The 70,975-nt window shown below is 52.0% G+C and overlaps 1 protein-coding gene across 1 annotated transcript; it reads right to left on the bottom strand.

Annotated features, from left to right (window-relative positions):
* Nucleotides 1–3,686: 3,686 nt before the first annotated feature.
* On the bottom strand, nt 3,687–59,009 carry Tmem132e (transmembrane protein 132E). Its single transcript, XM_032914230.1, has 10 exons — nt 58,943–59,009; nt 58,257–58,607; nt 14,738–15,728; nt 12,844–12,990; nt 12,404–12,596; nt 11,522–11,665; nt 9,329–9,534; nt 7,269–7,557; nt 6,418–6,609; nt 3,687–5,742 (listed from the first exon to the last, which is right to left on the bottom strand). The coding sequence occupies exons 1-10, from the start codon at nt 59,007–59,009 to the stop codon at nt 4,690–4,692; spliced, it is 3,633 nt and encodes a 1,210-aa protein (XP_032770121.1). The 3' UTR covers nt 3,687–4,689.
* Between the last annotated feature and the right edge of the window lie 11,966 nt (nt 59,010–70,975).

The raw sequence follows: 70,975 nt of genomic DNA on the forward strand, positions 1-70,975 counted from the left end.
ATAGGACATGGTAGCACTCTCTACACCATTGTGGCCGGGATGGGAGTCCTCTGGGATGCCTTCAACTTCGACCTCCAAGTTCTGCCTTGTCCTAGTGCCCCAGGGAAAAGGCAAGTAGAGGCTCACTCTCAGTTTCTTGCACTGGCATCTGCACTGTATCATCAGCTCCCCACAAGGGGCACCCGCTGAGGAAATCCCCTGGGGTACTCTGCTCTGATGGTTGTGTGGTTGCTGGTAAGACAGTCAGCTGAAAAGATTCCAAGGGGAGAGGGATACGTGTCCCTCAGAAGATGGTTCCAAATACTTACCTCTTCTGCCTATGCTTCAGGTGTGGTCCTGCAGCCTTACCCCACAGAGTCCTTATCCGTCTTTCCCTCACACCTCCCCAACCTCTCCATCACAATCCTCTCCAGCTTTATATAACCACAGTACCTGCTGATGTCACCAGTTGCCTCGGGCGGGGGTGGTGAGGAGGAAGAAGGAGTTTCAAAGCACTCACTAGATGACATCTAAGCTGGAGACCTTGAGTAAATGCCTTGCCGCTCCTGAGTCTGATGCCCTGTGATGAAGGAGTAGGGACTTCTACTCCCCACTATTCTTGGTAGAGATATGAGTGTTGGACCTCTGGGGCCACTTAACAAAGGCCAGTAGATATTGTCTGGTAGATATCTTTCACAAATGGGAAAAACGAGGGACCAGAGGTGGTGACACATTAGCTGGAGTTCACAGAGCAAGCACAGCTGAGCTATAGGGGCCCCTAATATACCTACCTGCCTTGGGAAGTTCGTTCCCTTCAAGAGTTTCCATGTTTTCACTTGTTGTGGTTGGAAGTTTCTACATTTGGCTTGTAGACCTTGCCTGAATGATCATTGTCTAAAGGGGAACACATGCCTAGTGTTTAGTGTACACCCAATTGGAGACAGGTAGGCTTCATTGCTGGGGTGGGGGCTGGAATAGGGGGACTCTGGAGCCTGTTGTTGGGAAGAAACCAACTGATTGTGTTTTCGGCCCTGCCTCTCTGCTCTGGCTGCCTGAGAAATCACATTTTGCCAGTGAACTGGTTCCTGGGCCCAGTTCCTCAACATCCTTTAAGTATCCCTCTGTCAATAGCTATTCTGTACAAGGTGTCTCCATTCATTTTAGGGGTTGAAGACAACTTTTTATAAAAAGAGGAGTTCAGCGCCTGGGTTGTTTCAGAGCAGCTGTTAAACTTAAGGTCCTCACCTCATTCCTGTCAAATCTGCTCCAGCTTGAATCCCTCCAGGGTCATGCAAATTGGTTTCTAGTGATTGCTTCTGAGCTCCCAAACGTGGGCAGTGTGAGAGATGAGGGGAAAGGGTCACAAATTACAGGACAGGATGGCAGGCACAGCTGTGGGCTCGGTTCCAAAGAATACTGTGTGGCTATGGCCCTCTTTGCCTCCACTACGGGCCCTAGTGTCTTGGCTGGCAATACCGTGAACAAAGACCATTCTAACAGTGTCGGACTTGATCCTGCAGCAGCCTCAGCCCCGAGGAATTGGGGGAATGAAGGCTCTACAACAAAGTGGCTGCTCATTCTTCTCCCCAGTGTCTCTACACGGGAGGAAGCAGTTGGTAAGTTCTGATTCTGCACACTGCTGTACGCACCAACTCTATCCTTCTTGCCTGACCCTGGGCTATATTCAATCTGCTGCAGCTTCTGCCTCACAGCCTGGTCACTCTGTTATCCTTCCTTCACCCAGGAAGAGCTTACCGCCAATGACTTAAGGCCAACAGGAGCAGCGACATGGCTACAGCGCCGAGCAGTAGCCTGGGTCTCCATATCGACTGGGAACGTCTTTGACTATCCTCTGCCTTCACGACCTTCTTGATTGACCCAAGGCAAAACTCGATGGCCATTCCAGGTAGCAGTGGGGTGCAAACCTGTGGCACCATTGAGGACTGGTCCACATGGTAGCCCAGCCTCCTGGCAGAGTCCAGCACACAGTAGGTAGTTAGTGTGTTAAATAACATTCAACACTAGTGACTTTTCACCCACCACTCTGGAATATTCTGAGGATGCATTTGTGTCTCCCTCACCTCTCTCTCCCTGAGAGCTCCAAGGCGATACCTGAGGCATCTGTGACTTCCTACACTAATAAATATGGTTCAGGACATCCCAAACTGTTACAGGAATGCTGGCTGTAACACTAGTTAGTCTCTAGGAGGCTTGCAAGTTCAAAGCCTGCTCAAGGCCACAGGGTGAGTTTGAGGTCATTTTGGGCCACTTATTACTTCGTGAGGACCCTGCCTCAAGCAAACAAATCAAAAGAAGCATGGGTTAGTGGCTCAGCAGCAGAGGGCTTGCCTACTACGTGCGAAGTCCTCAGTTCAGTCCCCAGTACTGGAAACATGAGCCAAGCCCAGGATGATGAGCTGTCGCTGGGTGTGCATTTGAACTTTAGTCAGCAAACATTTGCTGATCTCCCAGTTCCAAGTACCATATCAGGTGCAAAGGGTTAAGAAAAATGATGGAGACTCCCATAGTTCTCTAAGGAAGTGGTTCTCTCAATCTATGGGTGGTGAGCCCTCTGGGGGGGGGGTCCCATATCAGAGATCCTGAATATCAGATTATTTGCAAGTTTACAGTTATGAAACAGCACGAAAATAGTTTTATGGTTGGAGGTCACCACAACATGAGGAGACCATATTAAAAGGGTGGCAGCATTAGGAAGGTTGAGAACCTCTGCTCTAAGGATCCTGCATGAGCTGGATACAGCAAGGTGCTTATGCTCTGGCTTCTGAAGAGGAAATCTGACCTGAGCCCAAGTCCCACCCAGTGCTCGGCTTTTGGGGTGGGCCTCTCTAGCCACTGAACTGTTAACAAACACGGGTGAGCTACTGGAATTTCAGTTTCCAGCCTCCCATTCCGATTCATACCTTTCTCAGAAGTTGGACTCTGGTCCCACTTACTGAGACTCTCTTGAGCTTGTGATCTCAGCTAGGTGCAGACTACCATGTGCACTGGATTAGAGACCTGCCCAGACCTGCAGTGATTATGGGACAGAGACATGCAAGTCAACTGGCTTTCAGTGGTGAACCAAAAAAAAAAAAAAAAAAAAAAGTTCTGGCAGTTACTGCAATCCCAGTTGCTTCCACAGGGCCTTCCCTTCTCAAGATGGCTACTCTAGCACTGTGTATGGGCTGGCCAGCTACCCTGGCAGGATCTTCCAAGTTTTAGGGTCCCTGCCTGGCTTGTTGCCTATGTTATTGGTCCCTCAGGGGCCTGGGGAGCTCTTGTGCATGTTCCCAAGCCCAGAGGAGCTCTGTGCATTCAAAGTCAGATCCTCATCTAACAGGGCTTTCCCGTCTGGCCTACGGGTAAGAAAAGATATGATCCTGCCATAGAGGATGCAAGAAAAGACTTCCACTATGCAGGCAAAGGAAACCGAGATGTTCTGGTAGGCATGCAAAGTCAACATACCTCTCTCTTTCCTGTCCCCTTCCCCCATAAAACCTCTTTCCTGAGCCAGTCTCAAGGCCAGCTCCATCCTGCATTAAGCACTGAAGTCTCTCAGAGAAAACCCATGTTTGAAAGCCACCTTTACAGGGAAGTAGATCTGTTGTTTCCCTTTAGTACCCACGTGTCTTAAGGGACACACCATGTAGGGAAAAGGATACCCGTCCTGTGGTGAGCACACAAGGAGGAGACAGAACCAGCCTGTGTACCGTCTGTTTGCAGGGAGCTGCTGTCCCCAACCCAGGCCAATGCCTTCCATTTATTTATGAAAAACTGACACAGTGGTGGGTAGAACCCAAGAGGTGTGGCTGGGGAAATGGGCAAGGCGCTTGAGCAATAGCTTCCTTCTGCCTTCACCCACCCCATGGGCCCTTGCAATACTCCCGGTCGGGCCCCTCCGCCTCAGGGATGCTGGCTGTGGTTGCCTGCCCTTTGGTGTGGAGGGAAGCAGGAGTGAGCAGAGCCCAGGCTAAGGCGCGGTAGTGTTGATCTTGCTGTGGGGACAGGCTGTCCCTGCGCTTACTGTGTGGGTGGGGTTTGGCCAGAGAAAAATGAAAGCCCCTCCTTCTTGAGCCCTCCCCAAGTCTAAGAAGCAGTGGAAGCCACAGGAAAGTGCCCACTTCAGACTGGACCCTCTGCAGTCAGCTCCATGCTTGGGAGATGCCCAGAAACCAGCAGACATCACAACTGTCCCCCAACACTCAAATGTTCTGTCTGCAGCAAGATCCTTGGCAAGGCAGGCAGCCACCACTTCCCACCCTGCAGGACAGAAATCCCTGAATATTGATTTAAGAAAAGTCTTTGTGCAGCCTGTGACACAAGACCCCACTCGGGTCCCCTGCACAGGGGGCACCAATTGGGGACATGGGAGGCATAGCAGGGCACAGTGTGGGCCCACCTGGCCCCAAGTTTGGCCATGGTGCCACAATCTTGGGGCAGTGGGGATGTCTAAGATGGAATGAGGTTGGAAAGGGTGAACGGGGCTGAACGGTCTCCCTGCTTCACGCTGAGTTTAGAAGGAGCCTTCCACCTGTAAGGGGCAGAAGGTCAAAGTGGATCTGGCCACAACCGGCCAGATCAAAGCTGCAGTGGCAGGGACTATAACATCCATTCAGCTGCCCCAAGTCCCTGTGAGCCGGGTGGGTCCAGGCTGAGTCCCAGCAGAGGCTACCACGTATGTGTGGGTTATCCCACCACCCCAAGTCACCATTATGCAATGTCTTTGATTCTGCGCATGTAATTGTGCAGGTCCGGGGGCGGAGTGGGCCTTGTGGTTCCGGCCACATCTGGACAACCCCAACCCAAGTCCTCTTCATCCTCCTCATCCTCTTCACCAGCAGGCACTGAGTCATAGGCCAGCTCTTCCGAGGGCAGAGTGGTAAAGGTCGTGAACTTGACCCTCTTGCGTTTAGAGGTGGGCGAGCTAGCAGGGTCCTCCGTCTGGTCCCTGGCTGAGCCCCCAGACGAGCCGTCCCCACGGCCGTGCACCTGGCTCTGGACGCTGGTCTGGGAACTGCCGCTGCTGTGGTGATCACCATGGCAGCAGGCAGGCACGGTTTCCAGCGCGCTCCCTGCAGGTGGCGACAGTTCACCTTGCACCCGCAGTGGCTGCCCATTGCCCAGGAACACCCAGTGGTGAGAATGGTCCATACTGGTCTGGCCCTCGGGAGGGATGCGCTTGTGCCGGTATCGCAGCACGAACACAATGCAGTTGATGAGGAAGACAAGGATGGCGAGGCAGAAGACCCCCAGCAAGGCATACATACCAATCTCTAGGTCCGTCAGCCCCCGGGGCATTTGCAAGAAGCCGGTGGGCATCGGCAAGAAGTCTTCTGTGGGTGGCATGGGGCCGGCAGTACCCAATCCAGGGACCTCACCAACCGGAATGGCAGTGCCTGGTGGACCAGCTCCCCGGGCTTCATCCTCGCCCCCACCAGGCCCGGGTTGGCTGGGCCCTGGGTAGTCATATGTGGGGTCCTCCTCGTCCCGCCCAAAGTGTACGCGCAGGCCCACAGGAGTAGTAGCCAGCACACTCTTGCGCTTGGTTTTCTGGCAACTCTCGGAGATGGTGAGCTCCGCACGGAGCAGATCTCCTGCCCCCTCTGCCTCAGCCACTAGCAGTGGGAAAGCCTTGTCCTGGGTCACGGTGGCCACCCGCTCATCCAGGCTGTTCACCAGAAGTCCGTAGTCGCGGGGACTGTATAGAGAGAGTGGGGCTGTGGTTCCATCACTGTAGGAGAGCCACAGACTCAGCAGGGCTTCCTGAAAGAAGAGAGTGGAAGGGAAGAGGAGCAGGAATCAAAGCCAGTCTTACCCTTCTCGGATAAATACCAGTTCTGCCTGGCTCAGTACCAAGACCTTCTGTCCCCTCATAGGTTCTTTGCACTGGAAATGCTAGGTCCTAGCTGAGACCCAGGACCATCTCTGAAGTATAATGTGAGGCCCCTTGCTTGCACTGTGGGGAGGGGAACAGAGACTAGGGCTTTGGAGTCTTAACTACCACACTGAAGATCCCCCTCTCCTCGTGACCTGAACATAAGCTCCCCCTTGGGGTTTATCTCATCAGCTACAAAGGTAACCTCACATCTGTCTTACCCTTGGCAAATAAAGCCCAGAAAAAAGAGAGAGACCTGGATCAAAGAGAAGGGGACAAGAGACTACAATGGCCTGACACCATCTTTCCACCTCTCTCCTACAACTTATACCTATACCACCTAAGTGGAGATCCAGGGATGAGTTTGGAAGGTGTGGAGGTGAGAGCCCTCTGAGAAACCAGGAGAGGACCCTTATAGGGAGGCTGGGACCCTGTTCACCCCTGTAAAGCTCCTTGTGTATCTAAAGGACTAGTCTTTAGGTTGATGTTTAAGGGTGGGGCAGAGCCTCCAGGTCTGATATCTGACATGCTGGTTGGGGGAGGAGTTTCAGGGAGTCAGTTACCTGCTTGACAGAGCTGAGGGTGGGCTGTGCAGCTGTGGTGGCCAGGATGGTGTGGCTGCTCCCAGGGCTGGGTCGAAGGGACAAGGTGAGACTGGCTACCACCTGGGCCTGCAGCTGTGTGATACTGACCTTCTCCTCCGTCACTGTCAGCAATGTCTCCCCCAACACAGCCTCAGTCAGGGGGGATACCACCTAAGACAGAACAGGTGGTAGGAGGCAGCTGAGACAGCTGCCTGGTTCAGGGTCCCACCCAAGGGGGATCTCTCAACACTGATGGGCAGGAGTGCATAGGACTCCTGGCTCTCCCACACAGGTCTGTAAGAAGGAGCAATGGAGAGTCAAGGGCTCTGGGGGGCGGGGCAGGCAGAAGTGCAGCCACAGATAAGAGAGGTGAACGGTGAATAGGAACTGGTGTGAGCTGCAGGATCAATTGTTTTATAAACAAAATACACCTGTAGGCTGTGGTCATTTATAAGCTTACAGATGACTGATTTCTACTTGGCCATCCCACTGTCATAGGGGAAGGCAAGAACTAAATTCTTAGACTACCCATAGATTTCTCCTTGTTACTCAGTAGCACCACTTGTCTCTCCACAGCTGTAGTCCCAGATCCTGTTCTAACTCACCACCCCCACCCCCAGCCCCACCCCAAGGATGGCTATGAAGGCTGATGAAGCTTGGATGAGAGTTCTACCAAGACGTAAAAAGAGCTTGTCCTCGGAAGGTGCAACCTCAGGCAGAGGGGAAGAAGTGTTTCTTAGGGGCCCCGGGGTGGCTTTCAGAAGTGAAGGTCCTGGGCTCACCCGGTTCCCAGGTCTACCATTTTGTACCTGGATAGAGCCCTTTCCTACCTTAAAGGGTGTGGTGCCTGGCTCCAGTCCTGCTAGCGTGTTGCTGTCCACCAGGTGGGCCACTCGGGGGTCACCCACCCGCATGAAGTCACTAACCAGGTCAGTGACCTCCACCAGCCAGTCGGGGCCCAACATGGTGACCACCTGCTCAGTGCCCTCAGAGGATGTCGTATGAAACTGGGTGAAGACCTGCAGGGTGGCATGCTGGTATTGCAGAGTGCAGCCTCTGTTGGCACTCTGTCTTCGCTCCTCTTCCTCTTCCTCCTCATCTTCGCTCTCTCGAGCTGACCTAGGGAACGCCGAAGTCAGGGCTAGGGGGTTAATAGTACCCAGCTTTCCCTGGCTCACACACATCTCCTCCCTTGAACTTGCCCTGACCTCTTGGCCAGCCTTCGCACAAGCCCTCCTTGGCTTGTGCCCTCTATGACTAGGTATAGAGCCAGCCATCCCAGCATCTCTCACATGGAGAGATTTCACCTTTGCAACCCATGCCTACCCACAGCTGGCAACCAATCCTAAGAGTGAGTGTGGCCACTTCTTCAGCATTGAGCATGCCCATGGCACTGTGCTGAACCTCACAATAGGGAAAGAAGGGATCCTGGTAGCAAGCTCAGCTGACGTGCCCTATGGTCAGGAGTAATGAATGTGACGAAGTCTGATGTGTAACTGAGATTTCCAAGCAAGGGTAGAGGTGAGGCCAGTTTCTTCTTGGTGCTTTTTATCTTATTTATTTATTTTAGAAGGCAAAGGCAAGGTCTCACAGCTCAGGCTCGCTCTCTCTGCCTTAACCTACTCAACTCTGTCCTCAGACTGCCAGCACGCACATCACATCTGGTTTTGTGTGGTGCGGGGGAGGGGATGTTGAAGCCAGGGCTTCATGCGTGCGAGGCAAGTGTTCTACTGCATGAATTATACCCCTAGTCCCCTCTCGTTGCTCAGAGCAAGACAAAGAAAAAAAGGGGGGAAAAGAAATAGGGCATTAAGCAAAGGGCAACCTGGACTTGATCTAGAAAAACCTCAGCCTACACTGCTTGGAAAAGATGCTAAAATCAGGGAGACTCCCTGCCAGGAAGGTATGCACTAGTGCTTTGTCAGAATTAACCAACCATCCATTCATACAGAGGTCTTTTTTACCTGTCTTAACTAATTTAATCCTCACCGCAGTCCTGTAAAGCCTTATACTGCCCATTTCACCATGAGGTTGTACTACTAGTGAACGAAACTAGTGAAACTCAGGATTTAAACCAGGCTACTTGGCCAAAAGGCTTACTACACCCTCAGGACTCAAAGCTGCATGGCCCTAGCTCTGTAGCAGTCAGCAATGCCGCATCTCAAGTCTGGGCCCCTGCGCTTAAACAGAGATGGCACTCGGACCAAAGCCCTGGTATGGAAAACCACATCCAAGCTGGAGGGGCTCTGCTACTGTTCCTGCTTTTTGAGTCACTGCAGCCCTGAACGCAGCCTAGTTCTCCCCCTTCCCTCCCTGCTCCTCTCCATAGCCCTGGCTACCCATATGGGGCAGCTCTGAATGGCTGAGTGGAAAGTGGTAAGTATACATAGGCGTGGCCCAGGCAGGCACTGAGATGTGGCAGTCTCCATCTTGGCCCGGGAGCTGGTCTGTACCTGTGTGTTATGGTGAGCCTGTGTCCAGCCAGGGAGATGTTGTGTATGTCTGATGTTATTTGTGTGGGTTTGTCTGCATGGGGGTCACGGGTGTAGCAAGTGCCACTGTGTTCGAGGGTGTGTCCAGTCCCCTGGAGCCTTTGGGTCCCCAACTGGCCTCTATCCGCTTGTTCTTGAAGACTTAGCTCAAGAAGCAGCATTTTTAGGAAGTCTGGTTTGATTTCTGGAGAAAAAGGGACTCCCTCCCTCACACCCCTTCATTTCTAGTCTACAGAGATTCCTATCATACTCTGGAATGTGTGTATGAGAGCCTGGCTGGCCATATTATTCTCACATCTCAAATGCTATCACTGCCCACAGACCGTGTGCACCCAGGGCCTTACACACATGCAGATAAGATTGCTGTCCCATGTTTACACTATGTGCTGGGGCTGTACCTTCTGTCGGGAAGGATAGGCACCCTCCATCCCTTCACTTGGCTGAGGCGAGCATCTGAGAGCTCGATGTGAAGAGGTAGCTTGGGGACCCAGACTGTCATTTCCAGGGGGGCACTGAGGACATCATAGCGGAAGGTGACTCTGGCGTTCATGGACCCTCGAGACTCCTTCCCGCTTACAAACACATAGTCACAGCTGCTGGACACCTGGGGAAAGGCAGGAACATGTAGCATGGGTCTGACTAAAGGGGCCAATGAGGTTGCTGGTGAGGATATGGCAAGGACTGCTAGGGGAGAGGCTTCCCAGAGCTGTTCTCTACTGCAGCATGCTTAGGGCTGTGGAGCCAGAAGTATGAGATGGATTCCTCCACCTTACAGGGGATGTTTGACTCTTCAGAGCTGGAGTGAGGGACAGGTCCCTGCCTCCTCCATGCCATGGTAGCATGATTGGCTAGGTGAGTGGGCAGCTGGCTAATTTCAAATAAAGGGCTGTTCCTGGAAGGTTTGGTGAAGAGGGAATGAGGAGAAAAATCTAGGATCAGGGAAGTATGAGCACAGGTGGGTGGATGGTGGCCATTGAGATATATATATATCTTCTGCAAATGTGTGCCCGCCTGGCTAGCAACCCCATGTCTAGAGGCTCCTTCATGGAACCTAGATGCCTATTGGAGATGTGTTGCTGGGAGTAGTGTTCACTCTTTCCTGGGTGGTATTGTCAAGGTGTCAGGGTAGGTACAGGTGTCTGAGAGTACTTCAAGAATCTATGTACACATCCAACACACCTTAGAGTGGATACACATATACCAGGACACTCCCATCAAAACACACCTTGGGGCACCTTTGTGAGTCTTGGGAAAGTTACCATGGCTACACCCCAAAGCCTCTGCAGTGGTAGAAGTGTTGGGTTATACCTTGCGGTGGTTGAAATGAGAATGACTCCCATAGGTTTATACATTTGAAAACTTGATCCCCCATTGGTGGCACCGTTTGGGAAGGATTAGGAGGTGTAGCCTTGTTGGAGGAGGTGTGTCACTGGGGGCAGGTTTTGAGGTTTGAAAAGACTACATCATTCCCAGCCTGCTCTCTCTGCCTCATGCTTTGGACCCTATCTAAGCTTTCAGCTATTACCACAGCCCCATATCTGCCTACCAGTTGCCATGCTTCTCACCATATAGTCATAGAATAACCTTCTGCAATTGTTAGCCCCACCCAAATTAAATGTTTCCTCTTTTAAGTTGTCCTGGTAATGGTGTTTTGTCATGGCAATAGAAAAATCAAGACTGCTCCCAATAAACTCTTCTGTAAGTTGCCTTGGTCATGATATGTTAGCATGGCATAGAAGAGTAATTAAGACATGTCTCAGCCACATTTATGAACCCTGGACCATCCCAAACCCTTGGCAGTTACTTCTTGAATTATCTTAGCAGTGAGGTGGAGAGAAACAAGAAAGTCCCTTTAGTACCCTTGAAGGCAGGGGATTCCAATCACAGGCTAGGAAGTTCCACTAATGGCTTCCATAAAGAAGCCTTATTTCATGGAGATTCGTAGCAGTTCATTTAGAAGTCTCTGAGTACTGCTGGTGTCCTAGCCATCACAGGATAAGGAAATGTGGTGGCTGAGCACAGACTCTTGGGAGGAGCTGAATCTGGTCATCAAGTCATGTGTCCTGGGCTAAAGAGGAGATGGACAGAGCTAGTCTCTGAATAGCAGCTTTGGGTAAGAGGGAGTCACAGATGGGAAGGGTCATAGGGAGGTTGTAGGTGCTGGGGTATGGTAGATCCACTCTTGCTAAGGCTGCCCTCTTTAGCTCCAGATTCTGTGAGCTTCCTGCCAAGGACTCAGGGAATATTTACCCACACCTTGCCTTATTCGAATCTCTCATATACAGGGCTTGATAATGACTTGCTGGGTTGAGGATACATGCCAACACTGCCTGTCTCCTTCTGGCCTGTCTTATTCTGCCAATATGTTCACCAGGTTTGGACGGAATAGTCCTTTGGTCTAGGGGAGGGAACATGAGTCTGAATGAGAATATCCACGTCTGTGGGACTGAGTTGTTTGTGACACTGGGGTGCTATTTAGAATGGCAGAGAGGAGGGGCAACTGCTAGTCCACAGCAGGACAGAGGCATGCCTAGTTCCAGGATGACCTAGAAGAGTTTGGGGGTTCTGCTCTCCCTGCCCGGAAAACTCACCTTGATGATGTCCTCGCTGTGAGACTGGCACTCCACGAGGTCAGAAACATCCAGGACAACACCAGTCACCTCGATAGCAATGACTTTAACGGGAATGGCTACAGTCCGCCCCGTCAGGATGGCAGTGTTGATGATCTCTGTGTCCTGCAGGGAGGGCAGATGTTCTGCTAGCTGCGTGTTTCTCTCCAGGGACACGTCACCCACTGCCCTGGTTCCTGGCTGCCACCACTGCTCAGATAGCCGTCTTCCTTTGGGGAAATGGCACACGTGTGCAGGGGCCTGCCTCTGCCCACCCTCAGGCTCCTCCTCAGATGATCAGCCCAGATGGATTGCTACCAGAAGCTTCACTCTGCATGCAGGGACCATCCCTTCCCCTGAGCCAAAGCTCTCAGAGTGACATGAGCACATCCTCCTGGCTGGTTACAAGCACTCTGGGTGGGTCACAGACATGCTCCCAGCCTTCCATTCCACCGTGCTGCCTACATCCACTGCCTCTTTGAACAAACCTCCCATATTCCTCCCCACGTGGTTTTTCCCTATGGGAGCTGGGTCCTTCTGAAGCACATCTCTCTCTTTACCTCAGATGGGACGAGTGTTTCCTCTGAGGGCTTCCAAAAACTTAAGGGATACCCATCATCCCGACATGCCCTCCCAAGCAGACCCTTTCCAGAGAATTCTTCTCTGATGATGTCACCTGGGGCAGCTCTGCATTCACCTCCCGTGAGTGTGCACATGCCCAGACTTACAGGCATTTCCTCAGGAGCGTTCCCTCCTCCCCGTTTCCCACCCTGCCCCTTCCATATGTACATATGCTCAGCCCTGCCCATGTGTGAATTCATAAACTGTGTTGGGGGAGGTGCTTCTTTTTCAAGGCTTGCTTACCATGGCTAGAGGCAGGATGGCTTGGACATCCCTTTGGATGACCGTCAGCTCAGTGACAGCCCGCTCCAGGTCGGGCAGGGCACTGTGGCCTCGGTAATCAATGTGCCACATGATCCTCCTCTTCACTGACTGGCTGGTGAAGTTCTCCATCTCAAAGTCCAGCTGCAGGATCTCCAGGGGTCCCTGGCTCTCCCTGCAAGGCCGGGCAGGAATGGAGGCTGGAGAGCCGGGCTCTGCAGCCCTCATAGGAATGTGCCTCTTCTGAGTAGCTGCTCTCCTCAGCCTCTGGAGTCTCCCCAACCAACCCGAGTAACCCAACCCCAGAATCCCTCTTCCGATTTTCAGAAACTGACTCCCACCAGCGCCGTGAAAGTCCATCTTTCTCCATGGAGGCTAGCTACCCAACCCCCAGGGACCTATTCTGCAGAAATGGAACTCACCAGGGGGGTAAAGGTGTGCCCTGGGCCCAGGCCACATCCACAGTGGCTGTTGAATGCTTTGCCCCAGTCAGCAGCTCTGAAGTCACATGCCACTGGCCATTTCGGGACTTGGTGCCTAAGAGAGTCACACCCTTCTTGGCTTTCACCCTGGAACACAAATGAGAAAACAAGCCAGAGGTCAGAAAACGATCCGAAACTTGCTCGCTTGGTCACCGGCCCTAGGCTGGAGCTAAGTGAGCGAGGGGATCTGAACTTGGGGTTTACACTTAGCACTGGGGTGATCGGTTCTCTAAAGCTGAAACTGGAATTGTCATCCCTTCCGTCTTGTCCCTGGCCAAGCCTCTACTCAGTCTCTTCATACATTAGTAACCTCAGGATTTTCTCAGGAAGCCCATTAGGACTTAGAACACACCCATGCCTTTTATAGAGACAGGATCTTATGTAGCCCAGGCTGACTTTCAACTTGCTATGTAGCCATGGTGACCCTGAACCTCTAATCCTCCTTCCTTATTTTGGAGCCCTAGGATTACAAGTGTGCAACATGGTACCCAGTTTCTGGGTACTGGGGGTGAAACCCAGGTTTCATTCATGCAAGGTGAGTACCGGGCTACATCTCTAGCCCTAGAACCTCATCTTTTGGCTGACATGAGACACAGTAGCACCCAGTTCCTCTGGGGCAAGAAAGAAAGAAAAAAAAAAAAACCATCCATCTTCACTGTGACAGCTTTTCAGACAGACATGGGGTGGAGGTGTCCTTTAAGTCTACAGCTCCAGAGCCTCCAATTTCTTTTTTACCATGATTTCAGAAGACCTCAAAGCCTCATTGCCCCCCTCTAAATGCACCCCGTGGTAAATACGCATCAGCTGTGCCCTAATTACCGCTGCCTAAAAGCAGGTTGATGGTCTGCTCCTTAAATCTGCATGCTCTGCTCCTGTTAATGCAGCCCAGGATGGCTGGTAAAACTCATTCACATTTAAGTCTCCATCAGAGTCAGGTACAATACACTATAGAGATCTGTGAGCTTTGTGGGAGTGTGCCCAAGGAGGGAGTCCAGAAGGAAGTTGGGAAGTTCATGGTGATAATTCCGTTTCTAGACATATTGCTTATGCAGGGGAGCTGTCTGGTAGGGCCTGTCTGGTAGGGTCTTCAGAATCCCCGATCTGACTCAAACCATATATTCCTACTTAAAAAATTATGATGTCCAGTGGAAAAGGCATCTCTGAATGCATGATGTTCTCTATAATAGACAGGGCCAGGTGTCCCAGCTCCAGGAAGGTGTCCCAGAAGGACATCTCCTGTTCATCCCTAGGGCACCAACTCTTGGCTGTTCTCAGTTCTGCATGTGCTGGACTCATCTGTGATCTGGGCCAGTTACACCAGCTTGTGCCTGAGCACCCTTCCAGTCCAGATCCTGTCCTCCCCACAACCATGCTTGTAAAAGGGTTTATGTTTATTCATGTCACAAATCTTTCTCTGTGAGGCACAGAGCAAGAGGCAGAGGCTCCAGTCCGTAACTGGGGATATGACCGATTCAGTGGATAGAGGTCCTTTTCATCAAGTCTATCTTGAATTGGTTCCCTAGAATCCACATGATGGATGACAGAAACAAACAAATAAAAACAACAACAACAAAAAAACATCCTGAGAGTTGCCCTCTAACCTCCACAAGAGGGCCATACCAGACAGGCCTCACTCAGACAAACATGTTTTGTCTGAGAAATTGTTGTTGCATTGGACAGCAAGGACCAACAGGCTTTCAGAGATATTGTGAGCTGTTTTGGTGAGATGACCCTGGAGATGAGATGAGGATGAGGATGCTGAGATCTTGCAAGGTCAGAGATGCGCTTGAACTGAGTAGGGGAGCCCCTCCCCTCTCGTTCCCAGGACCCTTACCTAAGTGTGAAGTGTTCCAAGCTGCGGCTGGCAGCTGAAGAGGAGTTGGGTGCCAGGTAGAGGAGGATGCTGAGTACCTCTCCAGGCCTGAGTGGCCGGTCCGGCAGACGGATCATCAGGTTGCTGTCTAGCCTGTGCTCCTGCATGGCCCTGCGCGGCGGCGGCCGGAACAGACTGATGCTGCCGATGCGCAGCAGCGGGTGCTGCGTGGGGCTTTCGGCGCGCGCGGCTGATCCGGGCCCGGGGCCGCGCCGCGCGCTCCCGCAGCCGCCCGCTGCATCGGGGGCATGCAGCGTGTAGTAGAGCTCAACCTGCTGGCTCTCCGCGGCCGCCTCCGGCTCCAGTCCGTCGGGGGACTTGCGGCGGGTGCTGGGCGGCGCGGCCGGGGCCGGGGGTCCGAACCAGGCCAGGGGCAGCTCCGCGCGCACCAAGCAGGTGGCCAAAGCCCCGCCCAGACGACATGAGCTCCGCACTTCGCGTGCGTCGCGGAAGGCGTGCAGGCGGACACAGGGCAGCCGCTCAGTGACCCCAAAGTCATCCCAGTCGCGGCCAGCCACATAGAAGAGCACCTGTGCTACGGGCTGCGAGGCGGGCACGCGGGCGCGCACGATGAAGGCGCGCACCTTCCAGTTGACGGTCAAGCGCTCGGGGATGTCTAGGGTGCTGGACGGCTGCAGAAGCTCCCGCGCTACCACCTGGCTGGTGCTGAAGGGCCCCAGGGACACGTTGAGGACCGGCAACTCCTTGGTTTGGAACACCACGAAGGGCTCTGAGCGCTGCAGGGAGCCGTTGATCGCCGAGGGTGTCGGCGGCCGCGCTTCCTTTAGGAAGAAGGCCAGTCGAGTGTGCGACAGGCGGTAGCTGACTGGTAGTACAGGGCTAGCCTGAGGTCCAGGAGGACTGGGGCTGGCCGGATGAGAGCGGCTGGCGGCTGTGGACAGAGAGCACAGAGATCCAGACAGGTCAGAAGAGGCTTCTGGGAACCTATCTCCTGCCGAGAGCCTTCAGTGAGGTTTTATCCCCTGGTGTCCTTAAAACCTGCAAAATTATGGGTCCCCAAGATAGCTCAGGGGATAAAAAAAACTTATTGCTAAGCCCGACAACCTGAGTTGGACCCCCTGGACGATCGTAGTAGAAAAGAGAGAATTGACTCCTGCAAGTTATCTTCTGTCAATACTAACGCAACCCGCGCCCCCCCCAAAACATACAAAACAAACAAACCGACCTTGCAAAATGAGTAAATGGTTGCTGCCTCAAAGTGTGGGTTTGAGGACCTGCCAAAGGGTAGCTGCTCGGGCTCACCTGCTGAGGCTCTGCTCTGGCACAGGGGAGCGCTGACTTAGGTGATCTTTGCCACTGTATGCTGGGATAGCATTCAGCACTTGTCAAGCTTTAAAGTGTCTGATTTTCAGATCTGTCTTATGAATAGCATTGTGATCTCCAAACACTCAGTCACTTGATTTTACAGATGAAGACTGAATATGAAGGCACATGTCACCCCCAAAGTACATGGGCAAAGCCAGGAGCAAAATTCAGACCCGGTGTGGGATTTTCCATCCTGATCCCTTCGTAGCACACTGTCTAACTGGGAACTTTTGTCCTTAGTCTCCTAAATCCCAAATGGAGTCAGTCCCTCTCCCATCTACCCAGGAAGCTACCTGGTTCTAAAAGTTCTGTCTTGGTCACTGCTGGGTCCTGTCCCTGTCTCCCTTACCCAGTGCTGGTCTCATTTTGTGCTGGCAATGAACCAAAGCAGCTCAACTGGGTTCCTGTTCCTCCCCTCACCCAGTCTCTCTCTCTCTCCCCTTCTCCTGGGCACAGATGGGACAAACCATGGTGTCCTTCCCTGCTCAATTCCCAGGACAAAGGAGGACGGCAAATAAAGGGCTACGGGTTGGAAGTCCTTCTGTATATCTTTCTGCAAGCTTTCTGAGTTTTGTTCCTCCCACTTGAACCAAGAGGTTAGAATACTGCTGTGTGCCATTTGTCACTTGCATTTGAGAACAACAACAACAAATGTGGGATTTGTGCAACACAATGCAAAATCATTTAGGTATTAAGGGTTTCTCTTGCTTGCTCTCATAATAAAACTCCAACTTACCTGGTGCCTGACTGTGACATTCAGTGTCTTTGACATGTGACAGCAGGGGTACCCTGGCCCTAGTGTTCCTTCCTAGCCTCAACTTGTAATGGGACACCTCCCTGCCATCCTCCCCCCTACAGCCTCCCTTTGTTCATATCTCTTCTTCCATTTGACTCTCTCCTACACAAAGCAGGATCCAGGCTCCATGCCACCTTCTCCAGGAAGCCCTCCATGACACACCCTCCACCCTGTGAAATTTCTTTCTCATAAGGCGGCTCTCATCTCTTGCCTCGTGTGGTGGTTACTTATGGGGCCTAGCCTAAGTAGACAGCTACTTAGGAGCCTTCAACCAGTTACAAGTTCTCTGCCATGAATGACTACAGGATCCCCCATGTCCGTCAGTAGAGACCCCAGTCAGTGCTTGGCATGCCATGCAATTCTCCCATATTCATTATTTCATCAATGTCCTTTAGACCTTGCCAGATCTACAAACATCCACACATCCTTACGGAAGCTGTGAAGGCCAAGTGCCATGGCTCTGGTGTCTCTAACCTACCTAAAACCTGCAGTTTAATTTCCTACTTCAAAGGCTAAGGTAATGGACTGAGGAGATGGCTCAGTGGCTGAAGTGCTTGTCGTGCAAGTACGAGGATCAGAGTTTGAATCCCCAGAGCCTACATAAATGCTGTGCTCAGGGAACCTGCCTGTAATTCCAGCCTTGGCAGGTGAGGACAGCATCCTCAGGGCAAGCTGGTTAGTAGACTAACCTTATGGGTGAGTTGTGAGTTTGGTTGAGAGATCTTACCTCAGTGAATAAGGTGGAAGAATGACCATGGTTGATTTCCAATATCAACCTCTGGCCTCTACACATACATACACACATATAAGCACGAACCACTCTTCTGTATGTGCCCATACACATGCAAACATATACACACATGGATGTCACAGATACACAAATAGACCAAAAAAAAAAATGGAAAGAAAAATGTTAAGGTAGCTGAATCTGATGTATTGGCTCTAATCCCAGCACATCGGAGCTGAGGCAGGAGGATGATAAGTTTGAGGCAGCTCAGGCTATATAAGAACATTGCCACAAACCAAATAAACAAGAACACAGAAACGAAAGCAGCAAGGCTCTGTGCTGGTTCCCAGAATCTGCTGTGGTATGAGGGGCACTTGATCTCACAGGGCTTCTCACCACCAGCCCATAGGACCTGCTGGGATGCCACTGGTCCCTGGAAGTCAATGATTTCTTCAGTTCTCAGGGTTGCACAGAGCCTAGCAGCTCATCGCTGCTGGACACACTGCTCCCTGTAAGAAGTCTTGGTACTCACTGGCGTAGATGATCTGAGTTGGTGTCTGGAAGGTGTTTGTGGAGATGTGGGGAGCCCTTCTGCCTGGCCCTAGGTCCCCTCACACAGAGCTGCTGAGGGCTGGCTTCTAGGCAGTGTGGGAGCTCAGGGTGACAGCCTGAGTCAGGGCCCAGCAGCTGAGAACAGCAGGAAGCCAGCGAACAGACACTGGCCTAGACACCAGTGGTTCTCAACCTCCCTAATGCTGTGACCCTCCAACACCATGTTGTGGTAGTAAACCATAAAATTATTTTTGTTTGTTACTGTTATGAATCATAATGTTAAGCATATTTTCTGATGGTCTTAGATGACTCCTGTGAAAGGGTCATTTGATCCCCAAAGGGGTTGTGACCCCGAGGTTGAGAACTGCTGCTCTAGGCCAAGACTTCCAAGCATATAAATGGCTTCCCATTTTGAGCCTCTATCTCCACTTCTGAAATTGCAGAGGTTGAAGGGCCTCTGGTCACGCTGAGTGTGGCGAGCATGGAGTATGGCCCTCCCAGGCTTTGCCCTTTCTCTGTCCCATTTTCTCTGCCTTGCTAAAACCCACTAGATTACATTCCTCCAGCTAGCCATGGAGGTCTATTCCCTTATTTGGCCCCTTCTTCCTCCTGAGGCTGACTATCGAGGTCCAGCAATCAAAATCTCCCTTTGGCTCACCGAGCTAACATGCTTAATTAAAATTAAACACCTCATCCTGACACGAGGTTTCCCTTTGTACCTTTATAAACTGCCATTTTCTATGTGCCACGTCTGTCTCCTATCCAGAAGCAGTCCTTTGTCCCTCTGGGACAAATACCCCTGTCCCTTTCTCTTGTTCCCTTCTCCCATTCTCTATCTCTTATCTTTGTCTCTTACTCCCTGCCCTCTGCTGGGACAAGTGTTTCCATCATGCTGAGAACTGGGCTTTGGGGTTCCTGAGCTGATTCTTTTCCTTTCAGAGGCCACAGCAGCTGCAGCCTTAACAGGAAGGCAACCTGAGAGTGGGGAGAACAGCTTCAGGAGTGTGGGGGCACAGCTCTCTGTGAAAGGCCTTAAATACTGCGGTTATGGTGGGTATGTGCCACGCTTGTCCCTCTAAGCTCAGAATCAACAATCAGTGGGCGGTGCTTCTGAAGGTAGACAGGGAGAGCCAGGCAAAGTGGAAGGACACAAGGCTGCTAAGTGGCACTTAGTCCCATTTGCCCCCTTTACTCTCTTCGTGGCTGACCATCTGGAGTCTTTGGAGGCAGCCTGGGAGCGGAGGCCACCAGATGGACACTGGACTCCCAGGGGTGTGAAGGAATTGATTGGGATGAGTCGCAAGGCACCTCTACCTTGGGGTCAGGGTCAGGAGCTAGCCTGGTCAAGCCCAACCATCGGATCTTCCAAAAAAACGCCTTCTCTGCCCCAGGAATCTGAGGTACTCTTTCTGCCTCAGGTGTGCCTGAGCTGTTCCCTGGCCTGGAGGCCCTCCTGGGATGGAAGCCACTTCCTGGCTTCTTTCCTGTTGGATTGTCCCAAGATCAAAAAGCCATCCCTTCTCTGGGGAAGGCAAACAATAAAAGTCTGAGACCCCATATGAACAACCTGCCAACCAATCAGAGTTCCAGGGTAAGACCCAAAGACTATACATGGACTGACCCTCCCAACTGATAGCAAAATAGCCTAGTAAGGGCACCATTCCATGGACCCCAACTTGAACGATTGTTGGGGGAGGATGGGGAGGGGAACACCTATAGAGAAGGGGAGGGTGAGGGGCAAGGGGGATGTTAGCCTGGAAACTGTGAAAAGGAATAACAATTGAAATGTAAATAAGGAATACCCAAGTTAATAAAGATGAAAAAAAAAGTGATCATCCAAAGAAACTTATAATCCCAAACTTGCCACTTTGTATACTGGTAGTATATTTGTGTTCATGAAACTGGTATTTTTAAAATTTAATAAAACATTAAGTGTTTGAACAAAAAAAAAAAAGTAGCTTCACGATTCACTGAGATGGACCAGATTCCCTAGGCCTCTCCCAGCCTGAATAAACAATAAAGGTAAGCTACCCTTTCAGAGGAAAAAAAGGGTTGAGCTGCCAGGACTCAGACAAACTGAGCTCTGCAGAGAAAAAGCTAGGAGCAGACGCTGAGCTGCCAGCAAGGTGTGTAGACCAGAGTCACTTGGAAAGGACACTCTCCAGCCCATTGAGCTGCCTGCAGGCTGTGCAGTGTGCTCCAGCCTCCCAGCCCCGTGCACCATCACCTATGCTGGGGTGGACTTCGGTGAGGCAGCTTTGAGTCATTTCTGTACCTCACTCTCTCCTTCCTCCCTCTCTTTTCAAAATAGAGTCTCAAACTTGCTATGTAGCAGGGGATGACCATGAACTTTGATTTCCCTGCCTCTATTTCTGGAGTGCTGGGGTTACTTGTGTGTAGCATATACTGGTTTTTGTTGTTGCTGTTGTTGTTGTTGTTTGGGATTTGTTTGTTTGGGTTTTTGTTTGTTTGTCCCCCCCCCTTTTTTTTAGAGGTGCCAGGCAGGGCACTGAATCAAGAGCTTTCCACATGCTAAGCAAATGCTCTACGAATGGGGCTGCATCTCAAACCCAAGCAGAGAGAGCCAGAGAGCCTTTCTTGATTGAGTTCCCTCCTAGGCTAGGTGTGTAGTACAGAATTCTGCTGCTCCTGCCCACTAGAACTTAGATCGACCAGGACAATCACATCAACAAGTGTCCTGCATTACTCAAGTACATAGGATGTGTCCAGCACACAGTAGGCCCTCAACCAATGTTCACTGAAAGGGTGAAGTGCTCTGAATAGTAATGAGCTTCTTGCTGGTGAGGCATCCGAGAGGAGCCTGGATGGCTCTGAGGGAGGGCTTCAGGCTCTGGGCCTTAGTGGCGTTTATCCTTTCAGTGACCTTGTGGATAGGGACACTGTTCTGAAAGGGGACTGACAGCATTCAAGCTGATTGGAGCACTGCTGTTTTCCTGTTTGTGGCACGGTGGCCCACAGAAGCGCTTGTCACCCCAGAGAGACACCCAGTCACTGCATCCTGCTGGGGCCATAAGGTCTCCTGTGTGGTGGAGCAGGGTTCGTCTCTGGCCCGGATCCTGTCTTCACCCAGAAGGAAGTTGTCTGGCCTCTAGAGGCTCTGGTTTCCCTTGGGAAGTAGGAGAGACTCTGGAAGATTTTTGCTTGCTTTTGTTGTTTGTTTGTTTCACTTTTTCCTTTTGGTGGCTGGAGAGTGGAGAGTACAGGAAGTGGGGTCACTAGGTCACTGGGGGGTCTGGGTTTCAGGGATAGTAGGTAGTGTCTCAGTATATGTGCCAGCATACACGGTGGCCTGAGACTTAACACAGCTCTAAATATCAGACTCCATGGAGCAAGGAACAGGCTTGGGAAGTAGAAATACTGGACTCTGTCTCTCTATCTCTGTCTGTCTCTCTTTGTCTCTGCTTGTATCCCCCCCCCGTGTGTGTGTGTGTGTGTGTGTGTGTGTGTGTGTGTGTGTGTGTGTGTGTGTGTTTAACACAGGGTCTCACTATGTAACCAGACTGGCTTTGAACTTGGGATCCTCCTGCCTCAGATTCCTGAGTTCTGAGATTATATACATTTACACCCCTGTATCTGCTTTGGAAGGGTCCTGGAAGACAGCAGATGCTGGGTCATCAGATGTAGGGGAATCCACACAGAGACGCAGGTCAGTAGTGGGAGAGTGACAGGTACTTTAGGGGTAAGACAGGGAGTGGTAAGGGCAGCTGGGAGCACACATAGCAACTGCCCATGACCTTCAGAGTAGCCTGAAAGCGCACACATGCCCCTGCCTTATGCACACATGCACATACAGAAGCCCACCCATGCCTGTTCGGCCCCTCAGCATCCCCAGCAGGTTGCGCACTGCAGTTCTCTGACACTAGACTCTAAGGTCACCTGCCTCTACTGTTTCAGCTACAGTGTGCCCCACTCTGCCTTCATGTGGCTTGCTCCCTTCTGCTTTAGGCCACTGGCCACATTTGGATGCAGGGACTCTTTCCCTTGTTGGTATCTTTTTTTTTTTTTTCCTTCTTTTTTATTCGGAGCTGGGGACCGAACCCAGGGCCTTAGCAAGCGCTCTACCACTGAGCTAAATCCCCAACCCCTGTTGGTATCTTCTACACAGGGAGATTCTCTCTATCATTTTTGTCTTCCGATGGGGTTCATGAGCTGGACTATGTTCCCCTAGTTGATATCACCAAGATCTGAATGAAGCTGTTTGCAGAGATCTCTCAAAGAGGCCCTAAAGTATTATAAAGCTGTGGGGCCAGTGTGGCAGATGTTGTCATAGGAGACTTTATAAGGAGACAGCATACACACACGCATACACACACACAGAGGCAAGATGACATAAGACAGGAGAGGCCAGCAGAAGAGCCCCTTACTGCACTAGACTCCGTCCACAGAATCTCCTTTGTCTGCCCTTAGAACTGTGAAATGACACATCTCAAGTGCCCAGGCCACTCTCCTGCTACACCTTGTCATGGTGTCCCTGGCAAACGAATACTTGAAAACTGGCTGCTTCTGCCCCTCACAGCCTGTTTCCTCCAGTAATGGATTGTGCTGTGTGGGGGAGGGAGAAGACAGGCTGAGGCTGTCCAGCTTTTGTACAGGGGATGACCGCCACCCAGGGCCATGCCAGCCCCTTTTCAGACTAACCCTCAGGAGGGATCCTTACTGTAAGAGCTGGTCCAGGTCTATCCTCTGCACACTGGAAGGATGAAGCAATGAGAAATACCCCGCAGGAAGGGCATCCTCTCTACCAGGACCCAAGGGAAGGCTTGCACATGGGGTGGGCAGCTCGGGAGGATGCATTTTACTCAGGCTTGGCAATCCCCAACTCCCAAAGCTCTTCTTTCCACTGATCTCTCTGTGCAGCTCAGGCTCTGGATCCGGTGTCGAGCTGATGATCAAAGGATTCCCACATTAGCTACTTCTGTGATTATCTCCCTGGGACCAGCGGAGGCTGGATCACATGCCAGTTGGCCTGTATAGAGTTCCCACAAACCACTTCCACTGTTACACCCATGAGCCTGTGTTTTGCTGCATATGCCTTTGCATCTGACCTAGGACAGGACAGATAGAGGGCCTGTGCTGGCTTTGTGCAATGCAGCGAAGCTGCCAGTGGATGCTTGACAAAAGTCTCACTCCCCTGTATGATGATAGAACGCATGGGGGGAGGAGGTGGGAGAGCAAAGTTCTCTCCCTCTTCATTTCAGACTGACCCTAGGCACATGGGATGGCCCTCTCTTCGGACTCGGAGGCTAACCCTTTCCTCTTTATTGAATGCATAAATAAATCTTCCAGGAAGCTCAGGGTTGGGGGCGCTGGCCGCCTCCTTGCATCTAATCACGACCAGATGCCTCCTGCCTCTACCTCTAATTGTCCCTAAATCAAAACTAATCACTTTGGAAAACAAAGTGTCATTAAGCCTTGGTGAGTTTGAGGCAGTAGAGCCCAGCTGTGCTCATGGGTGCTGGTCTGTTTGCTAGCAAGTGTGTGTGTGTGTGTGTGTGTGTGTGTGTGTTTTCTGAGTTAGAATGAAGAATAAGATCAGGCAGGGCCTTGGGATCCAGGCAGGTCAGCAGGCCAGCAAGTCAGGATTCCAAAGGAGAGTTCTGGACTCCTATGTCCACCTACGCCCTGGATACACGAGGTCGGCATCACAGATGTTTTAATGAAAAGAAGGTAAGGGCACCAAAGAGGCAGATTCTCGTGGTCTTCGGGCAGTCAAGACGACAGTTTATGATGAGAAATATCCAGAGTCCATCACAGTTCCTGGACTAAAGTGCCAAAGGACACCTGTTGGTCAGACCTGTGAGTGGATTCACGCATGGATGGATGAATGAATGGGAGGAGGCAAGATCCACCACTGAGGCAGGTGATGAGCTCCCTAGGGACCATGTGTTCCACATTCAGGGGACAGCCTGCTGCCCATCTCCCCTATGCTGTAAAGCTGGCACGGAAGAGAGCTCTGTGTGGAGGGAGGACTGCGCCCTGACCGGCTCTCTTTGAGTTGAGCAGCAGGTTTGGCTTGGTATGCCCTCTGTGACCTATGTCCTAGCAGGTAAAAGGAAATAACCAATGGCAATGTGTGGGACTGCTGTGGGGAGAGCCTTGCTGTTGTGGGGAGAGCCTTGCTATGGAGAAAGATCTTTCAGCGAGGAGTGAGGAGGAGTGAGGAGTGAGTGAGTGAGTGAGCGAGTGAGTAGCAAATGGTATCCACTGTTTGCAAGGAGTTAAAGTCACAGGGTGTTCCCCTGCTCCACAGGAACAGTGTCAACCACATAAACTGTGCAGGAAGCAATTTCAAAGTGTGTGCACTGCCCCTTCCTCCTCCTGGGCTCAGGATGAAACAAAGAGCCTGGCCCTGGTGTGTGTTAGGCAGCTGCCTGCCACTGAGCAAGACTCTAGCCTCAAAATGTGTTATCAAGGGACTGGGGGGGCCATTCACAGCCCAGCTTAGCACAAGCAAGGCACCAGGTTCAATGCTTAATGACACGAGCACACACACACACACGCACACACACACTCATGCACATGCAAACGTGCACACTCAAAATCATACACATAAATTATCATACAAAATTTGTATGATACTTACATACACAGTTACACAGTCATACACATGCACCCACATGATCACTCATACACATACACACACAATCATATGCACACACATCATGAGCACACACAATCATACACACATACTCACATGGACATATACTTATACATACCAATATACACAAGCATGAACATATGTGCAGACACATACACAATCACATACACACATGATCACACACACACACACACACACACACACACACACACACACACGATTTTAAAGGACTTGAAACTATTCACATCTTTTTTTCTCAGCGAACCCTCCCTTGAGAGAGTACTAGGCAGGACCACGATGAGGATTAATGCAGAAAGACACTTGCAGCCATGAAGTGCTTTCCCAAGAAGACAAGAATCAACTTAAAATGTCTGACAGGAGGGTTGGGTTAGAAATGCAAATGTATGGAAATAGATACCTGGATCGTGTGTGGATAACGTTTGCAAAGAGGCGGTTACTCAGAGGAGATGCTCAGGATGAGAAGGGCTGCAAAGTACCAGGGACCGCATGGTTTGTCTGCGGAAGTAGACGGACCAGAGAGGGGATGCGTCAAAATGCCAATATGTCATTCTAAGAGGGGGTTATGGGTGATGTCATTTTTTTTTACTTTATTCTTTTATTATAAACAATTTTATTATAAACAATTTCCCAGTTGTTTACAATGAACACGCGTGGCTAATAAATTGAAAAGGATAGATGCCTTTTTAATGGAAGAAAAGTGGTGGGAGCTGTACTAAAGTCTTTCAAAAGGAAGGAAGGACAGAAGGGAAGAAAACCTGTATGGCTTTGGTGCCATACAAACTCATATTTAAATGACAGCTCTGACGCTGCTAGCTGTGTGACCTTTGGCAAGTCACTTAACTTCTCTGAGCCTCCACCTCTTACGTCTGTAAAATGAGAGTCACAGTCTGTTTCACAAAGCATTGTAAACAAATTGGGGTCCTCAGGGATGGAGCTGGTGCACGCACTCATTTCCTCCTGCGTTTATATTCATTGACAGTCATTGGTTACTTAGCTCAGGAGGCGGGAACTGACCCTGTTTCCTCCGTCCTTAGAGCACTGTTTGGCCAACATTCTGTCAACTTCTGTTAGGTTAAGTGGGAGAAGTTAAGAGGTGACAGGTGCACAATGCAGGGTCCCAAGAGGCACAGAGACTGGAAGGAGTACCAGCTGTTGGAGCCCTAGAAGCCAGCCAGGAGGTCCGGCCAGTGGCCTGCTGTGTGATCGGTGTCAGGGCCAATCCTCTCTCTGGATCTCAACCTACCAGCCTGGGAGAAGAGGTAAGTCCTGCCTCATGCCACATGGACGAGCCAGGGAGGCCTATTCCAAACAAGGGGGAAAAGCAATGACAGCCAAGTCCCTTCCTCCTAGGCAGGGTTTCTCTATGTCTGGGAACAAAGTAAATCCAGCTTTGCCCACTCACGCAGTGACTAGCACACGGCTACTTCTGGAGGTTTGTAAGTGGCGCAAAGATGCTATCCCTAAAGATGTGTTCTCACGGCAGGCTGGGGTGCATGGAGAAAGAGAGGCTGCAGAAGCTTCCAGCATCCCAGAGCTCCCAGGTGCATCAGTAGCCTCCTTGTACCCCTAAATCCTCAGGTGGCCTCGAAGACTGCCACTCCCCACCTCCTACCCCATGCTGGCAAGAACCCAGGGCTCCAGAGTGTCCTAGGTTGGGCAGAGGGACGATAGGTTCTGTTCTCTGCTGCTCTAGCCTTTCAGGAACCGCTGTCCCCATCTGCTGGGGAGCTCCCTTCTCCCCACTGCAAGGGCATCGGGAAGAGGGCTGTGGACAGAGGGCTCAGCAGTTATCAGCTGTGTGGCCCTGAGTAGGAGGCTCTGCATTCCACCTTGGGATCCTTCCCACTCTGTAAAATGGAGTGAGAATAGTGCCTTTCAGGGAGATGCCTCTAATATTTCTAATGAAGGATTGTCCACCCGGTGTCCCCAGCCTGAGTGTGATTATCATCTCCGTCAACTGCATCCCCACATGGCCTCAAGGGTCAGGGCTCAACCCCCTCCAAGCCCCAAGTTCTCCAAGCCCCAACTACTGAATGTCCTCCCTCCCAAGTGGAACACCAACACTAGTGCTCCTGTGCTGACAGTGGGGTTTTCCGCTTTGGTAAGGCCCAGCTTTTTCCTTGACTCCAGCACAAAGTCTTATATCAGTTTCCTGTTGGATAGAGTACTACAGAAATGAATGGATGAATGAATGAATGAATGAGGTGATTTGGGGAAGCTGTGCCTATTAACATTTACCTGCATAGTCTCGAGCTCTCTGCCAGGTTCCCTGCCATGCCCTCTCTTGGCTCATCAGTCCTGAACTGGCTACTCCTTTTGCTATTTTATCCACAACCCTCCACCAGCAAGCAGCAGCTGCTTCTTAGAGTGAAGGCCACTGGGGCAGCCAAGACAGGGCATGGGGAGTGCTTCTAAGATCTAGGGAGAGGATCGGGTACCCAAGGAAAGGTGACCAGGGGCCCACAAAGCTGCTGCCCTTGCAAAGTAGAATCAGCTAGCTGATGCTGATTTGGGGAACCCAAAGTCCAGTGGGCAGAGACTTGTTCACAGTACACAGCCACACAGCATCAGAACTAGCACTTTATGGGTCCCTGCCTGCCAACCTGGAACCTCACCACCAGACTGAAAGACTCTCTCTCTGGTCCTGGTAGTTGGCTAGTCTGTTGTCCCTTCTAGTCTCTGCTGTAGCGGGATTCTGGGAGAGCCTCTTGTGGAGGGTTGGGGACAGGGGAGAATGAGAAAAGGAAGCTGGGATGGGTGTGAGTATCTTGTAACTTAAAAGTACAACCCAGGCTGCTGTTTCTGAGCGACAAGGCCCAAGGCAGAGAGCCCAGAGGCTTAGGATCCTGGAAAGAAGTCTAAAGGGGCGGGGGTGGGGGCAGTGGCTAGCTGGAGAAGAGTCTTCCCGTGCAAGTACAGTGACTTTGCCCCCCTCTGTCTGTGTGTTGAGAGCCTGTGTCTGCCCCTCTGCATCTATGACGCCAGGATTGCCTCTAGAGGCCCATGAAGACAAGAGACTTTGTGTTTCTAGCCCAGCAATTTTTTGCCCTGGGCTACTATTGTGGAAGGTCCAAGGCCATGGGCTCCCATGTGAGGGCCCTTCTGTGATAAAGGAGATGGGCATGGATGGAGGAAGTGGGGTCAAGGGGCTATAGGCCTTGGGACTGGGGTCAGTTAGTCAGTATACATCTAGAGATGAAGGGACTCCTTCAGACTCTGGGACTAGCCCTTTGTCTCTAATTGTCCCCACTACCTGCGGCCCCTGTCCAGGCCAGTCCCCAGGGCATGGAAAGCTCCATGACCAGCCTTCACTATTTGAGACACCACTGTGACCAGCCAACAACCCAGTTCATCCATCGTCAGAGGAAACCAAGGTAGCTGGGGCTATGAGACAACACTGCTAACTGGCTTGCTCAGCTAGCATTCTCTTACAATCCAGATCACCCGCCCAGGGGTAGCACTGTCCCTCCCACATCAATCATTAACCAAGAAAATGCTCCCACAAGTTTGTCTACGTGCCAATCTGATGGAGGTAATTCTTCAAGTGGGATCCCTTCTCCCTAGTTATGTCTAGGTTTGCTGACAAAACCCACAGAGCACAGGGATGCAACCAATCACAGACACATGGCACTGAAGGATCTTTGGAGACAAAAGGCCTGTCTTGGCCAGACAGGAAGGGGGCACACACAAGCAGCGAGGTCAGTGTGGGAGTGAAGGACTGAGGGAGGGATTGAGTCTATCCGCCACAGGCTTCTGACTTGCTCTGGAACCCACCTACCTAACCCAGCAGGCTCGGCAGGGTCTGGGGAGGGAAAGAACCTGAAATAAGACAGATTGAGAAGAGGCTGGAGGGAAAGCCCGAGGGAGGGAGGGAGGGTGAGTACAGTAGCTGCTGTGAGGAGAGGGAGGAGGGAGCCCCCGGCAGGAGGAGAACTGGGGAGGACTGAGAAGGAGGCCAGTACCTGTGCAAAGCTGCATGCCTGGGCTGGAGCTGGGGCTGGAGCTGAGCCTGCGGGGGAGGGCGGGGGAGGGCGCAGTGCCGAGAGAGTTATGCTAAATGACTAATGTGCATTATCCTAATTATAGCGGAGCAAGCTGAGCCCCCCACCAGCGTGGGCTGCCTGCGTGCGTCTTCTAATAAACAATTAGCCCCGAACAACAGAAAAGGAAAGTGTGCCGCTGTGTGTGTGTGTGTGTGTGTGTGTGTGTGTGTGTGGAGAGAGAGAGAGAGAGAGAGAGAGAGAGAGAGAGAACACGACCCTATATGTTAGCGTGCCTGATGGAGTAGGGGTGGGCCTTGGCAAAAAAGCTCTGGGAAGACAAGTCACCCCTCCAGCCTGTTGATGAAGGCTGATGAACAAAGACAAGGATTACAGCAAATGGCAGGGCCCTATCTGTGCAGGGATAGGGTACAGGAGGATCCAGCTAACCTTCGGAGTTGCATCTAGAGTGCTAGGCACTGGGCCATCCCACTGGCCCTCACTATAACCCCTGTGGGAAACAACAACATCCTTAGTTTTGCCAGGGAAGTTCACAGTGGAATGTTCAAGGACACACAGCTGGAGTGAGGCCCTGTCAGCCATTTCCTCAGGGGCCCTTGGCACATGAATAAACTGGGGGTCTCGACGGTGGTACCTAGGGATGAGACTAGTCCTCACTGTAACTGCAGACTGGAGACTGCTCTACTAAGGTTCTAGAGAGGTGGGAGAGAGTGAAGACTGAGCAGCCCCGCTCTAGTGGGGCTCTGTGGGGACTCTGGCAAGGAGGGGATACAGAGAAACAAGGACTGCTGGGGAACACCAAAGAGGGAGGAAAGTGAACCTTGCCAGCCCCAGCAGGCCTTTGTCCTTTCCCCCAGCTGTCCCTAACCCTGTACTCTGCCTGGGCTGGTGTCCTTACCTCAGCCTCCCCGCTTGGGCCAACTCACAGAAAGCTGGAGACTGCGATGCTGGGAACAGAAAGCCCAGGCGTGTGTACCTTGAAAGGGAATGAAACTCTAGGGGACCTTGTTACCTGCTAGGGGAACTTGGGCCTGTTTTCAGCTTGTAAAATGGAGAAGGTCAGCAACCAAGATGTCCTAGGTTGCCTGGGACAATCATGGTCTTGATACCTGATGCTTCTCAGGCCTAGAATGAGGTAGACCTGTAACCCTTCCTTCTCTCCCACAGGGTAGTGGGCATGACCTAAAGAGGTCTTTACATGATACAGTGAATGCACCACGTTAGGCCCTAGGTGGTCTGGGCCAGTTTTCCAAGCAGGAAGGGGAATGGGAATTCTTGAGACTCATCTGCCTATGAATGAGTGAAAATCACAGCATTGGACTTCAGCCACTTCCTTGTTGAACTTCATCAGCAAAATGGTTTCTGTCCTAGTTAGTGACAGCAGTTAGCGCGCCATTGCCTACAGTCTTCTGAGGGAGTCTCAGCTGAAGCATTGCCCAGATCAGATTAGCCTACAGCTACGTTTTCGAGAGATTATCTTGTCTGATAATCTGTGGGAAGGTCCAGCCCACTGTGGGTGGCATCATCCCTAGGCAGGTGGATTTGGATTACATAATAACATCTAGCAGAGCCAGAGAGTGAGGCAGTAAGCAGTGTTCCTTTGAGGACTTAAGTTCCTGCTGTGTTTCCCCTCAGTGATGGTCTGTGACCAGGAAGTGTAAACTGAAATGAACTCTTTTCTCCCCTACACTGCTTTGATTGTGGTGTTTACCACAGCAACAGAAAAGCAGACCAGAACAGGCTCACAAAGCCCTCTAAACACAGCTGACCAGGGACGCGAGGGATGCTTTACAAATACCCTGGCCTACCAGAAACACCTGCAGGCTTACTCCTCCACTCATCACGGAGCCTTCCTATTGGCTCTGACCCCCTCCAGGCATCCCTCAAAGCCAGCAGGTTTTCTGGCTACCATGCAGATGGACAGTGGCTAGCTCCTGTATTCTCAGCATCTCTAATGTGGCTTAGAGCCTCTCCCGTTTTTGAACTGTCCACCTCACAGGCACAAAGATGGGTCCAGAGAGGAGGAAAGCCCTCCCACCAGGAGCTCTGCCTCACTGAAGCTCCCCTCCCTGTGTGGTGCTGACTTTCTGCCCCCTAGACAACAGTCCTAAATATCTCAGTAATCCCTCTGTGCCCTGCAGTGTCAGTCCCTACCCCTCTTCTGTCCTCTCCCCAACCCACACTCCTGAGCTACCCCCAGCCATGGCTCCCAGGCCTCTGGGGGCTTGCACTTGTGCTTCACCTGTCTGCTGAGCTGGGTTCCCACATCCTTACATCCTTCTTGAAGATGGTGCATCTCCCCTGAGGCTTTCCTTGCTTTCTCCCCAGGAGTGGGCTGGGCCTTGTCCTCTAAGAGCTGCTCATACCCACCTCTCTGCGCTTCCTCTCTGCTCTGCCAAGGCTGGTTTGCTGTCTCCAATTTCTCATAGATAGTGGCCTTGCTGAGGACAGGGAGTGGCCAAGCTTTTATGGAGCGGCCAGCTTGAAGTGCCTTGTGAAATATTAGGGTTTGTAGCTGACTTTCGCAGGCATGCGCCAAATAAATATTTATCCAGCTCAGCTCTTCAGAGACCCTGCTGGGAACCGCTGCAGAGAGAGGGATTCAGAAGGGAGAGACCTGCCCTTAAGGAATTTGCTGGCTAACAGGAAGGCCAGACAAGTACATAAATAGCCTGCTAACAGGTGGGAGTCTTCACGGGAGTGCCTGGCTCAAGCACCAGCATCCCACACGGAGAAACAGAAAACGTGTCACAACAGGGACATCAGCTTCTGAGACTTCTGAGTGCTGAGGGACTGACTGGGTAGGGACAGAGAGACTTCAAGAAAGGAGAACAGGGTCCCAAGTGCGGTTAGGGTCAAAAGGCAGTTTGGAAGGAGGGGCATGTGGTAGAGATACACAGGCTGCTGAGACCAGACAAGGCAGCACGATGTCAAGAAGTCCAACTTCTTAAATGCCAGGCTGGGGAGTTAAGCTCTGAAGGTTCTCCCTGGGGCTCTGCGGAGGGCCCTCATTCCCTACAGCGGCTTCACTGTGGATTTTCGCACAGGCTCTTACCTGTCTCGTAGGTTCTAGACCCTTAACGATGCTAATCCATTCAGCTGTAGCAATGGGGGGCCACTTGGGCACCTGAGCAGGGGAATGGCACTGTGTTCTAGGGCAAGCCTCTGCCGTAGATGCTAACAGCAGCAAGGAGAAGCTAGGGACCTGGGCTGCTGCTCCCAGGGGCCGGCCAAGAGGCTAGAGAAACCTATGATATAACGGTATCCAGAGCTCATCACCCAGGTCAGCTGGGCAAGGATGGCAAGGCTCCCCACCTAGGGTGCTGCTGGCATGAGGTCCAGGGTACCACCCCCTGCCCTCCTGGGAAAGGCTGCAACCCATCTGGCTCACTCCACTGTGCTCCAGTCTACCTTGCTCTCCCACATTCCTGCCCCTACCTATTTCTACTATGGGGGCCTGGAAACCCAGCCTGGGGGCGCGGTTGGGGGGCGGGGAGTCACACACGGAACTGAGCCCAGTACCTCCCCCAGTCCCCCACAATGCACTTCTCCACTCTTGCCTAATGTAACTCGAACACCACGTTGTAGGACTTGGAGGTCCTCTGCCTTCAGGAACCCTGTCCTGATTTCACAGATGAACTGGTTCACTGCACAGCCAAGCTGGTTCACAGATCCCTGCCCCCCATTCCAGGAAGCCTGAAATGGCAACAATTCAAACTCGACCCCCACCCCACCCCCACCTTGGGGGAAACAGTCAAAACTGATGCATGGTGCTGCTGTGAGGGCCCTGTGGGAGGGTAGGCTACTCACTCAGTCATGCCTTTACCACCCTCTCTCTCCAGACTCTGAATGTCGGATGGAGTCTTCAGTTACGACATTTTCGAGGTTTGCTGAAGCCCACATTTCTGCAAAGACCACAGAAAGCACCAACATCTCTTCATGGCTAAGGCCACCTGCTCCCCTGGCTCAGCCTAACAAGATAACCCCCTGCCTGTGTTCTGTGTGTTTGAAGTGCCCACAGTCGGCTCTGCTTGCCAAGCTCCAGGCCCCTCAGTTATGAGGAGAGACCAAAGGCAGAGAGGTTCGCAGCCAACACTCCCGACTCAGGGGCAAAGGGAAGGTCCCACTCAGAAGGTCACAGTTGTGGCTGGGATGTACCTGCTTGGCTGATTGTTTGGTCAATCTGTATGGCTGTATAAGCTCCACCTTGGGGCCCTGTCGGCATGATGACAAGACAAGAGCACCAAGCCGTTACCTTCATGACTTCTGCGCTACATCCCTTCAGACCAGAGCCACGATCTCAAGCTTGGACAGAGGACAGAGCAACTCAGCTGCTTCCTAGGTTCTAGATCTGGGACCCAGGTCTACTGTCCTAGGGAAGGGTGACATTAAGATATGTGTATTTTGTCATCTTTTCTTGTCCCTAAAGGGACTGTCCAGACTCTGGAATTCCTCTGAGAAGTGAAAGAGGAGCAGTGTTTGCCATTCACCGAAAGGTCTTCCAAACACACCTGAGCTTATCTATGCTAAAACAATGGTGTGGGAGGGTATGTTGATTGGCAGGAAATCCGACCACAGGTTGGAGAACTGACACTTTCAGTCCCGCCCACTGGCCCTAGGCATTTAGGAATTGTAGTGTGGGTTGAACACCAATGGCTGAGGGACTTCACCCACTGTGTCTACTTAGGGGATCCTCCATTAGAAGTCTACAGTGTGGGGGATGGGAAGATACTGGCTTGGCAATTACATCCATGCGACAGGAAGGTGGTGCACCCCAGACGAAATGGGGCAGATTTCACTTGTCAACCCCCTTCATGGGGCTGTTGTCTGTGTTCTTGACTAATTTCCACAGGAATCGAAACAGTGAGTAACTGCCCTGAGGCTACACCAGCAACCTGCTGAAGTCGAGGCTCCCAAGAGTGTGGGAACCTTGGGTTCCTTCTACTTGCAACTAGAATATAGAATTGGGAGTGGTATTGGGGCATGGAGTCCTTAGCTTGTGAGGTCTGCATCTCTCTAGGAGTTAATAAGAACCAAATTGAGTTAGAGGGCATCTTTTTGGTGTTTTCAGGAAACTGTGGTATTACTCGCTTACGTTTGAGCTCCCTCTGCTTCCACCCCCTCCACCGTGTGTGTGTGTGTGTGTGTGTGTGTGTGTGTGTGAGAGAGAGAGAGAGAGAGAGAGAGAGAGAGAGAGAGAGAGACAGAGACAGAGACAGAGGAGACAAAGAGACAAAGAGAGAGAGGGGAGGGGAGGGAAGGAGATGGGGAGGGAAAAGGGAGGAAGGAGGGGGAGAGGGAGAGGAGAGGGGAGGGAGAGGGGGGGAGAGGGAGAGGAGAGGTATGGGGTCCAGGTATTATAAACAGAATAACAGATTCCCTTAGGGAGAGAAGTGTTTGCTGCCCACCAAAGACGAGGGGTCCTCGTCAGGACAACTATGAGCCCATCTTTCTCCCAACTAAACACCTTCCCCTCACACCATGCTGCTATATCAGTCTGCTTCCCTAAGGTTTGAGGGCCACGGGGACCTTTACCTCTCCCCAGTCCCTAACTGATATATCTTAGGACCTTCCTAAATCCCAGTTGAACTTGGCTAGAGAATGGAACATTAGGGAAGCAGTCCTAAGAGTTAGAAACGAGTTAGCCATTTCTCATGTCAGAAATGCCAAAGAACTGCCTCACAATGAACTCCCCATCCCCAGGAGGAACCCAGCCGTGGAAGCCCTGAGCCTTCACTGAGGAAGTTTCACAGCCCGGGTGATCTTCCATGTGATTGGCTACCACTCAGAACACTCGGCTTCATCTGGGTGTGGGATACAGCTGGACACTAGGAAGGATGGAGTCGAGGAAACAGAAACAGCCATGGCGCTGCTCGTTACGAGGTTGGTGGGATCCAGAGTGGCTATGATTCAGGTCCAGTGGTAAATTCAAAAGCTCAGCCCTCAGCCTGGCACTATTAGGAGGTGGTGGGACCTTTAGAAGCTGTAGCTTAGCAGGGTGATTACTGGGGAGGGATCCTCGAAAGACTTACTGGGACTCCCCCCAACACATACATCAACCTTTCGCTTTCTGACTTGGAACGGGGGTGGTTTTTCTCTGTCATGCACTTGCACCAGAGGTCTAAAGGCAACGAATTTACTCAACCATGGACTGGGATTGGTAAAGCCATGAATGAAAAGCAAGAGTTTCTCTTCTGAAGGTGATGTTGGCTACTTGCTATAGCTGCTGGGGACCGGAGAGATGGATGGAGCACTAGGTTACTACAGACACAGTTGCATGCCACCGTGTAGAAAAAAAATCAGCACGCACACACATACACACCATTAACAGTTTGTTCTGTGTTAGCCTCCCCCTTCCCCACACCAGTCCACACACTCCTGAAGGAATAACAAGGCTGACGCTAACTAGATTCTCGGTGTTCTCAAAGTGCACAAACCCAGATACGCAGAGAACACAAGGGATGATAGAGAGGGAGGTGCGTATTGTTAAGTCTCAGAAAACCGCTAACCATCTCCCCAAACCTAGCAAGGCCCAGTTCTGGAATGACTGCCTGCCTTTTCTCAACTCCCTCCCCTAGCTCCCTATAAAGCCTGCTGGCAAAGATGTTAATCTGCTGCCTTCTCTGGTTGCAGGCTCTCTGAACAGAGTACAGCTTAAAGATCCAATTCCCATCTCCGTTCATTGCCTCTGTGGGACAGGCAGCACAGCACAAGCTGTGACGTCTAGTTACTCGTGATGGATGACTGACACACTGGGTGGTACACAGATCTAGGTTAGGCATCCCGTCCCCTTTCCAGCAGTCTGGGAGGTGGCAGGCAGACAGGCAGAGCCCACAACCAGGCTTGTGGTTTTTCTGTTCTGTCCAGTCCTGCTGTGTGATTCAAGCCAGTCATGTCCCTTCTGTCCTTGGACGTCAGTTCCCTCGTGGGTGGCTGTTTTCAGGCTCTTTCCAGTTCTAACCTCTAGTCTAGTCTGTTGCTGGGCAATAGGGTCACTACTGGTCCTGATTCTGTAAGTCCTGAAACAGTAGAATAGCTACAACCTGGTCCTAGCCTGTAGGAGACACCACCATCCTCCCTGGACTTGGGAACTGCTTGGACTTATAGTAACTAATGTTTTTGGCCACTGGATACCCTAGAGGCTTGCAAGACAGGAGAACACACCACACTGTAAATTGGGCTGTGTGGTGGTTTGAACAGGTATGGCCCCCATCCTTATGTGTTTGAATACTTGTTCCATGGGGAGTGGCACTGTTAGGAGGTGTGGCCTTGTTGGAGGAAGTGTGTCACTGTGAGGGTGGGCTTTGAGGCCTCAGAAGCTCAAGCCAGTTCTCTGTTGCCTGCAGATCCTGATGTAGAACTCTCAGCTCTCTCTCCAGCACCGTGTCTGCCTGGACGCTGCCATGCTTCCTGCCGTGATGATAACGGATAAACCTCTGAACTGTCATCCAGCCTCAATGAAATGTTTTCCTTTATAAGAGCTGCCATGGCCATAGACATGGCCATGCCATGCCATGTCTCTTCATAGAAATAAAACCCTAACTAAGACATGACAGGCATGTAAAGGGTGGGAAAGCCATGTGTGGCAGTATAGACTTGTCACTCCAGCCTCTGAGAGGCTGAGGTAGGTTGCAGATGCATAGCTGGCTTTAGATACATAGGTTCGAGATCAGCCTGGACTACATGAGACACTGTCTCATAAAGCAAAATCAAAGACGTTTCCATTAAAAGTAGTCCGTTGATAGCTCAGTGTGGTGGCACAGGCATGTAATCCAAGCTACTTGGGAGACTGAGGCAGAAGGGTCCTAAGTTAAAGGCTTGCCTGGGCTGTTGAGCAAGTTCAAGGCAGTCTAGACAACTTAACAAGACCATGTCCCCAAATAACAAAGTAAAAGGAGGGCTGGGAGCCTTGCAAGATGGCGCAACAGACAGAAGTGCTTGTTGCATGAGTCTGGCAAACTGAGTTCAATTGCCAGCCCAGGATGGAGGGAGAGACCCGACTCCTAAAAGTTGTCCTCTGACTTCTACACATACACTATGGCATGCATGTGCGAGCACACATTCACACACAAAGTTTAAGAATATTTTTAATGTAATTTCAAAAAGAGGGCTGGGGATGTGGCTCAGTGTTAACGACCTTGGGCTCATTCCCATGCAAAACAGAAGCATGGGACACACACACAAATACAAATCACACATACATACATACACATGCATGTACATACACATGGACCCACACAAAGGCACAGATACACACACAGGCATATACAGACACACACACACACACACACACACACACACACACACACACACACACACACACACACACAGACACCTGCTGCAGAGCGGGTTCCGGGGGCACCCAAACCCTCTATTCCTGTTTTTTGTTTTTGTTTTTTTTTTTTTTTTTTTTTGGGGGGGGCAGACCTTCAGGGGTCTTGCGCTTGCACTGGATACTCAAGCCCTCTACCACACACACTAAATCCCAACCCCAAACCTCTATTCCTAAAGACACCTGCTGCTTTGGGCATCAAACTCGCTCAGCCTTGACACATAAGCGTGGTTTCTCAGCTGGGCCTAGCAGTACCTGTCAGACTCTTCATGCTCTGAGGGTCTCAAATGACCATGCAACGGTTGAGAATAAGGGACCTGTGTCTGCTCACTTAGGATGTCACGGCTGATTGCATAAGGAAATACAAATGCTTTCCAGACAGTTGAGGACCAGCACGGCCTGCTTTTACAACTTCCAAGCATTCTGGTCCTTCTCAGACTATCTGGTTCCCTGAGCCAAGCAGGACAGCTGAGCTCAGGCTCTGGGAGTCTCAAGCTTCCTGTCTACAGCTGGAGAACCCTGTTTCGAATCCTAGTCCAGCCTCTTTCCTGCTGTGGGCCTTTGAGTAACCTCTCTGGACTTAGATCTGTGCTTCACAGTGCCAGCCACCTTCCCATCATGCCCCTGGACTGGCAGTAAGAAGGGCTTCCACGGGGCTTGATCCAGAACTGGCTGGGTAGGGAAGGTTGACAGCCGTTACAAATAAGTCACCAGGCTTTCTCTCCTCGGAGTGCATCCCCTCTTTGATTTCTTTCTTCCCAGCCCTGCTGAATGCCAGGGGGTTCACAGAGAGGTCACAACTGGTCTCTGAGGGGACAGACCTGCAAACAACTAACAGAGCTGCTGACAGCATAGCACAGGGTTGAGGAACTCCATCCAGGGGGCCTGAGCAGAGCGCCCAGCAAGGAAAGAACTTAGGAATTAACCAGGAAGCAGGTGTACCAGTGCCAACTCATAATCCCAGCACTCTGGGGCAGATGCAGGAGGATTACTGTGAGTTCTAGGTCACCCTGTGCTATACACTGAGGCCCTGTCTCAAAACACAAAACACACAAACAAACAATGCAGCCAAGAAGAGCGAGTGGAAGATGCTCAGCATGAGAGCCTGGCCCTCGGGGTTCTGGGTTTTGACATCACCAGGCACTTGCACGCGTGTTTGAGTAAGGAATGATGCAACACACAGAAGACCTAGGTGGTAAGACAGGGAAATGGGGGTCATTAGTTGGAGTTGGGAGCACCTCCTCTCCTCATGGGCAATGGGTGGCAAAAGGGGTGTGGACAGGTCAGCTGACCCTGTGAGAAAGAGCTCAGAGCAGTCTGCGGGGAAGATATCATGAAGGGGGAGCTCCAAGTATGTGGTTGCCTAAATCTGGCCGAATGACATAATTCCTGAGCATGAGCGACAGATGAACCTTCCTGGATGCTCTCTGAGGAGCCCAGACTCCACCTGCTGAGTGGCTCTACACTGACAAGAGCTACCTGACCCTGGGCAACTTCTTGCCATTTCTGGGTCTGCAAAGTGCTGCTGCTGCTGCTGCTGCTGCTGCTGCTGCTGCTGCTGCTGCTGCTGCTGCTGCTGCTGCTGCTGCTGCTGCTGGTGGTGGCAGCAGCGGCGTGGTGACAAGGTGGTGACATGTGTTTATAAATGAGCTAAATATAAAGAGTGCCCGGGCCAGAGCCCATGACTATCTGGGCACTCGGTGCACGGTGCTTACTGTATCTTAGGTTTGAAACTTGTGTTTTTAAGAAGAAAGCGAGGAAGTTTCTCAGACCATGGCCTGTGTTGTTACGCCTTGAAACTGCATTTAATACTCTCTGCACTGGATGTGCTTTGCTTTGCTATGGGAACTCAATTTGCCACTATTTCCCTTTACGTTCACACACACGTTTCCCAGAGCACAGTAATTCCGCTCTATTTTTTTTTTTTTTGCCAACTTTACACCAATGGAAAATGGACATGCCAGGAGATCTACTTCTCATTACTTATTAATAAAGCAATATAGCAAAGAAGGGTCAACCACCCTGCGATGGTTGGTTCTGTTTGCCCAGTAAGCTTTCCCATCTGCTTCACTTCAGCGGCATGCCTGAGACACCCATCCATTCTCAACGGTCCCAAGCCTTGCTAGTGAGAGCATCCCGTTCCCCTCTGCACACTCATTTTAGGTTTCCTGGAGACAGTCCAGACACCAGATGAGCTACAGCCAGGTACGGAGGAAGTGCTGGGAAGAGAAGGATGCAGGATCACAGTTATGGTTTGTATTTGACATCTGAGTAAAGGCAGGGACAATATGGACTCCAGCCTGCGGAGAGGGCAGGACATTCACAGGGGGTCTGCTGGATCTTGAGGTTCTCAGCATAGATGGGGTAACCGGAAGTGTATGTTAGCCAGGGTCTGGCGCTGCAGAGAAGCCTTAGGAAGGTGGGAAGTCATAGCCCAGGAGCCCAGAAATACCCCCCAGGAAACGGATGGCTGGAGGAGGGTCTTGCCCAGATCACACCCGGGGAAGGAGAAGCTGTGAGGGGTCTCCGAGGTCTAAGGCAATATACTCTCAGTCTCCCTGTATGGACTCACCTAACAGCCTCCTATGCAGGCAAGCCACCACACACTTCTTCTCTATGGCTTCACAGAACAGCATGGGTGTCCACTGAGCATGAACGAGGAGGCCACTGGGCCGGAAACCATGGGCTGGCCTCTATGGCATGCATCTGTACAGCTTGCTGTCTGGAAAGCACCTGGGTCTCCATTGTCTGCACCAGCAGTAAGAGAAGGAACTGAGACGTTCCTTCCCTCAGGTCCCTGCTAGGGCTCTGCATTGTCAGGGAGCTCGTGAGCCTCCAGCCTCACATCCTCAGTACTGGTGCAGGTGAGCATGTCACGAATCTGGCATGACTCATGGGCTTAGCGTCTAGGAGGGAACTTGGCATAGGGAGGGAGTACAGGTCTCCTTCACTGCGACCGGACTGCACCTTAGCCTTCCTTACTCTTCCTTCCGTCCACCTACAGATTCATCCACTCAGATGAGCACTTGAGACTTAGCATTGGAGACCACTGGGCACCCATGAGAGAGCCCAGGCTGAGGATCCCCAGCTGACGGGAAAGGGTCCTTGATGACACACAGGACAAGTCTAGTGGGCTGACTTTGGGGAGAGAACGCTCCAAGAGATGACTCGCACCCCAACTCCACTTGCTTCTGTCCCCCTCTGACCTGTTCCCAGCCTCACCTGTCACAGGGTGGCCTAAGGAATGTGATTCATCCCACGTGTACTCAGTGAGGAGGGATCCTGCCAAACTTGATTCTCTGGATTTTTTTTTCTCTGGAAACTGCTTCCCTTTGCCCCATGACCAACTGCTCTGGGCTGTACTCTCCCTCCACTGATTCTCTGGAGATGATGCAGCTTGTTTGGGGGACGAGAGGAACATGTGGTCCCTGGCTCATGGGCCCAGTGTGGAGCAAGAGGTGATGCTACAACTCCTAGGCAGGAGAAAACTGTCCATCATACCACACGATCTCTAGGCCAACCCTTTAACCATGAGCACTATGGGAGCCCAGGCCAACCATCTATGCTTGCAGAGCTAGAGAAGGGTAAACTGAGGCCTGAGAAATGAAGGGGCATGCCAGTGTTCACAGCAAGAGGAAACAGGACTGTATGACAGTCTGATCTCTGACCTTTGCTTACCCAATCCCACTGTGGGGAGACCAGGCTTCAAGGTAGTCTCACTAGAACCCTACAGCCAAGGACACTCTTAGGAGCACACCCAGTGCCAGGCGGCACTCTTCCCTCTGAAGGCATCAAGTTTTGATTCTTTTCTCCTACCTCAGAAGTGAGTTTCCAAGGAAACCAGGGGTGGTGGTGGTGGTGTTAGGGGTGCCATTAGCAGCAGACTAGTTCCCGCAGCAAGTAACTCGGGGAAAGTGTGGGTCAGAAGGTAGAGTAATACTGAGCCTGGGACCCTTTGGCTAGGTTCAGCCCCCTTCCGTGCTGACTCTGAACAGTTCACATCGACCCTCTGTGGGGTGAGGTGAAGTCTGGGGCAGCTGCCAGATGAGGCGGCTGACAAAACCCTCAGGACAATGGGAGGATCACAAGGTTCCAGAAAGCCCCGAAGCCAAGGGCTTTGGGGTTTTGTGGAGAGGAGGAGAAGAGCCTTGTAGTCAGGAAACTCCGCCCCCGTCTTTTCCTCACAGGTCCCAAAGGGGCCAAAGCCATTACAGAGAAGGGACATCCAGTCAACAAAGACAAATTGGCTTAATTGACCCAAATTAGAGGCAGGGAGGGCCCGATGGCCCAGCTGCTGGTGCATTTAATCACTGTCACCCTGTGTGGCCAGGGACGGCCCCTCCCCCCAAGGCCACAAGGGTCATCTCCCCTGTGAATGGCTGCTTCTCTGAGTCTTCCATCCTCAGGAAGCAGGGCTGGGACTTTGGGGACAAAAACGGCCTCTGGTCAAAGACCATCACTACCACACAGCATTGACGGAAGAACTGCAGTAAAGGCCCCAAACCCCTTATTCTGAGGTCAATGGCAAAGGCCTGGAGGGGGAGGGGCTCTCCAGATGCTCTGCACAGGATCGTTGCAGTTGGGGCTTTCTAGAGGGTGGCAGAGCCTCCTCTCAGATCTGTGTGCTACTATGTTTCACTCTCTTAGCAACTTTCGCTCTTCTGATTAATGAAGGGACAAGTTAACTGGGCGGGGGGGGGGGCTGAATATCTATACGAAGTGACAGCTCTGAGTCCCCTAAACAATTTTGTCCACAGGATGCCTGTGGCTATCTTTGCCGGAAATCTATATTTCAAGAAGGCAGGCAGGTCACCTGCCAATCAGATCCCTATGGTCCAAGCTAGAGATCATTTTCTCTGCTACAGTGAGCATCAATGGGAGCCCATGCAGAACTAGGACCTATGTGTCCCAGCCCCCACAGGCCTCCTGGCTTGGCCTCACAGTACCCCCTTTCTAGCTGCATACTTCCTTTTCTTGCTTGGAATCTGATTTATGAGGGCTGCCCTCTTGGGATCTCCCTTCAGGCCTCAAGAAAAGAGTCCTGTGCTCTGTACACACACACACCCCCACCCTGATTCACCCTGTTGGGTCAGAGCCAGGCCTGCCCTGCCCGTCAGCTCTTCTCTGGCTGTTTTTGTTCCCCAGGCCTCTATCAACACAGGTGCTAAAGCAACATTTCAGAGAAGACCCTTAAAGGACTCCTGCTAGGATGGGTCAAATGGAGTATCTATCTCTCCCTGTGTCCCCCTGCCCCCTGCCCTTCGTGTTCCACTCAGCCTCTCCAACATTTTGTTTTATTTTCCCAGATGGGGTTCCTCTGTGTAGCTGTAGCTGTCCTAGAACTTGAACTTTAGACCAGGCTGGCCTAATTCTAGACCAGATGCTGGAATTAAAGGTCTACACCACCACTGCCCGGACTCTCAAACTTTTACATTGGCTGCTTATGAACAGTTGATTGGAAATTGGCAGGGGGAGCCTGGAAACATTTTTCGGGACCAGAAGGGTCTTGAATTTCAGATTCTTTTAGGTTGGAGATATTTTAGAAATGGGACCTAAGAATAAACATGAAATTCATTTATGTCTTATATACGTCTTAAAATGTATCATCAGCATTTTGACTGTGGTCTATTTAATGAGTAGGGTATGGAATTTTCCACTTGAAGATGTCACATCCGTGCTCAGAACATTTCTTGAGTTCAGAGTATTCAGATCTTGTGGTATCAGTATTCATGGTCCCAGACTAGCCCATCAAACATATGTTATTCACAATGAATGCATGCACTGAATTGCTCCTTCTACGTGCACAGTGAGACTCAACCATGGCTCCAGGAGGCCTTTCCTGAGTACTTAAGAGCCAGAACAGAGAACCAAGTGTGAATGGTAAGGGCAAAAGAAGCAGACAGAAAATGAAAATAGTTTCTGCCCAAATCATTAAAAGATAAGTCTGGGGACTGACCTGAGGTAGCTCAATTGGCTAAGTGCTTTCTGTACAAATATGAAGGCCTACATAAAAGGCTAGGTTTAGTGGCAAGCACCTTTAATTCTAGCACTGGGAAGGCAGATACACAAGAGTCCCGGAGGCTTCCTGGCCAGTCAGTCTAGACAAATCAGTGAGCTCCAAAGTCAGCGAGAAACCATGTCTCAAAAATTAAGGCAGAGAGTGAGTGGTAAAGCAAACCATCTAACATGGACCTCTGAACTTTACATGCATATGCACACATGCATATACACACATGTACATGAACCTGCTCACACACACAAACACAGATGCACACACACACACACACACACACACACACACGTACATGTACATACCAAGCATGCAAACACATGCAGGCACAGGTCCATCTTCGGCACATTTTCTTTCTCTAGAAGTCCCTGTCTCCTAACACTGAGAGTCCCCAAGATCTCCCCAAAGAGGTCATTCAGCACTGGGGAACTTCCCTGGGCCAGTCTCAATGCTGGGAGCCTTATGCAATGCTGGCTTCTGGGACGCCCCCCCCATTCTACTCCCTGCCTTGCTTTGGTATTGGGTTGCCCCAACAGCTACCTAGGAGCACATTCAGATGGACGGCAGACCAAGTGTGTAGCCGAGATCAACGTCCTCTGCCTAAGCAGCTCCTGAATCCAGATAAAGCCCAGGCCCCAGACAACCCAATTCAACCCATCACATGGTTGCAAAGGAATTTGCCATTTGTTTTGTGTCAATCATTCTACCTCAAAAGCCCATGTGCAGAGCCTGGCACCAAATAAACCAGCCCGCCATGGTTCCACTGCGGAGAGGACAGTAGGTATGAGTGATGTCAGCAAGTGCTTATGGGGTGCTGGGTGCTCACTGCACAGGCTTGCAGGGCGCTCCCTAAAGCAAGCCATTTATTTTCCATGCTCTGATTCTCCAGATACCTCTGACCTTGCTCCCTGTCAGTAGAGACTGACTGTGGACAGTCCCAGGAGCACACCCCCTTCCTTAGAAAGCTTTTGCCTGAGGCTTTAGATGTCCCAGTTGGGTCTCTCCCACTGTTCTCCATGGCACCCATCTCTCTGTGCTATCGATTTACTTCCTCTGCATGTGTGGCACTTATGAGGGGCGAGGTCCTCCGTGCAGATGTGTGTGAGCTCAGAGCTAGTGAGCCATGCCTGGAATAGAGACGATCTAGCTAGGTGTGAATATCTGAGAAGAGGCTAAAGCCCGGATGGATTACCCGGCTGGAGCGGCCGTGGTGGGGGCTGACTGAGTTTTATGGCAAGTAACGGAGTAAGGCGAGTAGGGAGCTCTGGAGATCAACACTCTCCACCGTGGGATCCAAGGGCTATGGTGCTACAGTAGCGAGGCTGTCTCTAGAGAGGCCTGCAGTTCGGGCTGCATCCCCAAGCTGTGGAAGGTGATTTCACATTTGTAACAATTATTCACTTAATTGGGTTCCAATTAAGTGAGAGAAGGAGCGGAGGCTCTGTCTGTGTTCGTCCTCCTTCCTTCTCGGCACATCAAAGGGAGCACATGAAGACGACAACCGTGGTTCTGTGGCATCTGGGACAGTTTGCCTGCTGGGGAGGTGGACAGGACTGGTACAGGCATCTGTCTGCTGTCACCCAAGCCTTTCTGGTGCCTGTGGCTCTAATCCCAGTGCACTCCCCCCAGTGCCCATGGCTTCTGGAGCCAGCCCATCTCCTTGGGGCTCATCTTCATTGGAAAACAGAGTGGGGTCTCAGGGAAAGGGGGAGTGAAGGTCTGGGGATACCCCTAACAGTTGTGCCCTGTGGGTCCCAGTTGCCTGAGACTGGCAGACTTAGTGCCTGTCTATTGGCTCCATGGCTGTGATTCAGGGATGTCACTGGGTCATGGGGAAAGTGGGACTCATGGAACCTTGGGAAGCCCCTTCCACTTTCCTTCACCCAGCTGTTGGCTTTCATCTGGGTCACCTGTCATCTGTATGTGACATGAAAATGTGACGCTGTTGTTGCCTATCATCTGTGATATACATTTCCCCTGCCTACAGTTACGAAAAGTCACTGATCTCATCCAATCCCATATTTCACACAGAGAAAGTGGTCCAGGCGGGGAAAAGGACTTAGAACTACATGACCAAGTCAGGGCTGGGCTACCGGGAAGAAGATACCCTTGTTTCCAGCTCCCCATACCAGGCAATGGTGACACTTCACAGTAGCAAGTGTGGTGAGCACACAGGAGAGATGCTTAAGGAAGTAGGGCAAAACGGCCCCACCCCCACCCCAAAGCTGATGGTCTCACCCCTGCCCTCTGGTCCCAACAGAGCTGTGGTCATGATGGTATAGGGGTGGTCTGGGTTGAGCCTAGGTCCACAGCCATAGGCATGGCTTCCATTCTGAGTCGCTAGCTGCAGGGCCTGCTCCAGAAGAGGCAGATCATACACCTAGAGCCTGGGGCTTAGTTCTAGATCACCTCTAAGGGGCCAAGCTTGCAGGAAAAAGTATGGGCCTTAAACCCACTTTCTTACTGGGTTTAAGGCCCTCTTCTCCGAATGGAAATCTTGCCTGGTACAGTTAAGAGAAACAAGAAGCCACGGCCGGAAAGGTCATCAGCCCCAGGGGCACCTACAACTATTAGTTTGCTGACTGGACATAGTATCTAACTGTGTCTGAATATTTATCTTCTACCCACAGACTAAAGTATCTCTCGGGCCTTATCAGGGAAGCTTCATTTTGAAGGCCTGACAGAGGTACTGGGGGGGATGCTTGGCAGAGAGAGTGATGACCAAAAGCAACTAGCATATGCTTGGGAGAACCAGTATTCGAGGTCTGAGAGCCGGCCTGTGCTGTTTCTAAAGCTATGGTGGAAGAAACCAGGCTCCAGAGGGTGTCCCAATGCTCCCCACCCCATCCTTGCCTAGAGGGACTCCAACAAATCCCTCAGATAGGCAGGCCCAGTTTTTTCCAGGATGCCCCTAGACGGACAAGAAGGACAGTTCCGGGTTGGGGATTTAGCTCAGTGGTAGAGCACTTGTCTAGCAAGCACAAGGCCCTGGGTTCGGTCCCCAGCTCCAAAAAAAAAAAAAAAAAAAAAAAAAAAAAAAAAAAAGGGCAGTTCCTCCAAGAGTCCTAAGCTGACAAGGGAGGCATACTTCCCAAAGAGACCTGGAGTGGCAGACATGGATGTGTGTGTGTGTGGGGGGGGACTTCCTGTTTGATGGTCACCTCCTGCCTGAGGGAAGAGACCTAGTTTGGATTTTGTGGCCTTGAAGCCCAGGGCAACCTGAGTTCCAGGACCCCGTGGGAAGGAGCAGGTAGAGACAGGAGAGTCATCAGCATTTCAGTCAGGCAGCTGGCACTGACATTATTATTTCTTTCTCTTTTTTATTTCCCCTCCTTTTGCTACTTAGGACAATTTACAGAAACCATTTAGGGGCTGTTTGGAGAAAAAGAAGACTTTTAAAGGCAAGGCCCCAGGGATAGTTTTATGCAAACCAACCGGCATGGCCTTAGAGCAGGAACGGGAGTCTTGGGGTGAGGGCTGTAGGGTTATGGTTCCCTGCAACAGAGGGGACCTGTGGGACAGCTGTGGACAAGGACAGGGAGCAGCTGAGACAGTGAGGAGGATGTCTGTCACTCTAAGCCTCAGTTTCCCCTTTTGTATTGAGATGCCTACAGGACACCTACCGTCTGCTCCTGGAGCCCCCAGCTCCTACTGGCTCTCTGACTCCCAGTTGCTCCACCTTACAATTAGAAGGCTAAAGCCAGGGAGCAGTAGTCCATCCCTTAGTGGAAACACGCTCTGACTCGGAATACCCCTTCCATGCTATACAGCTCAGTGAGCAGGCTCCAGACAAAACTCTGTCTGTCTGTCTGTCTGTCTGTCTGTCTGTCTGTCTCCCCCTCTCTCTCTCTCTCTCTCTCTCACACACACACACACACACACACACACACACACACACACCCTCTGCCAAGGCGCTGCTGGGGTTCAAAACACTGCTTGGCCCAGAGTTTGGCAGCTGTGGCTTCAACGGCAGGAAGCCACCACTGGCGCCCTCCAAACCCAGGTGAGACCAGGTGTTCTGTAGGTACCTCTGCCACCTGGCATCAGCTGCGCTGCACAGAACCTGCTTGCACACTTGCCCCGTGCCAGCCCATGGCTGTCACATGCCTGCCTGGTATGTGCTACACACTCAGCAAGGGGAAAGCTTTCAACAGCATTAAGTTAACAATCACCGCCATTTGTTGAGCATGCACCATAAGCCAAACCCTCCTCCAAGCCCACATCATCTCCTTCCTTCCTTCAATGGAATGACTAAGAGGATCGCACTGCCAGTGCACCATTATGTAAATGTGGAAAGCAAGCTCAGAGAAGGTACGTCATTTCTCTAAGATTACACAGCTAGGTTTGATAGATAAATGTGTGAATGAGTGAGTGAAGGAAGGAGTAACTTCTCCACCTCTGGCTCCTGTCACCCATTTAAGGAGTGGTTTGTCTCTCTAGCGATTCTCTAGGTAGGAAGAGTGAGAGAGAATGGGAGGGAACCACACCTACGATTTATTCCTTTCTTTCCAAGAGATATAGAGTGAAACCCCCTGTGCTGGGCACTAGTCCAGCAAAACGAATGTGTTTCTTGCTGGCAGGAGCCTCCCTTCAGCTGGGCGCTCAACCTCTGAGCAAGTAGACACGTAGCTCTGTACTATGTCATAGGAGAAATCCAAGAGCTGAGCGAGTGGACAGAGGAGCCCACGGAGAGCTCTCTGGTAAGGAGCATTTGTTTGGGAGATAAAAGGATAAACTGAGGGGCCAGAAGATCGAGTCTCGGAGGCACCACACCCAGCATGCAGAGGACAGCTAGGAAGTCTATGTGGCTAGCGCGGAGGGATCAGAGGCAGGGCCGGGAGAGAGGACCGTCCTGGAAGGCATCGGAGCTGCTGTGAGTTCTCTGGCTTTCTCTCCTGGTGAGGTGGTATGGGGAGGGGACTCTGAACAAAAGGGGGACTGCACTTGGTCTTGATTTCCAGAGCCTGGGGAGTGGCGGGGGTTAAGGCACAGGAGCTGCTTCTAAGAGGGGTCACCAGTGCAAGCATGAATCACTCCCGCTGAGAAAGACAAAGCCAGCTCTAAGTGGGCAGAGGGCTTCCAGGAATCAGGAGGACTAGTGGGGACCTCAGAAAGCAGGAATTAGAAGTGCTTCTGAGGGAAGGGGGTCCTGGATACACCCGGTCAGCAGGGTGAGATGTGTTTTGGGGCCACAATTCCTGGGGGATGATGGGGCTCAGAACTGAACATAGCCTGCTGCTGGCAGAGTGGAAGGTCAGACTTCTGAGGCTGTGACCCCGCCCTCCCCCTCCAAACAGAAGGAAGTAAGAGCTACAAATACCAATTCACAGCTTCCTTTGGGCTTCCACAAGGATACAGCCATCTTTTGGACAGATGGATTGGAATGTATTGTCAGAATTACTTTGCAGCACAAACATACATATGGCTTCTGCTATTTATTGAGCAATAAAGTCGGGGGTCCTAAACCCCACCCCAAGCCCTGGGAACGTATGTGTGTTCATCTGTGCCATCACTAGGGGACAGGTGAAGAAAGACAATTGCAGAAGAAGAAGAACGCAGGTGGTGGGTGTGAGGGCCGCTGGACAGGGCTGCACAAAGTGACTCCTGAGGGTTCCTTGGTGCAGATGACCCCATGACACCACTAAAAACAGTGGCTCTGTGACTCTGTCATAAAGTGCCAGGAAGGGTAGGCTGCTCTCACTACCCACATTCAAGGACCCTTTAGGATGGAGGAGATTTTCTTTCCATTGATTCACACAGTGTAAAGAGTCCTTGGGGACTCCTGTGTTGTCCCTGTGGGCTTTCAGGCTGCAGGATCAAGGAGACCAAGGTCCTGAGTCAGACACCATTCATGACCTAGGCGCTGGTAGAGGTAACCCTTGTCTACTTTAGGAATTGCCTGATATGGATGTGGATCCCAAGAGGCCATGGCCCCTCCAGGCAAATGCCATGCTTGTGCTACAGCAGAATCGGACGCAGGGGGTCCTGGTCTGCCTCGGAGATCTGGGGAGGAGAGAGGGGAAGATGGAGGAAGGGACTGAGAGATAGAGGGAGGGACTGAGATGGCTACTGTGGTCCTAAAACCCAACGGTGCATTGCTAGGAGGCTCCAACAGAACCAAACAGAGAACCCCAATCACCAGAACCTGCTCTCTGGCAAGTCTTTGGCACATCCTGAGCATGCTTCCTGGAAGGCTCTGGCTTGCCCATGGTTCTGGACAAGAAAGAAAGAAACCCGTGTTTACTAATCCCTGTGGCAGATGCTCACTGTTTTGTTCTGGGTGTTTGCACAGTGGGCTTTGCCCCTGCACAGCTTCCTGAGAGGTGGCTCCAACACTCCCATGCTGCAGGTGGAGAAGCTGAGGGTCTGGTGGCCAATCAGTCAAAGTCTCCAGCACTCAGGCCACTTGGCTGCGGTGCTGGGAAGGGTTGGAACTGCCTGGGTGCTGTGGAATCTTCCCAACACTTGCCCCGTGTGCCTGGCTCCTGAGGTCTCCCTGCAGGCCACAGACTGGCAGAAGCCCCGAGGAGATAGGTCTCTGCCTTTGGCTAATGGGTGGGGTATGAAATGAAGCTGGCTGGGCCTCCATCACACAGTGCGGGCGACTGGGGTCTCTGGGCTTGGACTCTGATGTAGTGTCCAGGAGACCATCCCGCAAGTGCCTCCAGGAACTCTGGGCCTTGACAGTTCCATGTCCTGAGCTCCCCACCTTCCATTTGCACAGCTGCAGACCAACATTGTAGACACAGAGTCCTACCATGCCAGCTCCCCGGGTCACCACGGAGGCAGCACTCATCCTCACATGCAGCTCTGAAAGTGGCTTTTCACCATCCAAGGTGGTCCCTGAGATGACTGCTAATGGACACTTTCCATGCCAAGACTCACAATTGCAGATGGCAGCCCTACACCTCCCTTCCACACTCTGGACAGAACTACAGTTTGTTCCTGACCTGGTCACATCCAGCCTGTGTGGCATCTTCTCTCTCCGAAACTCTCAATGGCTTCTGAACACGTTGTGGAACATAGGGTCACCATTTTGAGAGGCCTCTAGACAGAAGATCTCGGTAACGAATGGCTACTCACATGCTTGGCATTTAGTGTCTCACACTGCACCATAATAGGCAGCCTTAGTTCACCGGCTCATCTCACCTCTAGGCTCTGAGCCCTAGGCCAGCAGCCATCTTGCTCCCACTCTTTGTCTTCCCCGGGGAAGAAGACACTGACTGCCTCATAGCATTCTGGAACCAGACCAGGGGCTCCTGAGACACCTCCTCCCAGATGGCTCCCCTGATCTCTTAAGTCACACAGTTCTCCCCCACCACCACCCCACCCCACCACCACCCCACCCCCACCTCAGGCAAACAGTCCCAGTCCCTTCCACAGTTGCTCCAATTGTTTGGTCGCCATCTCTGCAGACCAGTCTGTTCTCCCTTGGACATCACATTACAAAGCTATTTAAGAACAGATTAGCAGAGGCAGGCAGGTCGTTTCATCTTCACACTCAACATGGCGCCTGGCAGACGCTAATAACGTTAGCAACGATAATATTGACAACCGTCATTTTTACGAGTTTGCTCTGAGCCGAGCTGAGTGCTGTTCGAAGTATTTGGCATGTAGTAACTCACTGAATCATCACAGCAAAGCCTGCAGGTGGAGTGCGGGCAGCGGGCTGATCATCGTCGCTCGCAGATGAGGAGCTTAAGCACAGAGTAGCTAAGAAACTTGGACACAAATCACACAAGGGGCCATGGAGTCAGGCAATTTATTGCCGAGTGCAGGGAGAGGGTGGATGGAGGAGGAAAACTATGGATGTCACAGACAGGTGGAAACGGAACAGGGTCCTGGGCTGGCACCAGGGGATAGTTTGGTACCCAACCCCAACTGCAGGGACAATTAGTGTTCAGCACACAGCAATGGCTGCCCAACACAGGTGTGTGGCCAGCAGGGGCCAAGGTTGGGGAGACTGTCCCTGGAAGGGCTGTCAGTGCCCCATGGGGGGCTAAGCCCATCACTGCCTGTCTTTCCTACCCTCTCAGCCCTCACACTCATGGGTTGGCTAGTGTCAGCTTTTCCCTCTCTGAGAACAGTCACAGAAAATTGAGATCATTTTTCTGCTGTGTTGGCAGCAGAGAAAATGGCCATTTTTTCCCCATTTCCAACTGAAGAGTTTCTTCCTATTAGACAAAAGCCCCAAACATCTACAGTACCAGAGGAAGAACAAGGCAGGAGACAGATGGACCCCCCCTTGTGGGCACCAGGGACGATCAATGGCTACTGTCTGCTTGTGAGAGGCTAAGCTAATAATACCAAGACACTTGCAGGCCGGTGGCGAGCCAGGCTGAGAGGTACCAGAGCAGGTGACCTAGAACAGATTAGGCTGCAGGTTGCGTAGGGACTGACATGTAGCAGGCTCTGTGGTCCCTGAATGTTGGCAGAGCCAACACATCTTGATCAACACATCCCAAAAAAACTGTTTAAAATCAGCCGAAGCGGGTGCATGTTATGCCCAGGTCCCAGGGAGCAGAATTTTTGCAGTTACATAATTAGCCGAAAGATGAAACTGTGTGAGAGAGAGAGAAGTCGTATGGCACCTAGGGTCCTATGAGATGGTATTTAATCTCCTGGGGTTGGCAGGTGCCCACTCCTTCCCAATTCTCTCTCCCCTCTTCTTTTGTTCTCTCTAGCTCTTTCAAACCTCAGTCTTGCTGGCCTCTCACCTTCTCAAGTGGCCGTGCTATCGAGGGCTCTTCATCATGCTCCCTCCAGGGAGGGTGGAGGCTTGTAGATGCTGATGGTGCCCCTTCATCTCCTCATCCCTTGACATTCATGCTTAATGATGCCCCATTCAGCTGGATCTCACTTTGTATGACAAACCGGTCAGCACCTCTGGAACCCCCTACTCTCTTACAGGACATTTTGTCTCTGACAAGCATAGCATACCCAAGGACCATGTAAACTGCTGACTACTGTCTCTCTGCTTGAACCCAAGGACAGCTCTCCAGCAGTCTGAGGAGTTTCACTCAAAGACTGTCTGGCCCCATGCAGTAACCACCAACTGAGTAGTTTCTGAGTGCTGAGGACATTGTCTATGTATGTGTGGATATATGCACGGCTTTGTGCACTGGTTCATTCCAGACAAGACATTCTCAAACTGTGGGTCTTGACCCCCTTGGCAGGGAATGTCAAATGACCCTTTCATAGTGAGAGCCTAAGACCATCAGAAAACACAAATATTTACATCGTGATTCATAACATAGCAAAATTACAGTTATGAAGTTGTAATGAAAATATGTTCTGGGGGTCACCACAGCAATAAAGGGTCACAGTGTTTGGAAGGTTGAGACCAGCTGATAGACGACCATCACTCTCTCACTGTGCACCGGGGTGTTTCATGGGATACAGGATGGCAATGGCAAAGAAGAGGTCATATGCCATCCAGGGACATTTATGATCATGGCTAGTAGGGAAGCCAGACAGTGTACCCTTCCAATGGGGGCAAGCATTAGTGGGTCTTCTGTTATCTGAGAATCAGGGTGGCTGTCCTGTCAACTTGACACAAGCTAGAGTCATCGGAGAGGAAGGAGCCCCCATTGAGAAAATGTTTTCACAGGCAAGTCTGGTGGGGGCATTTTCTTAGTGATTCAGATGGGAAGTCAGCCCATTGTGCATGGGGCCACTCCTGGGCTGGTGATCCTGGGTTCTGTAAGAAAGCAGGCTGAGCAGGCCAGTAAGCAGCATTCCTTTCTGGTCTGTGCATCAGCTCCTACTTCTAGGTTCCTGCCCTGTTAAGTTTCCTGCCCTGACTTCCAATAATAACAGCAATGTGGAAGTGTAAGCCAAACCCTTTCCTCTGTGACTTGCTTGCTGGTCATGGTGTTTCACCATAGCAATATAAACTCTAAGACAGTGGCTTTCTGGATGGAAGGAGTGTATGTGCTCTCTCTTGAAGACTAGATTGGTGAGTAGGTAGAAGAGTGTTCTAGTCTAGGGAACAACATTTGGAAAAATGTAAGTCATGAAGAGTCTGGACACACCTAAGAGACCAAGGGAGAGAGGGGAGCTCAAGCAGCCTGGGGGTTCACCAGCTCCTGCATCTCTCTCCCCATCCCATGCCAGTGCGGTCTCTGATGCCAAGAGAGCTCCAGGTACAGAGTTGGGAAGCCTGGCTTTAGGCATAGCCAGGACTGCTCACTGGGAAGTGGCTTCACAACAACGGCCACCTGGGAACACAGTGGGACCACTAACCACAGTGTGGATAGGTAGGGAGGAGTCTTATGTCTCTCTGTTCTTTAGGAACCCACAGTGTTCCTGCTTGGGATAGATAATGAAGACGTCTCCGAGTATCTGACCTTTGTAAGAGATAGCCAACCATCCTGGGGACCCTGAGTGTGTCATTTTCCCAGGCCCAAAGATGGCGCCAGGGAAACAGAGAAAGGCTGGCAGGCTCTTCAAGCCAGTACATCGCTTCCCAGAATGGGACTGGAAAAGCCATTTGAGTGAAGAGGGCCAACTACTTGCCTATTCTCATGGACCAAAAGTTTGGGAGAAGGGAGTGCAAAGGGAAGGACTCAGGTTTGATAAAAGGGGAGCTTTCTAAAAGCAGATAATTACCTAGATGATTTTGTTAAAAAAAGAAAAAAAGAAAGGAAGAAAACCAAGGTTTTCTTCAATTACCTTTACTACTCTTGCCTCCTTTTTTTTTTTGAAGCAAATTATTCATTTCTGCATCCATTCATTCATGCAACAAGCGCTGAATTATCTAGATAATTGCTTCCATTTTCTACTCATCCTGCTGGGTGCTGAGAGCCAAAGGGCCTGGTCTCCCCCTCCCCCTCTCGTGTGTGTGTGTGTGCGTGTGTGTGTGTGTGTGTGTGTGTGTGTGTTCACACACACTCATGTTGAAAGATGGCAAGGGAGAAAAGGGAGCTGAAAAGGATACAGAGCAAGACACAGCAATGATTTATGGGTTCCAAGGCCATGGGTACTGGGCTACCCTGAAGGTTGGCTTGCCTCTGGGCTCACCTGTCCCTCTCTAAAGTCCTAGTCATTCTCCATCGACAGCATCTGGCTGCCTGAGCACGGGAATGTCTTTGTGGGATGTGTGGCCTAACCGTGGGGATGGTGAGGCAGAGCTCAGCCCTCCTGAACGGATGGCAAGGCGTGCCCACTTGGCTTTGCAGCTAAAAGGACAGAGAAGAGGAAAAGACATTTATTTCCTTAAAAATACACACACACACACACACACACACACATACACACACGGCTCATTAACTTCTTATTAAAATTCTGTGTTGAGTTCAAGCAGGGAAGAAGGGAGGATGGTAGGGAATAGGATAGAGGGGCGGGGAGGGCAATCGGAGCCTCGCGCTGGCATTTGCTGCAGGTGGAGGAGTGGAAGGGAACAGAGAACCAGGAGGTTAAGAATGGTCTCTTGACAGAGGAGAAAAACAGGCTTGGGAGGAAGTGAGTTCCCTGGGCTAAGGCACACTGACTATCCCGAACGAAGCCTGCAAACTCCGGATCATACTACCTTACAAAAATTGTTTTTGTGGTGCGGGGTGGCAGGAGGTGTGTATGTGTGTCTCAAACTTTTGGCCTTGCACAGAGTAGACAAGCATTATGCCACTGGGCTGTGACCTAGTTTTTTCCTTCATTTTATGAGAGAGGGTCTCACCAAGTTGTCCAGGCTGGCCTTGAACTTGGTCTGTAGCCAGTTATCTTGGTTTTGGGTTCCTCCTGTCTTAGCCCTCTGAGCAGCTGGAGTGATAACGGATGAATGTGTACAAAATGTCTTGAAAGGAGAGGCAAGGTGGGGTCTTTTTCTGGGCTTCATGGTGGGGCTGGGAAGTCCAATAGGGAATGAGAATGAGACTCAACCCTCAAGTTCTATTGGCTGTCCTGTGCTGCGTGACCAGGGTTATCAGGGAAGGCTAATTAGGACGGAGTGTTAGGATGGCTGTTCATGGGGGGAGGGGCTAGCTTGGGACTGGCAGGATCTCTTGGGATGGCAGAGGTAGAAAACACCTCTGGGGACTTGGGCTAACCCAGGATCCCCATTTAGGCTCCCCAAATGTTTATTTTTCCAGCATTAACTTGCTGCCTGAGTTCCAGGGTCTTTCCTGCATGTCTACCTTCCACATCCATACAATCCCGAGGGCTGGATTTGGCCGTGCTGGGGTCTCCTCTTTCAGTGATGAATGCTGACAAGGTCAGACCCTGCCCAGGGATATGGACCACCTCCTGGAGGCTGGAGGCAGTACCTGTTGCCTCCTGTCCCACCCCAACCTCCTGGCTGCCTTTACAAGGCTCAGTCTCAGTCTGGCCTTCCAAGGATCCTCGCCTCGTGAAGCTGGAGCCCAGCACCCAGCCATCCTCGGAAAGCATTCCAGTAAAGCTCATTTTCTGCCACCAAGTTTAGAACACATCCCCACCTACTGGCCTCACGCATTAACAGAGCCGAGCTCCACAGCCAACACAGGCAGGCCTCTCTCCCTGGCCTGGTGCTTGCCCAATCCTTCTGAGAGACACAGCAGGGTTGACAGATACAACGTACAGGAAAAAGTCTAGGTGGTTGTCAGACAGCCTGTGGCCTCCTAAGACCATGGCCCAAGTGTGTCACCTGGCATGTGCAACCTGAGGGAGTCACCCAAGCAAGGAGGACAGCTCCAGCCTGTTTCCCCTTGCTCTCTTGTAACCACCGGTGCTTCTCTTTCCCTACCCTCTCTTGCTTCACCCATCCATTTCTTCTGAGGTGTGTATGTAGCACTGGAGATGAGACTAACATGAGGGAGTGTGTGTAAGCCTTGGGGTTTGGGAGGGGTGGGGGGCTTAATACATGCAGATGCCAACTGTGAACTGGGGCCAAAAGGCAACCAGCTGGACATACCAGGAGAGCATTCAGCAAAGGGCCTCGAGGAGCTGGGGTTGGTCTGAGAGTGTCCCTTTTGGGGCTCAGCTTTAAAGGCTGGGTTTCCAGAGCCAAGGTGTTGTCTACAGAAAACTCACAAGTCAGTCAGGGGTGTTCATAAGGCACAGGGAAGAAGGAGAGAGAGAGGTTGGGAGCACTTTGGGGGAGATATGCATGGGACCAGGATCAAGAAGGACCTTGATACCAGGGCAGAGAGTAGGTCTTTGGTCCCGTAGGAAGCCAGTGAAATTGTTTAGTAGGAGAACAGGCTCTCAAGCTACCACTCTGACTCCCAGACTCCTCTAACTAAAAATGAAGGAACATCTCCCCAAAGGCAGATACAAGGAAACCTTCTTAGCTCTTCCTCAGAGGTAGTCTTAAGGCTGAGAATGGGAAGGAGATAGCTCATGCTGCCCACCCTGAGCTGGGCCTACAAGGGGTGTGGGGCTTTCTCTATTCATACAAGGTCTCTGACCAACAGCCTGGCAGAACATGAGGAGGGAAGTGGTGGATCAGAGAGCACATGCTGTGGCTGGGGGAGGGGAGAGGGGGGCCACCGTGCTAGGAAGGCAACCCAAGGTCATCTTGCCCAATGGCGCCGCTGTCAAACAGCAGCCCAGGCTGGTTGGCCTCCTGTCTGGCTGTGTGGTCGGAAGCCTTCAGCCTCAGTGGCTTGCCAGGCATTATAAATCGCAGCCCTCACAACCAATCCCCGAATCTTAGAGCAGCCTAGAAAACCTATTATTGAGAGTTGGCCTGAGTGACAGTATGTCCGTGTACCTTCCTCTAACTGGAAGAGTTTGGCAGGACGGGCATTGGGCAGTCGGTCCTGCAGGATGAGGGCCTGAGGCTCAGGTTTGATTTGTTCTTACAAGACGCATTCCTTTCATTTTGCTCTTGTCCTTGTTGTCGGGTGAAAGTAAAACTGAGGCATGGTTTAACAAAGGGACTTTAGATCTCAGGGGACTTAGCAAGGGAGCTAGGAGAGGGGACAAGGGGGTGTTGCTCATCTCCCCCCAATAATCTTCTCTCCACAAGTCAGCCCCTCTGTCCTGAGCATGCCCACACAGTGCTAGCTCAGAGCTACTGGACACCCTAGGCCCAGATTCAGCAGGGAGCCCTAGATAAAGGCTCACAGCAGGCAAGACATTCCCGAAGGCTGCCTAGGGCAGAGGCTTAGGAAGCAGACAGCTCTGGCAGGCCCAGAAGGAGAACAGATCTTTACAGTCCGGCCTGAGAATATGTTAGCAAGTAGCTGGGACCTAGAGACAGCAATTGAGCTTCCCAAGGGTCAAAACTGAGCTGGGAATAGAGCTCCTCAGGGGCAAGAGCCACACTTAGAGGCCTGTTAGGCTGAGCGTCAGGTCACCAGCAGCAGCCACATAGCTGTCTTACCCTTAGCCACTGTCAACCCCCAGCCCCACCCTGGGATGAAGATTTTTCTCTGGCTGCATCCCTAGCCCCACTCTGTACCTTATTCCTGTGGGTCAGTGCCTGCTCATTGCTCCCGGGATAAGACAAGAGAAAAGCAATCCCCAGCGAATCCAACCAAAGGCAAAACAGCTTAACCCCACAGCAGGAGAAACCCAGCCACCCAGAGGAGCTACAGCTCGTTCCTCTCTGCCTACTAGCCCTTGGACCCTACGATTCCTCGAGACCATTCTTTCTCCTTACTCTTTCAACCTTGAGTATACACCGTACTCAGGGCTGAGCGAAGCCTTTGGTTGGAGACCTTGGGTAGGTTCACAGCACACTTAATCCGGCTGTCAGGGACTGGGCAGATTCGGGCAACCACTGCAAAGCTGACCACTACAAACGAAGGTTTTCTCAAACCTCCAGATGGCCCGGCTCCACTAAGGCCTTCTCCGGTTCTGTCCTTGGCTCACCCCTCGGGAGTAGGGCATCAGAGTCCTCTACCCCTAGGTGGGCCTTTGCTGGTTGGGGAAATGTCCCGGGTCAGCTGGTTTCACGCTGGGTGCAGCAGAGGGCCGTCCCCCTTCCCCCTGCTTCCCCAGTTCCCTTTCTCCTGTTTCTGTCGGCGCCCCTCTCCTCCTGGAGCATCTCCAGCTTGCGGAAGCCCGCCGCAGCGTCCTCCTGGCTCATCTGAGTTCCCACTCTAGGTGGGAGAGGCTGTCCTATGGCCCCCTGCCTCCAACCTTCATATCTCCCGTCTCACTTCTGGGGCTCACCGCCCCAGGTTCCTCCCTCCGTCATCCCTTTCCGGCAGAGCCCGGAGCCCAGGGCGAGCCTGGGGAGCAGACGCAACAGATTGCAGAACGCTGGAGCGCGGCCCCGCTGCCTTCGCGCGCCGCCAATCGCCCGGCCCGCGCCCGCTGCCCAGACCCCCGCCCGCCTTGCTCGGCGAGCCGGCCGGCCATTGAGATGCAGCTCACAAGCCTCCGGAGCCCCGACAGTGCGCGTCCCAGTCCGAGGCCCGCTGCAGGAAGCCAGGCAGCGGGCCGCACGGCCCCACACCCGCCTGCGCGCCGGGGCCCGGAAGCCGCGATCCCGCGGGTCCCAGTGGTCCCCAGCCCCTCGCGCTGTATGGGGAGCTACGGCCGGGTGCCCGGAATCCGATCTAGCTGATCTCTTGTACCCCTCTAGATATCCATGAGCTGACACGCCCCCAGGGTTTCGGTTCTTCTCTGAATTCTAACTCTGAGACAGCGGGAGCTACCCCCTCCTCCAACCTCCCCTGGACCGACCTCGGTCCTCTCAGCGGGCTCCCGCTGCAGTCGGGGACGCCGTGCTGGTAGCGCCAGCGAAGAGTCCAGGGGAACATTGGGATGAGGGTGCTCCTTCCTCCGGTTCTCCCTGAGCCCCCTCCAGGGGCGCCCGCTGCATCTTCACCCCGAGTCTGCGCCGCGACACTTACCGTGGGCGAGCAGCACGGAGAGGCAGAGTAGGGCGGCGCCGCGGCAGCCCAACATCCCTGGGGCCATGGCCGAGGCGGGGGCAGGAGGGGTCCGAGGGGGCAGAGGTCCAGGACCAATTGGTCTCAGGCTGGACACGGTCGCCTCCAACTCACTGGCGCCCAGCTGTGTCTGTTGAGGCTTCGGGGGCCAGAAAGCGCAATTCGGGGACACTTTGAGGGGAGGGGCGTCCCGGGCACCACCGGCGACACCCTCGGAGCCGGCGGGGGCGCAGCTCGGGGCGGGAGGAGTCTCCACCTCCCTGGGCTGGTGCCCCCTGCAGGATCTTCGAGGCGAGGGGGGAGCCGCACGTGCGGTCCCAGGGCCCCGTGGCCACCGGCGTCCCGGCGGCTGCCGAGGGCCGCGTGTCGAAGCCCCTGGCCTCGCCGCGCCTCTCAGATCCGTACTCGCTCGAAGGTACAGATCCCCAGCGCGAGCTCGAATCGCCTCGGTTTCGGTGGTAACCCCACATACACAGCGCAGCTTTCTTCCTCTTCCAAGCTCCCTGCAGCAGTCGGGAAAATCCCAGGTCGGGAGGAAACGGATGATTTCTTTCGCAAAGAAAGAGAAAATCCAGGCAACTTTAATCCATCCGGGGGAGGAAAAGTTTCCTTGCAGGGATGTGACAGGCGACGCGGATCGCCACCACCCTAGGCGACGCCCAGACGAAACGCCTGAGGTGGGTGACCAGATGTTTGTCCCTTCGCAGTGCTCGGTCTTGGACTCCAGCGCTCTCTCCAGTCTCGACCCTGGTCTGCGCTAGCACAGGCCGACTCGGCGCCGCCTGGCCCGGCTGGGGTTCGATGGCTGGAGCAAGGGTGGAGCTCTAAGCACCCGCTGCCCCATGGAGATGGAGCTTGAAAAAGCGAAGGAGCGGAAGCGCCAGCTAAGGCGCCCTGCCTCGAGCCATTTCTTCCCGGAGCGTCTCCTCCAGTATCCAGCCTGTAAGCGTTGTAGGATGGGAGATGGAGTGGTCAGCCTCAGCAGCACGGGGCTACTCCTTTCTTTCCTCTCGGGTAGGGTGTCGCTGTCTCAGCATAGGGGTGCTCTGCCCCGCCTCGCACCGCTCCTCGCCTTCCCTGGGGGAACCTACACAAACCTTGAACTTTTCGGAGGTTCAGAGTCTCCGTCGCCTCGTCCTCCCCATCACCCCCTCCTTGCCCCTGGACACCCGCTCGCCCGTTGTTTCGGTGCGGCAGGGCATAGGCTTTCGCTCTTTCGGAGTCAGTCTGGGCCAGTAGATCTCTGCTCCAGTCCCGGCTGCGGGTGTCAAGAAGCGGGAGCGCAGCCAGGGGGCTAAGGCAACCGCACCTGCGCAGCCCCGGGCTGGAGAGACAGCAGCGGGTATCTAGGAGGCCTAGAGAAGAAGAGCGAGATGCCGGTAGGGGTCCAGCTCTCCTTGGACGTGGGGTGGGGAAAGAAGAAGAATCAAGGAGCAGGGAAAAAAAAAGAGGCGAGAGGAGGCACAGTTGACCGAAGCAATCACTGCCGCCTCCACCGCGGCGATCCTCCGTAAATGGTTCGAGAGAGAGAGAGAGACACATACACTGATGCTCGCCGCCCTCCTCCTTGGTCCGACATCCAGCGCCCACCAGGACCTTAGCGGGTGGGCGCCCAGCTTGGCGCGCTCGCTCCCTTCTCTTTCCTCCCTCCCCTCCCAGATTCCCCGTGATCACGTGGCCCTGGAGCGCGCGGCCCACGGCTCGCGCGCCACGGAGACTCCCCCTCCCCCGGCTCCCCTGTCTGTCCACGTGTCCATTCCGCATTCCCAGCCTGGGGGCGCGCGCGGCTCCTTAATGAGAGTCGGCCCAGGGCTAGCCTAGCCGTTCAGTTCTACTCGGCTTTACATTTAATTTTTTTCCCTTTGAGATTCAGGTTGGTGCGATCCTAGTGCAGCCGGCCGACTGCTGTGACTGCGGTTCTCGTGGGTAGACGCCACAGCCGACGCTGGCCGATGTCCCTTTTCAAAGGATGCCAGCTCCCCGCCGGGTGCCGGAGATGTTTTCAGTGGTTCTACCCGAGGAGCGGGTAGGGGGCAGCCTCCCACAGCCTCTGAGTCCGCTTGGGTCTGCAGGGCACCCGGTGGGAATCAGACTAGCTGCCGCGCCCAGCTCCTCTGGTTGGAGCTCCTCAGGCTGAAATGGGCAAGGGGAGCCACTGAAGGCCGAGGACAGACTTGCCTCTGCCTACAGGTTGTTTTGCAAATCTCTGAAGGGCGTCGGGGCGGGGGGGGGGTCGGAGGATAGGAGAAACTGCCCCTCTGTACTCTCACCCAGTCATCAGCTGAAGAGAGAGGGGTGCAAGGCAGACATTCACTCCCACCATCGTGCCTTTTCCTTTAGAACGCAACCCAAATCCGACCCGACAGTCAACCGCCAATCAGGCATGGGATCAATGGCAACGATTTGACAGCATTATTAGATGTCATGAGGGAATCCTGAGAGGGTTGATCTCAATCGGCCATGCTCTGGAGGGACGTCTCTTGTCCCGTGGGCATAACCCATACTGAGAGAATGGAACTTGAGAGTCACCTTTCTATACAAGATCAAGTATGGGGCTGGACAGATGAGACAATGGTTGGTGGGGACACTCTGCTCTGTCCACACCTTGTCTGCCATACTCAGGTTCTACCCAGCCTTTCTAATCCTGTGAGTGTCCTTTTTGGACACTCCAGAAAAGGACATTTTTGGAAAATGGGCTTGCATGACTATGGGAACCTTCCTTCCCCTAGCTGCTGACTGTCCCTGCTTAGGTTTCATATTGGAACCTGTCTAGCTGTTCTTGCTCCTCCCCCATAGCTCAGAGGTTCAGTAGGGAGAGCTAACAGTCTATTGGAGGCCCTGGGGACAGACTATGCTGTAGTAGTCAAAGAAGATGATTCTCATTAGGTCCCTAATGCCTGGTGGCAATTAATGTCACCCAAGGGCTTATTAACCATCCCAAGGAGAGGCAAGCCAGCTATTAGCTCTCTCTCCCCCTCTCCCTTCTTCTTCCCCGATCTGTGGTGTTAAGGCATAGAGAACAGGGCCCACTAAACACAAGCAGAGTCCTTCTGGCCCTGACCACCAACCCACTGGGGACCCAGGACTTAGGGATGGCCGGGTTAAAGAGACAGAGTTGCTTCCCCAAAGATGCTGACTGACCAGGCTGCCTTTCTCCACAGCTTCTGTAGCTGACTCAAGAGCCAATGAGGTTGGAGGACTCACCCTACCCTCCTGGCCCTAGCTGGAAGCAGCATACTGTCTTGGGCAGGGTGCTAGTGTCCTGGGCATCGTGGGTTTTTGTAGACCCCCAATTCAGTTTCCCCACCTTCCACCCCAGCTTTCACAGCAGTACTGTGGATGTCTCCAACCCCACAAGACCGTATCCAGAGCCACTACTGCTGCTTCCTCCCTGCCTGACCAGCCCGGGTGAGCGTGCCCTGGCTTTTAGAATGCCCACCACTAGGAGGAGACAGGCCAAGGTGGGCATTCCTGGGACCTCCTGGGGCTTCCCATCAGATTCCCTAAGTTAGCCCTCACTCTCATTACCATTTCAAACATCACACCATGCTAACTCTGACACTTTGTTAATTACTTTGACTTTGTGAGTGTGTGGTGTCTGTGTGTGTATAGGGTACACTTATCCCCACACCCACTGCCCACTGCTCACTCTCTCGCTTTCTCTCTGTCTGTCTCTATGTCTCTGTCTCTCCCTCTCCCTCCCTCCCTCTCTCTCTCTCTCTCTCTCTCTGTGTGTGTGTGTGTGTGTGTGTGTGTGTGTGTGTGTGTGTGTGTGCGTTGCTATAGCTATCCAGGTTTGTTTTGATTTGTTTTTTATATTGGGAGACAGCATCTCTCATTGAACCTGGAGCTCAGTGTTTGAACTAGAGTAGCTGGCCAATGAGCCCTGAGCTCCACTTACCTCTATCCTGCCCAGGTTATAGGTATTCATTGCTACTTCCAGACTTTTACATGGGGATCTGAATTCAGGTCCTCATCTCTGCACAACCCTTTAGCCACTGAGCCATCTCCTTAGGCAGGGACAAATCCTTTTTATTGAGTGTTGTGCTGGGGATTAGAACGAATAGGCTGAGCAAGACAAATGCCCAGATGGCAGCAGTTAGAGCTTCCAGACCTCAGGGACCCAGTGGCACCAGACACTATCATCAGAAGTGCCTCTGCTGTGCTGGGCACTGTGCTTGGGATTTCACATGAGTTCCGGGGGTGCTTGCCTCGCCCCTGTTAAGTAGACACTGTTAATATTGCCATTTCTAATTGGGACTCAGAGAAGGGATGTTTTGTGACTAGGATCACTTGGCTAGAAAACAGCAGAGCCAAACCAAATGTGTGATCCAGAGGTCAGATACGTAGTAGCTACCTGACCATTGCATCCCATTGGGCTCCACAAAGAGCAGGCCTCTGCTCATCCCTGGTTGTGCTTATGGCCAGGAAGGTTCTAGATATACACAGAACTTTCAGCTTAGAGAAGCCATTGCAGTAACAGATCCGGTGCAGGATGCCTGGGAGCAAGGGGACACTGTTTCCTGTGGCCCTGTCCTGTCCACAGCAACTCAGCCTGTTGTTCCCTCGTCCCAGCACTGATTCACAACTCTGTGCATTCTCTGTGGAGTCTAGCCCAAGGTCACACATGCATAGGGTTATCATCACCATCACCCAGCCTCTGGCCTGCAGGCTCCTCACCTCCCACCGCCCGATGGGACAATTCCAGAGTCATTACTAATCTCTGTTCCAGAGGATGTCAGCAGCTAAAGGCAGAGACCTGTTTCCAGATCTGTAAGGCAAGCTCTGCCTAGTCCCCTCCAACTTCTGTAATAAAATGTCACAGGCTGGGTGAATTAACACATTTACTTCTCCTCTTGCTGAAGGCTGGAAGTCCAATATGAAGGTGTTGGCAGGGTTACGTCTTTGGAGGGCAGATGGATGTCTTCTGTGTGGTCATATGGCCACTTCTCGGTACTCATGAATCCTGGGTTTCTTTTCTTTTAATAAGGACAATAGTCCTTTGGATGTGAGCCCCACGCCAACGGCCCCATTTCAATTTAATCACCTGTTTAAACGCCTTGTCTCCAAATACAGCTGCGTTCTGCTACTTAGAGGCAAAACTTCAATGTGTCAATTCTAAGAGTTCACAATTTAGCTCCTAACAGCATCTGTAACTCACCATCCACACTGGGGTGTTCCTGAGAGGAAGAACAATGCTCAGAATAATGATCTCAGAACAGCAGCCTGTGAGCAAGTGAGGGGAACCAGAACACTGGCTGCTAGTGGGTCTCATCACTCATCTTCATTTTAAGCCCTGAATGCCTCCTGTGCTCTGAGCATTTTGCCCCTCCCTGCTCAGTTCTCCTCCCTATCTGATCATCCCTAGCAGGTGATCCCCACCCCACCCCCAGCAAGCATAGTGTTATGCGATCAGTTTAAAACTCTAGATAAGAATCTTCCTTTGTTTGTTTGTTTGTTTTTCAAAGTTGGAGTTTAAATGCATGGCTCTGTGTGAGCTATACCAGTGCTCCACCATAGGGCTCGGGCCCTAGCCCTCTTTCTTATTTTTAAGGATAAGAAATCCAAGGCGCACAGAGAGCTAGTGATGGACCTCGAGACCCACAGGTCTCGACCACTTCTTGACAATCAAGAAGATGACAGACAAAAAGATGAACCTAGCTCCTGCCCCTCTATGAACCCATTGTGACACACTAGTGTCACTGCTTGGCCATACAGTAGAATTAGGAGCCCATCTCCTCTTTCCCAGACTGCACGGGGCTCCCTGTCTCATGGCTCTCTGTCTCATTGCTCCCTGGCTCAGTTCAGACCTCAGATCTCAATAGTGTTTTGTTTCGTTTTGTTTTTCATGTACTCACTCCCTGGATGTGTCTTCCTCTGTGAAGCACTCCCAGTCATTGTTCAGGCTCAGTCCTATGCCATGCATTACCTAAGGCCCTCTGCTTCCTGCAGCTATGCATCTTTGGGGTTGTATTGATCTGCCTGACTTTCCCTGCAGAGAGGAGACCCAGGAACACAGGCCATCTGTGTTGTTCCCCACTGTGTGTCATCGGCTTGATGTCTCAGTCAGTGGCCACTAGGTTATTGAACTGTTACTCCCTCCCCAACCCCCCAACACACTATGGGTCCAGAGCTCTGATACACAAAATGGCCCCTGGCCTTAAAGGACCCACCAAGTATGGGCACTGCACTCCAAGTGTAGTGTTCTTGGCAGTGGGTGGGTGTCACTACAGAAGGAAGTCCAGGGTCCTCAGGAATCCTGCAGGGGAAGGAATGCTTCCTGGAGGAGGTGACCTGGTGCTATACTGAAGAAAGGATGAGTTGATATGGGAAGGCCTGGCAAAGAGAGGAGGTGGTACTGGAAGAGAGATCAGTTTTCTTAAGCAGGAGGTTGGGGGTAGCAGAATGTTTTCATTATGCCCAGGGCACTGGACTAGGTGAGTGGACAGAGACGCTGAAGAGGGCAGCAGATGCAAAAGTGTGTGCCTATAAGAACTGTCCAATTGCAGCTGCCACATTCAGTCACATGAAACCCCATAAGAAAAGGCAGAGACATCAGGATTCGTACATAGTCCCATCACGATATGTATGCACATGTGTACATGCATCCACTGCCAATGTATAGCATATATATCATCTTTCTGTTTAAAGACTCTTGGGCTCATATTTTCCTAGAATCTTCACTCTGTTCCTCCCTCAACACACACTCCTTCCAGTCCCCATCCATGCCTGGCTGTCCCCTCCCTTCTTCCCTTGAATACACATGGCCAGTAAGCTGGGACCACCCTGGGCTCTCAGCCAAGAAAGGATTTGGATTTGGGCCAGGCAGGCTGGACTCCGGGCTCCCCTCTTTCTTTCCACCCCCACATAGCCTCATTTAATTCCAAAGCAAAGTGGCGTGCGTGTGCGTGTGCGTGTGTGTGTGTGTGTGTGTGTGTGTGTGTGTGTGTGTGTGTGTAGGGGGCCAGAGAGAAGATACATGCAGAGAGAACACTGTGTGTGTATGAGAGAGATAGAGACAGAGACACAGAGAAAGAACACTGCATATAAGCAAGACACACACGGAGAACATTGTGTGTGAGAGGGACAGAGAGCACTGTGTGTGTGTGTGTGTGTGTGTGTGTGTGTGTGTGTGTGTGTGTATGTGGTTTGTAAACAAGGGAGACACAGAGACACACGGAAAATATTGTATGTGTGAGAGAGAATGTGTGTGTGTGTGTGTAAAGGACAGAACATTGTGTATGTGAGCAAGAGATAGACACACAGAAAGAGCGCTCTCTGTGTATGTGTGGGTGTGCGTGTGTAACGCAGAGACAGAGAAAACCCCCTATCTGTGTCCAGCCCGTTGACTAAGTAGTAGTAAAATCTGAGAGAGGAAGAGCAGGAGCTTCAGTGTCCTCCATAACCTCTGTTGTTCTTGTGCCTCACGGGACTGTTCATCCATCAGTGCCTGGCTCTGGGGTTGGCACAGCCAAGTCTTCCTGCCTTGAGAGGAGAATTTCAGTCCTCTCTACAGACTGCATGTCTAGACAGCCATTAGAGGACTCATGTGTGCTAAGAGGGGAAGACAAGCCTCAGAGTTGCAGATAACCTCGCTGATTTCATGTAAGAGCTCGGTCCAGACTGGACGTGGAACCCAGACTCTCCTTCCTGCTCCCCTAGTGAGTATTCTTGCTTCAAGTTCTCAACCTTCCTTTCAAATCATCATTCTCATATTCCTTGCCACACTCTTGCTGTATGGCCATCTGTGGCTCCCTCCTGCCTACACAATTAATTTCAGCCTTGCATTTAGGGCTTTACAGCCCCCCTCCAAATAGGGCAACATCCCCTTGCTTGGCTCTGTTCTGCTCTCCCCATCTCTGGTGGACTTTCTCCAAAGGCTGTTTCTTCCACCCAAGGTAGATTAGTCCCTATCTCCTAGTTAGAATTCACCCAGCCTCTGTCTCAGCTACCTTTATTCAGTTGTAAAACCCTTAAAGGCAAAAGCTGTGTTTCATTTATCTTTAAACCTCTCACAACACTGAATAGTTTCATATAGAGAGGCGTAGATCTAGGCATCTACTGGTCAAAAGAACGCATGAATGAATGACGAGTGAATGGCAGGCACATGAGACGAAAGTTTAGATGCTGGTGTTTGGCACCTTGTCAGCTATTTTCTGTCTGTCACCCCTTTGTATTGTCACTAGATACCAAGTGTAATCAACACATTTATTATGTCCACTTAGACAAAAGGTGACTGATCTCAGTGGGACAAAGTAATGCACTCTAGGTCCTCCAGAAGTGGGAGAACTGTGGTTCAATCCCAAGTCTGTTGGCTCCCAAATAAAGCGCCTTCAATATCCCTGCTTGGACCATGTCTGACTATAAATGCCTCTGAAGCTGATCTCCCTGGGACACATTAAGCCTACTTCACAATCCACAGCTAGAAGAGCAAGGAGGTTAGGGAGGTCCATACGACCCTACCAGCATAGCAACTAATCAGCTTGAGGGAGGAAGATCAGGAACCTCAGTGTGTCCCCAGAGATCTGACAAGGACCCTGCAGATCCTTGGAGTTCCCACTGTTTTCTTCATGCCAAGTGAAGCCATATTAGAAGCTCAGGAGACAGCGAAGGAGTTATCCATGGTCACGGATGCCCCTTTTCTACCTCAGCCCTATCTCTTTGGGGGCATCTCAGGGTTTCTCAGCCAGCATTTAGTGTGCATCTTGAACCCAGGCTCTGGATCTAGGTTGCTAAGTTCAAATTCTAGTTCTCTAGCTGTATGACCTTGGAGAACTTCCTTACCCTCTCTGTGCCCAGGTGTGTATTGCCCCCTTGGGACTGTTGATAGCTCTCTGCTCAGCAATGCAGCATCTTGCAGTAGAGGCTGCCCCTGGTGCTCTGTATAGCTGGCCAGTTTCACCCTTTATATATAACGTTCACCTAGACACAAAAACGAAGGGGTCTACCTACCCTCCTACAAGGATCCGTTTGGGTGTACTGGAAAGGCCTCTGAGCTCTCTGGGCCTCCCATGTAAGGCAAAGAAACAAAATTGGGCTGGGAGAACAGCTCGAAGGAAAGCCGAATCAAAGTGACTTTTGTGGTGACAAATGCTTAATAATAACTTTACAAATCTAGTTGAATTACTATGAATAACAGCCTCCCTTTTCCTTCTTCTTTTGTATGGATACGGCTCCCGTCTCCCAGAGAGCACACAGCTACAACCCTGAAATTCACCCAAAAGAATCATTACTGGGAAAACAAACTAAAAATAACCGCAGAGGAAACAGCGCCGGCTCAGAAGCAGTGCTCGGGAGATGGGGGTGAACAAGGCAACTTTTTGGTTGCTCCCGGGGTAACTGAGTCTAATGTTTAAATGTAAGGCTGATTGATAATGCCTTCTGTCTCCAAACCTGCAGTCTTGGCCCCCAGATAACGGATGGGGTTCCTCCTGGGCACCTAGTCCTTTTCTGGCTGTCCACCCTTGTGAATTGGCCTGACCCAGACCCATCGTCCACAGAAGACCTCTCATGCTCCACGTCGCCAGCTTTCCTTGACACCTTCAGTCAGGTCCTATTTCTCCAGGTCAAGAAAGGAGGCTCAGAGAGGATGGGTGACTGACTTAAGGACACACAGGAATCTGCACTCATATCAGGTTGGCCCAAAGGCAAAGATCACAAAGGCTCCTTTGGGTAACCCTGAGTGGAGGGCTCAACTTCTCCAGATCCTCAGTGGAGGCAGAGAGGTTGCTCATGATTGGACAGAGATCATGCCTCCCCTTCAGGTACAGCATCCCAAGGCAGGTACATTGTAAAGGTGGTTGAAGAGGGACTTCTATTATCTGTTGTTTAGACTGGGCTCTCTACAAGACAAGGATGATTCTCCATGAGAAAGCAGTACCCAGGGGTGGGACATCTCTCTGATGTGTCTGCCTCCATAGCAGGTTGGAGTTCTGAGACAGAGGCCCCTCTCCTTCCTCAGATTGCCTTCTAGAATGGCTGCATGTCCCCTATCAGACGAGGGTCACCTGCCAGGGGCCATGAGCCCATGCCCTTGGTATCTCTTCCCTGCACTTGTTTCCTGGATTCCAGACTTTCGAGCGGGTGGTGACAGGTGACTGATGGGAAGGGCTGTGGGATAAATGTAGGGTGCCCCTTGGCGGGGACCAAGGCTGTTTGTCTCCTCCACAGAGATGGATGCCTGTCCCCGAGAAGGCTGACAGCTCGCTCCCGGAGCATGCTGCGGTTCCCTGTGATTGAAACGTGTCCTCGTGATGCCAGGAGTGGCTCTGGGACTGTGTGGTTGCTGGTCCATCTGTCTGCCGCATGGTCTCCATCTCTGTTTGTCTGTCTGCCCATCTATCTATCCATCCACCCAGAGAAGACAGATGATGTTATTGTAAGCCGGGATGACGCAACCAAGGTCAGAGGGGAAGTGTTTAATTGGAATGTCAGAGGCTTGGGATTGCTCTGCTGCTGTGATTGATCCCCCAGAGGTCCTGTCAAGCACACAGTCACTGCAGGGGAGGAGTTAGGGGGGTTATGGACTGGGAAGGACCCTGGAGAAGGCCAGGGTAGAAAAAGGCTACCAGGCTCTGCCTGCTTCTGCAGAGAGGCTACCCAGTAGACTTCTGCCTTGGTCAATGGCTAACCTGGGGCACCGAGGAGAGGCTCTGAACTTGGCTTTTGGTTGTCTAGCTGTACTGTTTGCTCCCTCCTTCTTATCATTGTGGGTCCCCTGGTTGGTTCTGCATTGAGAAGGGAGAAGAGGAAGTGTCTGTTTCCTGTCATAGAAAGATCACTGTCTGTCCATAGCATCTCTGCTCTGGTTGAAGCCCGATGAGGACTGGCTGGCGGGCAGCAAGGCTTCGGAAGATGACATCTATCTATACCCTGTGGAAAACTTTTCTCAGAGAGCTGGGATTAGTATCACCTTGCCCCGGGAGTGGAGAAAGCTAGTGTGGCAGTAGAGGGCTCTATCCTGGTGCCTCTTGACAAGTTGACTGGGCAGAGCTGAGTATATTGAGGCCCAGGCAGTACTGTGCATAGCTCTTAGGGAACGAGAGCTATGGTAAGTGTGTTAATGTTCTTTGCCTGGAACAGAGGAGTGAGTGACTGAAGGGAAGAACAAGGGTGTATAGTGTGTGTTGGGGGCAGGACTAGCCAGGGCAGGGGGCTGAGGATGCAGAGGCAGGAACATGTATAGGCTTGATACAGGGTAGACCCTACAGGGAAGAGCTTGGAGGAGATGGGCCCGGTGGTCGGAACCAGACTCTGAGCTCTAGGATGACATGAGGTAGACAGTGGGCCTGGTTGGTCCAGAGAGAGGTGAAAAATTCCTAGTGTGCAATGGGGCAATGGCTATTCCCTAGGCATACCCACTATTTCTTGGTTCAGTGCTGGAAGCCGAGTCCAGGATGCACTGTGTTAGTGTAAACAGAATTACCAACATTGACAACTTCCCCACTGCTACCACATTAATGTTGCCCTCACTAACACCTACCCACATTACCATAGTCACCATAACTGTCATCACCACCATCTTTTCCAACATTGCCCTCAGCACCATAGCTCCCATCATTATAATCACATTGCCACCACAGCACTATCACCACACCATCATCATCACCAACACACTATACCACCACCACTACCACCATCAGCACCACCATCACTATTATCAACACACCACCTCCATCAGCACCATCAGCACCATCAGCATCACCATCATCAGCATCACCATCAGCACCACCATCACTATTACCAACACAACACCTCCATCAGCACCATCAGCATCACCATCAGCACCATCAGCACCATCAGCACCACCACCACTACCACCATCAGCACACCACTGTCATCATCAACATCACCATCACCTATCACTATAGCCTATCACCACCATCAGCACCACCATCAGCACCACCATCATCATTCCACCATTATCATCACTATCACCATCACGATCACATCACCATCATAATCATCACCATCATCATCAACACCACCGCCGCC

This window comes from Rattus rattus, chromosome 9 (genome assembly GCF_011064425.1).
Source record: "Rattus rattus isolate New Zealand chromosome 9, Rrattus_CSIRO_v1, whole genome shotgun sequence".
Taxonomy (NCBI): domain Eukaryota; kingdom Metazoa; phylum Chordata; class Mammalia; order Rodentia; family Muridae; genus Rattus; species Rattus rattus.

Coding starts and splice junctions, on each gene's coding strand:
- Tmem132e (XM_032914230.1), bottom strand. CDS start 59,009: ATGGCCCCAGGGATGTTGGGCTGCCGCGGCGCCGCCCTACTCTGCCTC. Junction 9,535..11,521: donor ACAGCGAGGACATCATCAAG/GTGAGTTTTCCG, acceptor GCCTTTCCCCAG/GTGTCCAGCAGCTGTGACTA. Junction 6,610..7,268: donor CAGGCACCACACCCTTTAAG/GTAGGAAAGGGC, acceptor GTTCTGTCTTAG/GTGGTATCCCCCCTGACTGA.